The sequence below is a fragment of the Marmota marmota genome, unplaced genomic scaffold (assembly GCF_001458135.2).
Source record: "Marmota marmota marmota unplaced genomic scaffold, marMar, whole genome shotgun sequence".
NCBI lineage: Eukaryota > Metazoa > Chordata > Mammalia > Rodentia > Sciuridae > Marmota > Marmota marmota.
In genome coordinates, this window is record NW_026000130.1 from 358,542 (window position 1) to 429,943 (window position 71,402).

Sequence of the window (71,402 nt, forward strand, 5' to 3'; positions counted from 1 at the left end):
CATGTGTTGGCACACACCTATAATCCCAGCATTCTGGAGGCTGAGGCAGTAGGATCACAAGTTCCAGTGGAGCCTGGGCAATTTAGGGAGTAAAAAATAAAAAGGTTTGGGATGTACCTCAATGGTAGAGCACTCCTAGGTTTAATCCCTAGTGGGGCCTAGTGGGAGATCCTTAAGTCACAGGGGATATGCCCTCAAAAGTGATTATGGGACTCCAACACTTTCCTTTTTCCTCTTCTCTGATTCCTGAGGATGAGGTGAGAAATTTTGCTCTGCTATGGTCTGGTCATAACATGCTTGTTCATCAAAGGTCCAAAGTAATGAGGTCAATTGATCATGGACTGAAACCCCCAGACCTATGATCCAAATAAACCTCTTATCTTTATAAGTTAATTGCTGTAGGTGTTTCATTATAGTAATAGAAACCTGAGTAAGACAACATAAATCAATTTTATGTATGTAAACACCCATGTAACCAACACCCATACCAAGTTATAGAATGTTAATATATTATTATTCTCATGCTTGAAATGATCTATCTTTGTTTTTTTAAGTGTGTATTTGAGTTGGTTTGGGTGTTGCTTTTCTTATTTTGTTTTGTAGTGCTGGGAATGGACGCAGGGCCCTGTGCGTGCCAGGCAAGTCCCTGCCACTGTACTATATCCCCAGCCCTATGATTTTTTTTTTTTTTTTTTTTTTTTTTTGCAGTACTGGGGATTGAATCCAGGGCCTCATGCATGCTAGGCAAATGCTCTGTCACTGAGCTTTTTTTAGCACTAGGCATCAAACCTTGATAACATGAGAAGTTATGTGAGATTTTACCACTGGGGCTTCATGTATGCTAGGCATACTATATATTCCTTTTTATACCTGGCTTCTTTCACTTAACATTGTGTTCATGAGACCCATTCATGATTTGACATGTAGTAGAAATTCATTTGTTTTCAGTGTTGTTTTGTATTTTATTAATATTTATCTGTCATACTGGGGAAGAATATAAGGGTTGTACCAATTTTGGGCACTGTAAATAAGGAAGCTGTGAATTCTTATATATATTGCTTATTGGACCTAAATACTCATTTCTGATGAGATCATATGAAGGATAGGAATTGTTGGTCTTTGAAAAAACTCAGCTTTGGGAAAAACTCCCAAAAGGTTTTCCAAAGTGGCTGTATACCACTAGCAGCATGAGAGTGCCATGGGTGTATAAAATTTTATGTCATTAAACTCTAGCAAATGATTGAACGCAAGTTTAACTGTGTTCTATTTGTGTTTCCGAATCTTCATTTAAAAGTGTTTTCCTGTTCAGAATGAAAAGTGGAGGCAGTATCTAATAAATCTCAAAGGCTCTGGAGCATAAAGGTAAGATCACAGGTCAGAAGGTAAGAAACTAGCGTTGTCATTTCATTGGAAGACTTGGTGCCTTGGTTTACTTATCTCTAAAAATAACATAGATGGACAGGACTATTTCTAAAGTTCCTTTTAGCTCCAAAGGTAATTATTCCAACATGAAGTATGTGGATGTTGTAATGTTAAGTGAAAGGGTAGAAAGAGCATGCACTACTAGTTGGGAAAACATTTTCTACAGGCAAGGGCTCAAGGAAAAGGAAAAAAAAAACCAACAATGCTTATATTATTAGAGTGCAGCATATTTCTTTTCTTCCTGTTTTAAATCTGTGCTTATGTGAGTTTTAAGATATTTGTATATGCAAATACAGATTTTTTTTTTTTTTGGTACTGACGGTTGAACCCAGGGGTGCTCAACCACTGAGCCACATTTGCAGGCCTTTTAAAATTTTATTTAGAGACAGGGTCTCACTGAGTTTCTAAATGCCTCGTTAAGTTGCTGAGGCCAGCTTTGAACTCACAATCCTCCTGCCTCAGCCTCCCGAGCCAGTGGTATTACAGGCATGTGCCACTCTGCCCAGCATCAAATAGAGATTTTTTCAATTAAAAGTTTTTTTACAATACTGGAGAGTGAACCCAGAGCCTTATATATGTTAGGCAAGCACTCTACCACTGAGCTAGATTCCCAACCCTGCAAATATATATTTGACATGTTAATATGCCATACCAGCATATAAATTAATTTTCACTTTTATATATCATATAAAACTGGATATTTAATTTCATCCAAATATAATTTCTACTTGAATTCTTAGATACTTTGAAGTCTCCTAATATTTATTCAACAAATATTTACAGAGTACTTTTCCTATGCTAAGCACAAGGCTTGGCCCTGAGGGCCCAATGGGTGAATTAAAAATGGTACTTGAATGTCTAGGAATTTATCACTTGCTACAGGAAACAAATACATAAACAGATGGATACAAGGTAATATGGTAAGGTTTATTTTAGGTAACTTATATACTTACAGGAGGAAACTTACTCAGTTGGGAAAGGTAAGGAAGATTTCCTAGAGGAGGTGGCACTTAGACTTGAAAGTACTATTGTTGTTTTCTGTTAGGGAACTAGAGGATTGCCAAAAGATAAGAAGCAGAGGCTGGGGTTGTGGCTCAAGGTAGAATGCTTGCCTTAATTGTATGAGGCACTGAGTTCGATTCTCAGCACCACATATAAATAAACAAATAAATAAAGGTCCATCAACAATGAAAAAAAAAGAAAAAAAGGCAAGAAGAATTTGGACTTTGGGCCTCTTTGGCCATCAGCAAGGAGCAAGCAAGATTTGAGTTCAGGGGCTGGGGTTGTAGATCAGTGGTAAAGTACTTGCCAGGCACATGTGAGACACTGGGTTTGATCCTCGGCACCACATAAAAATAAACAAATAAAATAAAGGTATTGTGTCTATCTACAACTAAAAAATATTGAAAAAAAAAAGGATTTGAGTTCAGGACAGGTAACCAAGGGCCCTACCAGGAGGAGAGCCCACTAGGTACTGGGCAGGAGCTAAAGAGTTAAGAAAAGGAGGCATTCATGCAAAGAGTACCAGTAATTGTCAGTGGGCATCTGGAGAAGAAATGATGCCCAGGAAAGCAGGAAGCAGAGATGTATGGTAATATGTCTGTAGCCAGTCAGAGAGAGACAAAATCACTAGAGACAGGGTGACAATCCATGATCCAGCCTCCGATCTATGTGAAAGCTGCTTTTTGCCTTATCATTGGAAAGCCACCCTAAGCAAACTTGGTGCTCAAGTAGCATCAGGAACATGTTGGTGTTCAAGAGCTTGGCTGGAGGTGGGGCAGCCTTCCCTTGTTTGGTTGGTAATATCCTGATAAAGTCTTTATGCCTGCAGTCAGTCCCTGACAGCTTCTCTGGGCAGCAGTTCATCTTGGGACACTTCTACTATCAGCCTGCCCACCCCCGGACACAGCAGCTGGCAGGCTGCTGCCTCCTGCCAGGAAAGGCCTAGGCCTCACTAGGATTCCAGAATCTTTTATTTCATCTTCTGACTATAGCATCTTCTGAGTGTAGTCCCTGATCAGAAGGCAAGAGACCAATGTAAAGCCACAAAATTTATTATTATACATATATATACATGTGAGTGTGTATGTATTTCCAGTACTGGGGATTAAACCTAGGACCTTATGCATAATAGGCAAGTGCTCTAACATCAAGTTACACCCACGACACCCTCCCAACACTTACTTTATTTATTTTTCATGTAGCATTTAAAAAATATAAAGACAAATCTAAATCTCAGACTAGCTAAGTCTTTAACTTATTTTAGATTCCCCTAAAAGTAGAGTCTGAGACAAAGCATTCCATGTGAATAGTTTATTTAGAAAGTAACTCCAGGTAGCAGAAGTAAAGGACAGGCAAGGAGCAAGGACCAGGATTAGTTGGTGCTTTGAGTGGCCCTGATATGGGTAACTAGTAGCACAAACCCTGGAAATGGTCTAAGATGACTATGGAAATATATCTTGGAAACATGCACTCTAAGTAATAAAAGATTGCTGGGTACAGTGGAGCACACCAGTAATCCCAGTTACTTGGGAGGCTGAGGCAGGAGGATTATAAGTTTGAGACTAGCCCTTAGCGAGACCCTCAGCAACTTAGTAGACCCTGTCTCAAATAAAAAAACAAAAAGAGGGGACTGTGTTTGTGGCTCATGGGTAGAGCACTTGCATGTGTGAGGCACTGGGTTCAATTCTCAGCACCACATATAGATAGATAGATAGATAGATAGATAGATAGATAGATAGATAAAATAAAGGTCTGTCAACAACTAAAAAAAAAATACTGGGATGTAGCTCAGTGGTAACGCACTCCTGAGTTAAAAATCCTCAGTACCAATAAAAAGAAGGACAAAGCATTTATACATCACCTCCTATCCCCATCAGTCAAGAATTGCCTCATGAGGTATTGATTAAAGTCCCCTACTTCTTAATTGCACGTGGGTCAGTGTTAAACCTGGCAGGTACCTCACACCCCTGTGCCATAATATGAGAGGCAAGTTGCTGTCAAGTTGAACCTGAGAGCACCTTCAGCAGGATAAAGTAAAAGGTGAACCCAAAAGGATCAAAGTAGTGCAGAAAAGGTGTCTGACCTGCTCTATAGATGTACTAACATGCTCCACTATGGCCCTTTCTTGACCCTATGCATTGGACACCTTTTATTCTTGCCTGCCCAGCATCCCCTTCTCTGGTAGCATCATCTGTGTTTGGGGATTAGGAAAACACCCACCCCTACTTTCAGTCCCTGTGGTTGAGTGAGGTTGGCCTCCCCATCTCCCCATGACCTCAACTCTAAGGGTTGATCAAGTTTCAGGTTTAGCCAATCAACACAGTCTGTTCCTCCCCATAAGCTACAATGATTGGTTCAGGAACTATCACTGTATCCTGTCAGTTCTTAGGTCTTCATTTGTTTATCTTACACAATCACATACTTATAATTCCATCCCAAGTTCCAGGACTGAGACCTTATAGGCTTAAACCAACAACATACCCATTCCACAGAGGGTTTTGTTATAATTATCATTGTTTTGTTTTCCTTTTGCAGTAGTGGGGATTAGACCCATAGGCATTCTACCACTAAGCTACATTCTCCAGCCCTTTATTTTATTTTAGTCTAGCTAAATTGAACAGGCTAGCCTCAAACTTGCAATCCTCATGCCTCAGCCTCCAGAGTAGCTAGGATTACAGACATGCTCCACCAATCCCAGCTATTTACTGAATGGAGACACTAATTTTAGAGTTGGCAAGTGACCAAAGTGCCCCAGCCAGTGTGACTCTTGGGACTCTCCCTTAGAATGCTGGAATAGGTCGGGCATGGTGGTACGCCTGTAATCCCAGCTTCTTGGGAGGCTGAGAAAGGAGGATCATGGAGTTCAAAGCAAGCCTCAGCAATGGCAAGGCACTGAGAACTCAGTGAGACCCTGTATCTAAATAAAATACAAAATAGCACTGGGGATGTGGCTCAGTGGTTGAGTGCCCCTGAGTTTAATGCCCAGTACTCCCCCCACCAAAAAAAAGAATGCTGGAACAAATGTGTTCCTTCTCACTGAAGGAAAGGAAGCCCATAGTGCCAACTGCTATTGCAAGGCATACTAGGATCCCAAGGTAAACCAGTTGAATCCCTCATTATCTATGGTACAGAAATATTTGGACCTGGACAACATGGATGAGTCATTGGATCAGCCAAACCTGAAGCTCAACCTACTACTTCTGGACCTCCAGTTACATAAACCAATCATTCCCTTCCACTATTTAAAGCAATTTAAGGTAGACATTCTGTTATCTGTAGCTAAATGCAATCTTAACCAAGGTCTGAACTTAAACATGAGAGAGAAGATTAGTTCATATAATTTTTTTTTTTAAAAAGCCACAGGGTAGATAGAGACACTCTGAATCAGCTAAACTTATCTGTGATCTCACTTGATTGCCATCTCACCCTGGTAACAATTACTCTGATCCCCTCTTAACAGATGAGAAAGAAAAAAAAAAAGACTCAAAGTAAAGGCACCTACCCAAAGGTTCTCTAAGTAGGAGCAGTCTTGCCCAGGGGACTAGAAGACACTTGATAATGTGTAGAGGTATTTTTGATTGTCATAACTGGGACAGAGAGTGGGGGACCTGTAGTGGGTAGAAGCTACTGGTATGTAGAAATGATATTCAGCATTCTACAGTGCACAGAACAGTCACCTACGACAAAGAATGATACACACCAGAATGTGACTAGGGCTGAGGTTGAGACACAGCTTGACTAAGCCAGAGTCACTTGAAGACAAGGCTCATATTTAAATTCAAATGACTCCACTGAATCCTGCTTGAGCCCACTCTGGATGTGCAAAGCAGCCCTGTGCCAGAGCCAGCTACAACTGCCAGAGCCAGACAGGAATTCTACAGCTATGGCTCAGGGAAGTGAGAAGCCTGCAAGCCAGAGGACAATGGAGTCTAGCCACTTCAGGGGCACACTAATCCTGTGCCAACTTCATTCTCAGTCAAGTGCATTCCAGGGTGAGCCCCTGATGGATTCTTGCATAATTTCTTGGCCCTGGTGGCTTGTGCCTCAGGGGACCTGGGGAGGTCTGTGGCTCCATGCCCAGGGTCTCAACTCAATTTCTACCTGTTTGCCTGGCATTTGCTGTATGAAATTGGAAATTAATAATTCATCTCACAGGATGAATAATTCAATAAAGAGGACAAAGGGCCACCAGCAATAGTTGGCATCATAAAACCAGTTCATTTTTTTTTCTTCTAAAGAGGGAAGGAAAAAGAAACTCGACAACTACACTGGTCTCTGGATAAAAATGACTCCAATATCATGTATGTAAAAAATAGATAGATAGATAGATAGATAGATAGATAGATGACTACAACACTGGACAATTCAAACAAGCCCTTTTGGGGGGCATGGGAGTTGATGGAAACATCAGGGTTACTAGAGGGAATTCAGGACCGCACCCGCCACATCAATCAACTTCGATCTTTTACAGTCCAAACTCCAGCTTAATTGACACCTATTCCAGGAAGCTCTCCCTGATATCCCCAAGCAAATGAAGCTGAAAACTCATTTGTCTCTGATCCTATGTGTTACTTTGCCCTCACACTAAGCTATGTTCCTGTCACCAGAGATTCTTAGACTAAAAGGGAAGAACTTCAGCAGAGTGCCAATGTAAAGAGTAATGGCATTTGGGGGATGCTTCTTTGAGGATTGGGTAAAGGCCTTACAGCCTCTCTACTGAAATGTGTTCCCCAATATATCTACTCACAGTTCAGGGAATCTATTCACAATAGATCATGGGATCATCTTCTTGAACCTGAGTTTAGAATTCCTGCCTCATAGGAAATCTCCTGTTAAGGAGGGGGACTATGGGACATGAATAAAGGTTTGTGTCCCCCTCCAAAATTCTGGTGCTGCCAATGTGATAGTATTAAGAGGCGGGGCCTTCAAGATGATTGAGTCATGAGGTTTCTACCTCCATGAATAGGATTAGGTGCCCTTATTAAAGGGCTTGATGGAGCTTAACCATCTTGCCTTCTACCCTCTGCCATGTGAGGAAACAGCATTCAGCCTCTCCAGAAGATGCAGAATCCAGACATCATCTTAGAAGTAGAGAGCATCCTTACCAGATAACCAAACCTGCTGATACCTTGATCTTGAACTTTTGAGAGTCTAGAAGAGTGAGAAATAAATTTCTGTTTTTTATGTATTACCTGGTCTTAGGAATTTTTTTAAAAAAAATTTTAGACATTGATGGACCTTTATTTTATTCATTTATTTATATGTGATGCTGAGGATTGAACCCAGTGCCTCACACATGTAGACAAGCGCTCTACCACTGAGCCACAACCCCAGCCCTCAGGAATTCTTTAACAGCAACAAAAACAGATCAAGACAGCATGGAAAACAGGTCAGTCTCTCAGCTTCACACCTCCTTACACGGTCTCAGGGCCAAGGTATTTTATTTTGTTTTTTTATTCTTGTGTTATTGTTATACATAATAGCGGGGTTATGCATACATGCATAAAATATAAATAGCTCCATTTCAATTCCCTGTATTTCCAAAGCATTTTAAGGAAGTAAATAATGAGGAAGAAACTATTACAAGCCTGCTGTGTGACCCTGGGAAGTCATTGCTCTATAATGTCTTTAATTGGAATTGGAAGAATTGGTCCTGGCCCTTTGATTCAATCATTCACTCATCCAACAAAGATTGATTGATTGTTTGATTTGGGGATGCAAAAACCCCAGGGCCTTGAACATGCTAGGCAAGTGCTCTACCACTGAGCCACATCCATATTAACTGTAAAGTATTGGTGCCAGGTACCAAGCTAATCACTGGGGATAGGGCTGATAAATAAAATAGATGAGGTCCTTCACTTGTCAGAACACAGCCTGATGAGGGAGGCATTCATTAAATAATCATGTAGTCAATGAAAAAAATGATAAGCTGTGACCAGTGCTACACAAGGGGAGTGGAGGGAGCTAGCTAAGACTGTGAATGTCCAAAGAATGATTATGGCCTGGGGAAAGATGAGATAAAGAGGAGGCTTGATCTTGCAAGGAGGGCAGAGGAAGCTGCAGTGACTAGTGCCTTGAAGTGTGAGGAAGGCATTGGACTTAAGGAATTCAAGAGTTGGAGCAGTTGCATACTGAAGTGCTCTGCAGATAGTGTGAGCCCACAGAGTAGGCCACAGGAATAAGAGAAAGTAGGTTTCTCTCTTCACAATGGTCAAGGCATATCTTCCAGTAACATCTTTTCATATTCTCCCAAGGGAATCTTTCTAAAGAGCTGGCAACATTCCACTGGATTTAAATCCCATGGTTTAATGGCAAAAAAAAAAACAAAAAATAAACAAACAAAAAAATCACCAGAATTGCTGGAGGTGTCTTGGAAATCCTTTCTCTCAGACTCCATGTGAAAATCACAAGATATTACCAAATAAAAGGTATTTAATTTTTTTTTTTGTACTGAGACTGAACCCCAGGGTTCTTAAACACCGAGCCACATTTCCAGCCCTTTTAAAAATTTTATCTAGAGCAGGGTCTCGCTGAGTTGCGAAGTGCCTCAGTAAGTTGCTGAGGTTGGCTTTGAACTTACAATCCTGTCTCAGCCTTCTGAGCCGCTGGGATTACAGGAGTGTGCTACCACACCCAGCAAGATCTTTAATCTTTTTTTTTTTCCTTAAGATTTTTTTTAAAGATGAACGCAATATTATTCTTTCTTTCTTTCTTTTTTATGTGAGGCTGAGGATCGAACCCAGTACCCCACAAGTGCAAGGCAAGCGCTCTACCACTGAGCTATAACCCCAGCCCCAAGATCTTCAATCTTTATGTGAAGCAATGATCTCCCTGTCCCAGCCCCCTCTGCTATTTAAACCATGTCCCAACCCTTGAGGAACTGTTCCACCTCTTGGTTCTGTGGCTCTTTTGTCCCACACTAATGATTATGGAGAGACCAGGACACACCAATTGCCACTTTGATGGGTGGTCTGAGTCTCCAGGCTGCATGGGGCAGACAGGACTACCCTCTCATCTCCCTGGGTGTGGCTTAAGGACAGATCCAGCAGAGAGACTTCAGTTTCAGTGCCCATTCTACCCTCCAGCTGCTGGGTGACTCTGGGCAAGTCCTATCTCTGCTCTGGGCTTCATTTCTATCATCCATAAAATAAAGAGTGCATTACATGTTCAATAAGATTCTTCTTCAACTTGGGGATCCTTTGCCTTCTAATTTCTCAAATGTGTTAACTTGGGGACTATTTTTTTTTTCATCTTTCTGTTGTTCACAGACCAGCGACGGGAGGCAAGAAGACAATGACTATTTGAAAATTATAATGAGCTGCCTTCAAATTAAACCTCCCTCCTAAGAAGCAAGGAGGACTGGTTTTAAATTGTTTATCATTATCTTCATTTAACACAGTTTTCTCACTAAAACCCAGAGGGGTGAGGGAGAATGACAAGCAGATTTTTTTTTTTTTATTAGAGGCCCTGGGGGATGATTTGAGACTTTCACTGCAATGATCATTCTCTAGATTCTTCTGGAGTCAGCAGAAGCTTTGATGAATCGACAGAGGGCAGGGGGATTGGGCAGACTCAGAGCAGAGGCCTACTGAAAGAAAGCCTGGCTTAATGGAAAACTGCTGGGGACAGCAGTTGCTGGCTAGGGACAGTGTGGATTATGAAACTAGTATATTTATGTAACACTTTGAAAAGAGATTTCAACTGCCATTATTTCATTTTCTCATGAGGATATTTTTTTGCCTGATCTCCAAACACTCTCACCTCTCGCATGAATCCTCTCATTCAGTAATCTCCCTGGCTTTGGTTGATTGCCTGTAAAAATGACCACCAAAAATCTATAGAGACAGAAAGCCGATTGGTGATTGTACATGAAGGGGGAGGAGGAATAATGCCTCTCCCTATGAATCAGAGCTGGCCTTGGTTACTTGCTTTGACCAACAGAATGTGGAAGAAATGATGTGTGAGTTCCAGAGCCTACGCCTAGAAATCTGGCAGCTTCTAATCTTACCCTCCTGGGGTCCAAGTCACCATGTAAAAACTCAGGCTTGGTTTCTTAATCTCAGCACTATTGAGATTTGGAGCCAGACAATTGTTTATAATGGGAGCTGTCGTCGTATTATAGGATGTTTTACAGCATTCTTGGTGTCTACCAACTAGATGCTCCTGGTTTTTTGTTGTTGTTGTTTTGTTTTGTTTTATTTTTTGTTTTGTGGTGCTAGGGATTGAACCCGGGGCCTTGTACATGCAAGGCAAGCACTCTGCCAGCTGAGCTATATCCCCAGCCCAATGCTCCTGTTTTAGCAACCAAAAAATGTCTTCAGACATTGCCATGTGCTCCTGTAGGAGAAAATCATCTATGCTTGAGATTCACTGCAGTAGTATACTGAATGATGAGGGGCCATTTACTGAGCTTCCCCCTGTTATAGACATCCTGCTGCTAACGGACACAAGCATGAAGCTTAGATGTTCCTTTAAGCCTCCACTGAGCACCCAGTAGAATGTAACTAAGTGATAAGCACAGCTGATACCACCTGAGACAGAACTGCTCAGCTGAGTCCAGTCAATTAAAGAACCGTGAACAATAATAAACCTTTGTAAGCCACTAAGTCTTAGGATACCAATGCAGCAATAGGTAACTGCTATCCAGGCCTAGCTCCATTCTTGTTACCAGCCTTAGCTACTGGTGTTATCTTTCTAAAATATCTTCCTGAAATTTCTTTGCTTTATTCAAAACCTCTGGGGCTTCCCCAATATCAACTCTTTAGCACAGTCCACAAAAACCTGTAATAATCGGGCCTCTCTTTAAGATATCATCATTCCCTGAGATTCAAACCATATTCATTTATGCAATTTCCTGAATGGTCCATTTTTTTTTACACCTCTGGGTCTTCTTCTAGATTCTGTTCCTTGCCTGTTTGGCTCTTCCAACCTGTAGTTCCAAGAGTCACTAAAAACTCAGATTAAACAATATCCCCTCTAGAAAGTCCATATATATATATATCCCTCCACATGAAAGGCTTTTCCCTTTATGACCTTGAAACACAAAAACACATCTGTCACCCTACTTCTCAAACCTGTGTCATGATTCACATTTTATTCACATTTCTGATTAGATCATGAAAACCTTAAGGGCTAGAACTATTTTCTTACTTTTTAGATAATACTTGGCACATAGTAGGTGCTCAGTGAATTTTGGTGGAGTGGATAGATATAAGTTAACAAATAACTACTATTCCTATGATGCAGACAGAAAATTGAAACTCAAGAAAGCAAGCAGCCCAAACTGTAGATAGGGCAGAGGGGTGGGAGGGGAAGGGAGGGGACGGGGGTTAGCAATGATGGTGGAATGTGATGGACATCATTATCCAAAGTACATGTATGAAGACATGAGTTGGTGTGAACATATTTTATATACAAACAGAGATATGAAAAATTGTGCTCTGTATGTGTAATAAGAATTGTAATGTGAGGCTGAGTTGTAGCTCAGCAGTAGAGCACTTGCCTAGAGTAGGCGAGGTCCTGGATTTGATCCTCAGCACCACATTAAAAATAAATAAATAAAGGTATTGTGTCCAACTATAACTAAAACAAAATATTTTAAAAAATTATAAAAGAAAGAATTTTAATGCATTCCACTATCATGTATTTAAAAAACAAAATCAATTAAATATTTAAAAAAAGAAATACCAGTGTCTCTGACACTTCCCATCCCATCATTTCATTCACAGTTAAAAAAGCATCAGCCAAAACAAAATAATAAATAATGCTGTTTAAAGTGAGGTTCTCAAAAAAGTAATAAAAATAAACAATTTTATAAAGTGAAAAAAAAGGCAAGCATCCTATCCAACTTTGCTCAGTGAATAGGATACACATCTGGAATTAACACACAAGACCAGTTGAAGAATACCAATTGGTGGGAACCAATTCACTAATTCCCAAGAAGTTCAATCCACAAACTAACATCTTTCCATTCCTATATAGTGACTTGTGATTCCCACTATTCCTTGTGATCATGGACTTGAACATTATGCAAATTTATCCCTCCTACTCCACTGGGTACCAGTCATAATCTTCAGAAAATGCTGATCAATTAGACACAAGAAGCACTGAGCATCTAAAACTGGTATTGCAAGAGAAGCCCAACTCAAAGTGGCTTATGCAAAATAGAAATGAGAAAAGTCTAGATGGTGTCTGATTTCAGGTGCATCTGGATCCAGGTCTCAAGTATGTCATCTCTCTCTTTCATTCCTCCCTGCCCCGCCCCACAACCCCTTTCCCCACCTGCTTCTTGTTATTTTTCTCAGTTCTGCTACCTTTATGTTGGCTTAATTTTTAGATTCCAGGTAGTGGCCTTTGGTGATTCCAGGTTTAATTTATTCTTAATACTGCATGCATCAGAAATAGAGTTTCAATTTAACTTTGACTCCAAATAAAGATCCCAGAACTGGGTATCAGTGGATAAATTTTGATTATGTATCTATTCTTGAGCCAATCACTGTGACTGAGGACTTGGAATATGCCAATTGGCCAGACAAATGTTAAATCATGGGATAGCCCACTTCTAAGATGGTTCCCATTTTTTGTTGTTGTTGTTGTTTTGTGTTTTGTTTTTGGTACCAGGGATTGAACCCAGAGAATTTAACTGCTGACCTATATCTTCAGGCATTTTCATTTTTTATTTTGAGACAGGGTCTCACTAAGTTGCTGAGGCTGGCTTTGAATTTGCAATCCTCTTGTCTCAACCTTTTGAACCACTGGGATTACAGGTGTGCACCACCACATCCACATCCAATGATCTTGCCTTTTGATATTCATACCTTTGTATAGTCCCCTCCATTACTGAACCAAAGCTGGTCTATGTGACCAATAAAAATATGGCTGAAGTAATTGTGTGTGACTTCCACAGCTAGGTCATAAAGGGATTGCTGCTTTTATTTTGATCTCTTGGCTTGTTCCCTTTGAGGGAAGCCAGGGACATTCAAGTAGCTCCGGGAGAAGAGCTGAAATGAAGCCTCTTGCCAACAGCCAGTACCAACATGTCAGCAACATGATTGATTGATCTACCTTGAAAGACATCCTTCAGCTCTGCTCAAGCCTTCAGATAACTGCAGTCACAGCTGACATCTGATTGCATCTTCCTGAAGGACTCTGAGCCAGAACCACCCAAACAAGCTACCCTGGAATTCCAACCCAAAGACACCATGTAAGATAATAAATTATTAAAACCGTTTTAAGCTACTGCATTTGGGGATGATTTGTTGCATAGTACTAGATATCTAACAAAACTCAAATCCCTAAATTCTGGATGTGTTAGTCATCTCTCTGTTACTAAAACAAATACCCGAGACAATCAACTTATTTTTACAAAGGTCTACTTTGGCTCATGCTTTTGGAGACTTCAGTCCATGAGCAATTAGCCCCATTGCTTTGAACCTGTAGTGGCATATCATGATTAGGAACCAAAAGAAGAAGAGGAAGAGACTAGGGTCCTACAGCCCCCCTGTGAGGGCATGCTCCAATTAACTAAAAACTCTTACTTAAGGTTCCACTACCTCCCACTAGTGCCACCATGGGGGACTAACACTTGGACCTTTAGAGACATTCCAGATCCAAATGATAAGACTAGTTAAGGAGCCAACTTTCTCCATGTGGACTGAAGTGGGAGGGATGGTTCCCTAAGGAGAAATCAAGTACTATTGGTGCGAAAATTGGAGAAATTAACACAATTGGAGAAATTGGCCACACAACGGCCAATCTCAAAAGTGCTCCATAAACACACACTTGCTAAAGGACTGAAAAGCAGAGGAAAGCAACAGTAATCCATCTGAGGTGACTCAGAGTGCCTGGGCCAGGAAGGACTCAGGCCCACATATTCTTATACTGATTTTCTGGTTCCAATTACTGACAGTTCTCTTCCTAGTTACTTTAGATTTGGTTGCCTATAAGCACCATGGATGCTCCCCTCCTTTGCCAACCCTAATATTTGCTTTTAAAGTAAGTTACTTGTTGTTGTTTTTCTTTTCATCTGGAGAAAAATTCAGGCCAAGAGATTCTTCAGCCTGAATAATTTGCATGTAAACTTTATGCATGGTTTGAGCCTTCTCCTATTAAATTGGCTTTTTAATTTAATTTCAGTTGGACACGTTAGCTCAGACAATGATGTCTCCTTTGTAAGCTCACATTCCTTATTAATCTCTTCAGGCAAAAGAGAAAGATAAAAAAAAATGTAAGGGTTGGGCTTGGTGGAAGAGGCTTGCCTAGCTCATGCATGGCCTTGGGTTCAATCCCCAGCAAAAAAAAAAAAAAGAAAAAAGAAAAACTTTTAAAAATGTAAGGAATAAAACTCCAATAGATAAGGAGTTTCCTCTCTCTCTTTTTTTTCTTTCCTCCTTCTCTGGTTCCCTCCCTTTTTTTTTCCAGCCCTTCCTTCTTTCCTATCAAAAATTTTTGAGCCCTACTGTGTGCTTGGCATTGTCTCTGTATTACCTCATTGAAGCCTCTAAAGATGATGAGGTGAGCATTAATGGCCCCTTTTAAAGATGAAGAAACTAAGCTATGTTTGGCGAAGTTACTGTTTTATGGGATATATTTTGTCTTTTTATAGTCATGTTATTTAGCTCCAAAACTTCAGTGACATGAATATCTTTGTACCGATAGGGAAAAATGGAAATATTACATACATGTTTTTCCAGAAGTCCTATCTATTTTAAGTTTTCCCTGTACCAAAGTCTGCTATAAATGATTTCCTCCCAATTGATCACCAAGACAAAGATTGTGTTTTTTGTGTGTTCAATGCATGTGGTGACAGAAAAACAAAGCCAAAGAGTTCCTGGCACTTTTTTCTGTCCCCTCCATGTCAATAGAAGATCAGATTTCCTGAAAAGAAGAGGAGGAGGAGGAGGAGGAAGAAGAAGAAGAAACAAAAGAGGGAAGAATACATTGTCCTAACACACCTTATGGCGCTTGACCTCGGAGTTCTTCCTGGACTCCAGACCCCCAAATTTGCCTCTTGGAGCTTGGAAAGGCTCTTGGAAAAGCTATGAGGAAGGCTTTGGAACCACAGAGATGCTTATATTCCTATTCTGTGCACTTAGTAGCTCTGTGACTCTAATCTAGTCTTTAAAACTCTTTACAGAATGGGGATGATAACTGTTTCTACCTCTTCTAATTCCTATAAAGAGTCAAAGAAATAACATATGTGTAATGCCCAGTCCATTGCCTTGGATGAAGTAAGGGTATGATGGATGTGATCATTACTATCACAGTTGACTTTACCTCCCTGCACCTCTACTTCCTCTGCTGCAGACCTGGGTATGTAATGTCCTGTGTCCTTGAAGCATCGGAAGACTCTAAGATGGCCCTTACTGATCCCCATCTCCTAGTATTTATGCCCTTGTATAATCGCCTGTGGGCAAGGCCTGTGACTTGCTTCTAACTAATACAACATGGCAAAGGTGACACAAATTTCATAATTAGGTAAGCGTGCAACTTCTGTCTTGCTAGCAGATGCTTCCGACTGTTCTCTCAGATTGAGAGCTTTAATAAGCAATTTACTATACTGGAGAAGGCCATGTGATCAGAAACTAAGAATAGTCTTTAACCAAAATCTAAATTGGACTTCAGACCCTCAGTCCAAAAACCCTCAAGGAACTGAATTTGGCCTGTCTTTGTGTATGTATGTGATGCTGGAGATCAAACCTAGGGCCTCACATATGCTAAGCAGGTACTTGGCCACTAGGAACTATATCCCCAACCTGACCATGTTAACTCAAAGGCAGAGTCTGTGTGTGTGTGTGTGTGTGTGTGTGTGTGTGTTACTGGGGATTGAACTTCAGGATGCTTTATTACTAAGCTACACCTTGAACTTTTCTTATTTTGTCACTTCATTGAACTTTTTTTACTTTGACACTGAGTCTCGCTCGTTAAGTTGTCCAGGCTGGCTTTGAACTTGTGATCCTCCGGCCTCCACCTCTGGTGGCACTGGGATTACATGCATGTGTATTCTGCTGATCCTTTTTTATTTTTGGTACTAGGTATTGAACCCAGAGGCACTTAGTCACTGAGTCACATCCTAAGCATTTTTTAATTTTTTCATTTTAAGACAGGGCCTCACTAAGTTGCTGAGGCTGGCCTCAAACTTGCTATCCTCCTGCCTTAGCCTCCTGAGTCACTGGGATTACAGCCATGCACCACCACATCTGGCTCAGATCCATATTTAATTGAGTGTCCAGATAAGATTACAGTTCTGGCTTACACCCTGGTTGCAGCTTTATTGGAGACCTGGATGCAGAGGAACCAGTTAAGCCATATTCAGATTCCTGACCCACAGAAAATGTGAGCTAATAAGTATGTGTTGTTCTAAGCTGCAAAGGTTATGGACTTTATTGTGAAGCAATATATAATTATCAACCCCCCCCCCTTTTTATAGCTCATATCCCCTACTTCCTTAGTGATCTCATTTATCACATTGTCTCAAAGCTATTGGTTTTCTTGCATTGTAAGCTCCTTGAGTACAGGCACTGGACTGAGCATTTCTTGGAGTCCTAGGAGAGACAGTGGGGGCTGGCACTAGGAGAGTATTGGGTAATATTTCACACTCCCTAACACTGGGTTTTGTGCTCCATTAGGGGCTTCCATAACATCCTAATGATAATGGAGATGATTGTTTTTGAACCACTACTGTGTGCAAGGCACTGAAATAAAGCCAGGGATGAGTATTTTTAACTAGCTTTTCTTGATAATTCTGATCAATATCTAGGCTTGGGCACCATTAACCCTACATATACCTCAGATATTCTACGGAAAAATTGCATTTGGCTCTTAAGAGGCGTTTCTGATTTAAAACCAAGCCAAACTATTTTGTATTGCATACATACTGAAAGGTGCACAAATCTTAGTGTACAATTTGATGAATTTTCTAACCCGTCTATGCAACCAACACCAAGATGAAGATAGGGAACATCCCCGCCTTGCTTGTGGGCTGAGTTCACCAGCCTGAGGGGACAACCATAACCCCATCCCCACTCATTAGTTGTACCTGTTCTAGAACTTCCTATAAATAAAAGCGCAGTCTGTACTTAGGACATGCCATTTCTCGCTGAACATCATGTTTATGCTTTTGACTTGTTTTAACTTCTCTTCTGCATTAAGTTTGTAAAACGGTGATGGAGGAGATGGAAAGCCCGGGGTTTTGAGAAGCCGTTAGGGATATCTTACTTGGATTTTCCAAGAGATGAACTCACGTAACCCGGCATCGGCTGACCAGGAGGGGGCAGGGGGCAGGGGGCGTGGCTTCCACTAGGCCCCCCTCCTCGAAGAGGCGGAGTTTCAAGTACGAGGGCGAGGCCCCGGGCTTGGCCTCCCCGCGGCAGTTAGCGCCGGGGGCGGGGCCAGGCCAGGGCTTCCTGTCTGCGCCTGCGGAATAGCCGTTTGACCCCGGAAGTGCGGGAGCTCCGAGAGCTGTCACTGTGATCCGCGGCGGCGGCAGCGGCGGCACAACGCCGGTAGTGGAGCTGGCGAGGTGAGTTCCTGGCTGTGCTGTGCCGGATGCGGGGCCTGGGGCTCGGGAGGAACTGCAGCCGCACTTTGGCGGCTTTGGCATCCCCTGTCTTTGGCCTCCACCGCGGGGCCGAGGCTTCAGCCGCCCCAGGGAACGTGAGCCCCACCTGGGATCGTGAGCCGCCCCCTGAGGCTAGTCAGCTAGAGTCAGGAGCCCCGGGTTTGAGACTTGGCTCCAGAATGACCTTGGAGCCGTAGTTTCCACGTCCCGCGTTCGGGACTTTAGTTTCTTTGGAGTTCATTCATTCATACAGTAAATACTTGTTGAGCGCCTCCTAAGTGCCAGGCAAAGAGTAGGCAAACAGGACTTCTGCCCTCAATGGAGCTTGCAGTCTAGTAAGTAGAGACAGCCAATGACAAGTAAATACACAATATAATCAAAGATATAACAGTAACTGGGAGACTGACTACTTTAGATGAGCGATCTAAGAAGGTTTCTGAGAAGAGTAATGTTAAATTGAGACTAGAAGAGTGATGGCAGTGAGAGAAATTGAGGCAACAATATCCCTGTGTATGCCTGAATTCCATATTGGAATTCCCAGCTCCCTTCCTAAAGAAAGCCCTTTCCTAACTTTTTTGGCTTCCGTTGCCCTGCCTACATAAAGGATACAGTGATGGGCACAGACACAGTCATTATCATTGTCTCTTGTCCTTTGGGAAGTAAGTTTAATCTTTGCTTAGTTAATTTATACCCATACTTTAGATGAAAACTTAAATACTCCTTGACATCCTCCTTCCCTCAAGTCCATTTCTCCATATTAAATGCTTTTTGAGCCTTCTTTATATAGTATGCTATTAGTTTTTATTTGTATGGTTCTTGGATTTGTATCCATCATTCCCATAAAGACTAAAGCTCTCTGAAGGGCAGAATCAGGGCTGTTGTTTGTGAACCTTAGTATTCTCTGGGTATTGGTGCCTACTTTATCGTAGATACTGAAAAGTCTCTGAATGGGTAAGATGAATAATACGTTAGTATTTGTTCTCAGGTAGTTCATAGGTCTTTCCTGCCAGCAGGTTATCATCATCTCTTTTGATTATGTCTCTTCCCTACTTAAGTGACTTCTCACTGCTTCACATAAAAGGCAAATTTTTAGCATGACATTCGAGACTCTTTTTAAACTGACTCTGTATTCCCTATCTGACTGTTCTCTCCTCACTTCTGTCATCTTCTCCTTGACCTTGCATTTTCAGCAACACCAGATGCCTCCCTCTTTCTTCAAAGCCATACTTTTTATGGCTCCGAGTTTTTGTTCATTTTTATTCTCTGTTTGGAATGCCCAACTTTTCTTCCTGACCTTCAACATCCAGGTTATAGATTACCTTCTCTGGGACTTTCTTTTTCTTTTGAGCTCCAGTTTTGGTGATTTCCTGTTATAGCTCCATCATTGAATGATAGTCATTTATAAGCCCAGAATACAGGATGCCTTCAGTCAGTGTTTGCTAAATAAATGAAGAAGCCCAAAGTGCTCTGTCTGTGGTTGGGACTTGAATGATAACAACAACTAAACTTGATGGGGTGCTTATTATGTACCAGGGATTGTATTGAACACTTAGCATTAATCATTTCTCACAGCAACCCTAAAAGATCAGCTCCTGTTACTATTCCAATATTATAGATGAGAAAATCAAGGGTTAGAGAAATTAAAAGAACTGTCTTGAAGTTACAACATATGTGAGAACACATGGAGCCAGGCTTGGACCCAGGTTCTAGGAATATAGAGCTGTTTTCAATTACCACCCCAGCCTTACCCTAAATTGCTCTTGGCAGATACTGGTTTGTAGGAGTGAATTTCTTTTGAAAGCAGGCGCTGTCTCTTCCTGTCTAGGCCTGGACACTGGATCCTAGAATTTAAATGGTGCAGAGCTGCCTCCCGTTATGACTCTTTCCCCACCTTCAGCCTCCACCCCTAACACTCCCACTACCCTCTCTGGTAGGTGAGCCTGGAAATAATTAGACTTGTGAATCATTTAGACTTTTGCACTGGTTTGAAACCATTAGAGTTTCCTCTTTTTTCTTTCTTTTTTTGTTTTTGCAGTATTGAGGATTGAACCCAAAGGCTCACACATGCTAGGCAAGTGTTCTACTATTGAGCTATATCCCCACCCCACCCCCTTTTTTTTTGAAACAGGGTATTGCTGAGTTTCCCAAGCAGGTCTTGAACTTCCTACCCTCCTGCTCAGCCTCCTGAGTGGCGGGGATCATAGGTGCGTACCACTGCATCTGGATCCCACTAGTTTTTCTAACTGCCCTTTCAGCATCACTAGAGGTTAGGAAAAAAGGATATATTTTGGCATGCTGGGTACAAGAACCCTAAATGCCAAGGCAAAAGAACTGGCATCAAATTCAACTTGGCCTCTTATATATTTGCCTTGTGTAAATCAGGATGCTCTTTGGACATCTGAGCATAGTAATTCTTGTGATCCTTATTTGGGTTGTTACGAGAGGCTAGTAAGTTAGTAACTTGATTAGAAGTAACATACATAGCTAGATACAGTGGCATGTCCTGGTAGTCCCAGCTACTCAGTAGGCTAAGGCAGGAAGATCACTGGAGCCTAGGAGTTTGGGGCCAGCCTGGGAAATACAGAAAGACCTTGTCTCTTAAAACAAATAAACAAAAAAACCAGACCAGAACTAAGGTTCCTGTGTACCTACCTGCTTACATCTCCTTCCCTGTTATGCTGTTTTTTCTGCATGCTTCTTCCCTGGCTAGTCTCCGCTACTGACACTACTAAAGTTCTCCTGATTTTTTTTTTTTTTTTTTTTTTTTGCAGTGATGGGGATGGGGGTCAAACCCAGAGCTTTTCTCATGTTAGGCAAGTACTTTACCACTGAGCGCCACCTATATTCCCTCTCCTGATTCTTTAGCCTTTCCTCTGGAAATGCTTTCCTGTCCCCCACCCCATCCCTAAGTTCCACTAGACACTACACAGCATAGTGTATACAGCATAGTATACCAAATGGTTAAGAGCTACCCTGCCTTACCACCTGCTCACTGTGAGACTATGAGTAGGTTTCTTATCTTCTCTGAGCCTCTATTTCTTCACTGATAAAAGGAGGATAATAATAGAGGCCATACAGTTCATAAAGTCTTTGAAGGTCAGAGTGGCTACCAGGCATGGTGGCACTTGCCTATAATCCTAGCAATCCCAGTGACTTGGAAGGCTGAGGAGGAGGATCACAAGCCAGCCTCAGCAACTTAGTGAGACCTGTTTCAAAATTAAAAATAAAAAGGACGGGGGATGTATCTCAGTTGTAAAATATACCCGGGTTCAATCCCTAGTACCAAACCAAAGTTTATACACACACACACACACACCCCACACACAATATATATATATATATATATATATATACACACACACACACATACACACACGTTTATATGTATAAAGATACATACGTGTTTATATTCATACACATAAAATAGAATTATCCTTGGAGTAGCAAACATTAATATATGTAAAGCACGGTAACATAAGTAAAGAAAAGCCCTTAGAAGAGCACTCATTATCTAAAAAACATATTGTTTGGGCTAAGGATGTGGCTCAAGCGGTAGCACGCTCACCTGGCATGCATGCAGCCCGGGTTCGATCCTCAGCACCACATACAAACAAAGATGTTGTGTCCACCGAAAACTAAAAAAATAAATAAATAAAATATCTCTCTCTTTAAAAACAAACAAACAAACAAACAAAAAACATTGCTATTCTTTTTTTAAAAAATGTTTATTTTTTAGTTGTAGTTGGACACAATACCTTTATTTTTTACTCTTTTATATGTGGTGCTAAGAATTGAACCCGGGCCTCGCATGTGTGAGGCAAGCGCTCTACCTCTGAGCCACAACCCCAGCCCCCATATTGCTATTCTTATTAGTCTGTCTTTGTTATTACCAGCGCACGGCCTAACATCTGAGATATAGGACATCTGGTAAAATATGGCAGATCACACCCCTCAGTTTGTCTGAGGGCTCAAGCAGTGATGATTTCCTCCTCTCAACCTTGACTGATCTTTGTGTCTTTTTTTTTTTTTTTTTTGATACTGGGGATTCAGCTACATCCCCAACCTTTTTAATTTTGTGACAGGGTCTCACTTAATTACTTACAGTCTCGCTAAATTGCTGAGGCTGGCCTTAAACTGGTGAGCCTTCTGACTCAGCGTTCTGAGCTGCTGGGATTATAGGTGTGCACCACCATGCCAGGCTCTTTGTGTCACTTGAAGCCCCAGGCTGGCCTTTTAATGCACATGTCTTTTGAGGGACCTTAGTCACTGCTATTCCATGATTTAGCCAACAAGTATGTCCCTCTTATGGGTCAGGCTAAGCTTATAGTAAAAAGAACATTGGATGGGAAGACAAGAGTCCTGGGATCTGACACTCCATGGATTCTTGTTTTGTTTTGTGCTGAGCATTGCACCCAGGACCTTATATATGCTAAGCACATGTCCTACCACTGAGCTACACTCTCAGCTCCAGGTCCCTGGCTTTGAGGCCCCTTTAGGCCTCTGTGAAGAGAAACTTGTGATGACAGGTTTCTCTGAATTTTTTCTCCCTCCTTTATCCTTCTGTTCATCGTGACTTTCCCTGAAGCCTAGAGAGGTAAAATCTTAACACCCTGTACAAGCAAGAAAAGGCTCATGGTTCTTAAAAGAACTAAGATCTTAACTCTTAAAAGACTTATGATCCAGTGAGAGTTATACGAAGAGTGTCCTCATAGTTAATCATTCATCAAACATTTGATGAGGTTACATCTGTTCCAGGCCTGTTCTGGCCACAGGAAAGGTATCATGAGAAGAGCTCCAGGCAGTGTCTTCACAGAGGTCATAGGCTACTGAGCAGAGCTGGAGCTATTAATACAGATAATCTAGGGGACTGGTGGTAGGTGGGTGGTAGTAGTGCTTGCCTAACATGCACAAGGTCCTGAGTTCAGTCCCCAGAAAGAAGGAAGGATGGTAATCTAGGTATTTTTAGCCAGTACTTCTCAAAGGGGGCAGGAGTCACCTGGGAAGTATTTGCCTTCACAGTTGGGAACTACTGCTTTAGACAGGGAAAAGGTCACTTTGTCTGGATCAGGAGGCCCTCATAGGAGCAACATAGAAGGCCAGGGGTGGATGCTTTTTGACTGGCTGTGGGATCAGCCCTGGAACAGGCCTTGTTCCCAGGAGTTTGTGTGTCTGCTCTCTTCTTCCCATCCATATTCCTTTCAGGAGGGTCACGCAGCACAATGCCAGCTTTGCCCCTGGACCAACTCCAGATCACTCACAAGGACCCGAAGACAGGAAAACCAAGGACTTCACCAGCGCTGGTGAGCCGGTGCCCGAGGCCATTCAGCCTGATACTATCAATCTTGCAATTTCAGAAGCAAAAAGTAAATTCCTTTCTTATCTGTTGCAAGAATGACCCGAGGGCCATGGTCAGTAATTCAGTAGTTAAGAAACTACTAGGCCCTTTCAGGCCCAGTGTAGAAGTTTCCTTCCGAGCAGCAGCCTGAATTTGAGTAGTAGTTTCCATGTCATCACCCCAATTCCTCCCTCCCACCCAAAGCATTTAATTTCCAATCAGTCCAATGGCAATTCTGACTCAGCCCAAGCTAGGCTAGAAATGGATCTGGCTCCAAGCCAGGTTTGGGGATTTGATCCTGTGGGAGTGGTTGGGTGTCAGGCTGGCCACATTTTGGTGGGAATGCTGATTTCAGTGGTTGGGCCGTCTTTTATCTTACCTGGGATAAGAAGCACCAGGTACAGAGACTCCAGAAGGGCTTGTGAGACTGAAAACTAAGGAGGCTGTGAACCTGTTGATTCCCAGCTGCAGAGAGAAATTAAAACTGCAAAGAGATGCCAGGCTACTGAAGAAGGAGATAGTCACAGGGACTGGAGTTCCTGTACTCACTTGTTGATTTCCCAAGCATATGAGCTTACTTAAATAAGGTGGGAGGAAGTATTTTCCAGGGACTTGCGTAAAGTTGTGGGAAACACAACTTAAGTGTTTTATTTCCTGCTGTCTGGATAGCTTCTTATTACTTCCTAAACAGTCTCTGATAGTAGTAGTTAACATTCATTGCATACTGCTCTGGGCCAAACCAATCCAAACACTTCACCTGGATTATCTCATTTAAGCCACATCACAGCCCTGTGAGTGGATATTTTGATAGTCCCCATTTTACAGATGAGGAAATTGAGAGTTCAGGATCACAAAACTAGAAAATTAGAAGAACCAGGATGGGAACCCAGCTTGGCTGGTCCCAGAACCCCATGTCCTTAATCTCTCTGTTATATGGTCTCTTGTTTCTTTTCCATGACCTTGTTATATAGGGAGTATATTTATCAGAAAAATCTAGAACTGTGCTGTTCAGAATGGTAGCCACTCAAGAGGAAGTTATCACCACCTGTAGTTATTGAACACTTGTAATGTTGCTATTGTTACAAATGTGGACTGAAGAACTGGAATTTTGGGGTGTGTGTGGGGGTGGGTACCAGGGATTAAACTCAGGAGCACTCAACCACTGAGCCACATCCCCAGCCCTGTTTGTATTTTATTTAGAGACAGTGTCACTGAGTTGCTTAGCTCTTCATTTTTTGCTTTGAATTGGCTTTGAACTCGAGATCCTCCTGTCTCAGCCTCCGAGCTGCTGAGATTACAGGAGTGCACCATTGCACCCGGCAAGAACTGGATTTTTAATTAATAAGTTTAAATGGATATTTATTAAATTAAATTAATTTATTAATTTAATAAATTTAAGTGGCCTACTGCATAGGCCAGCCAGATATGAAGATTATGCAGTTCCAATGTCACAGAAAGTTCTGTTGGACTGTGTTGGTGGAGACTGGCTCCTTGGGTGGTTGGGTCTGATTTACTACCTCCATTCTTCCTATGTACTTAATGAATACTTAGGCTGTTAGCTGAGGGATCCAGAGAGCAGGGGCCTGTTCCCTTTGCTCTACTCTTGGCTTCTCAGTGCTAGGTGCATATTAGGCTCTCAGAAAACAGTCAGTAAATGAAAGCCAGACCTAATGCCAGGTGCTGGAGCTACAAAGAGAAAGGATATAGTCCCTGCCCTTGTGGGGTGTATGGCCTAGGAGAGAAACAGACCAGTAGCTTTTTGACAGGGTGATCAGAGTTGTGATAGAAGGAAGGCCAGGCTGTGACGTGAGTCAAAACCTACGGCTGTTTCTCTAGATCAGTGGGGTGGTGGTGGTGACAGAAGGTCTTAGGGTAACAGGAGGGCACATGCAGCCAGAGAAGACTTCCTGGAGGAAGGAATTTAGCACTGGTCATTGAAGGACAAATAAGCACTAGCTGGGCAGAGCAGTGGCAGAAGGGAGGACCTGGCTGGAGGACTCAAGTCTGCAATGCCAGAGTGTTGAGAGACCCTGACTCTTACACCAACCACTAGTCACTGTAAGTGGCAGCAGTACAGCAGAGCGAATGAGCACAGGCTTTGCATTAATCTCACACATATTTGGTATATTACTTAACCTCTCTAAGCCAGGATCCAAAAAGAGTAATAATAGGCCAAACTTTGTGGGGTGGCTACGAGGACTAATTGAAACATCTGTGAATTAGCACTGTACATGGAACCTGGCACACACAATAAATTGCAGTTATGGTGGTGATGACAATAGCAACATTGAATGGGGAGAAGAGGGATGAATAGAGAAGGACAGCTGCCTGGTTGAGGAAGGATCTCTTTGGTCATACTGAAGAATGTTATTCTACAGGCACAGGAAGCTACTAAAGAATTGTCTTGAGATATGTTCCTGCCCTAGTTTGTCTCTTAAGTCTCAAGTTGGGAACAGAAGACCCCAAGCAGGATGGTAGGTAGAACTAGCATTTATTGAGTAGCTACCATTCGAATAGCAAATACTTGAAGACCCACAAGACATAGTCTGGGGCCAGAATGGGTGACTGGGCTCCTGAAGACAAGTCTCATACAATAAGAACATTTGGAAAACAGTGCAAAAGAGTTCCTTACAAGATACATGAAAGTCTGATGGGCAGCAGATTTTCTTATAGCTTCACAGAGCAGATAGGACCTAAGCCAGGCTCATTGAAAGGTGGGATGGACTTGGGTAGGAGAGGGCGCAACTGCTGCTCCCCTCTCTGAAATCTTCCTTCGTTACCTACAAGGAAAAAAAAGAAGTCCCTGCTCTTGAGCTTGGTATTCAAGGACCTTCAAAGACTTTGGCAAGATCTGGTCATTTGTAACCTCCATTTATTCCTTTGCCCAACAAGAAAATGTATATAGAAAGTCCACTCATTAGCAGACACTGTTCTAGGAACTGGGGATGCTAAGGTGGGAAAAGCTCTTGACTGCCCCCAAGACCTATAGCTAGTGGGGGTCACAGTTGAGAAGTTAGGCACTCCTTTTTATGTAATTTTATTGACGTATCATTGAAGGACAGTAAACTTTACATATTTAAATTATACAACTTGATTGAATTTGACATGGTATATACCCACAAAACCATCACCACAATCAAGGCAATGAACATTTCTGCCTTCCCCAAAAGTCTCCTTTTGGGCTGGGGTTATGGCTCAGTGGTAGAGTGCTTGCCTCACACGGATGAAGCACTGGGTTCAATCCTCAGCACCGCATATAAATACATAAATAAAATAAAGGTCCTGGGGCTGGGGTTGTGGCTCAGCGGTAGAGCACTCACTTCACACGTGTGGGTCCCTGGGTTCCATCCTCAGCACCACATAAAAGTAAATAAAGTTATTGTGTCCAACTACAATTAAAATATTTGAAAAATAAAATAAAGGTTCACTAACAACTAAAAACAAAAGTCTCCTTGTGCCCTTCTCTAGTCTGTGTCTTCTTCTCTCCCTGTCCCCAACAAATGCTATTCTGAAAGCACTCGTGATGCTGTTCAACAAGTGTCACAGGTAAGCACAGAGTGCAGGTGTGGGGAATTGTAGGGAGCTCAGGTGAACTGTTCCAACCAGGGTGTGTGTCAGAGAGGCTTCCTGGAGAAGGTGAACTGGGGTCAGAAGGACAAGCAGTTAAACTTGGGTAGCACATGGGTTCCATAGATTGTTTAGTACATCTACAGCATAAGCTTTGTTTCAAATTCTGCCTCAATTGCCTCCTTAATCCAATGACCTTGGGAAAGTTCCTGAACCTTACTGGGTCTTTGTTTCCTCCTCTGTAAAATGGGGTGAATACCATCTCCCTTTTGACTGGTTGTAGATTAAAAAAAAAGAAGAATAAGAAGTGGGCTATGGGACATGCCTACTCAGCAACCAGCACAGGATAGGTCCTCAGTATGGTGGCTTTCATTATTATGGTTCCAGCATTCTCCAAATTCATATCCCAACACCCAGTGCAATCTCTGCACTTTAAAAAAAAATTTTATTTATTTTTATGTGGTGCTGAGGATTGAACCCACAGCCTCGCATGTGCCAGGCAAGCACTCTCCCACTGAACCACAACCCCAGCCCAATCTCTGCACTTTTTTTTTAGGAGAGAATTTCTTAATATTTATTTTTTTAGTTTTCGGTGGACACAACATCTTTATTTTATTTTTATGTGGTACTGAGGATCGAACCCAGCGACCCGTGCTTGCCAGGTGAGTGCGCTACTGCTTGAGCCACATCCCCAGCCCCCCAATCTCTGCACTTTTTATGGCCCATTTTTCCAAATTTTTTTTTAGTTGTAGTTGGACATCATACCTTTTTTTTTAGAATTTTTTTTAGTTGTTGATAGACCTTTATTTTATTTGTTTATATACTGTGCTGGGAATCGAACCCAGTGCCTCACATATGCAAGGCAAGTGTGCTACTGCCAAGCCACAGCTCCAGCCTGACACAGTACCTTTTTATTTTTTTTAAATTTGTTTTTATGTTGTGCTGAGGATTGAACCCAGCACCTCACGCATGCAAGATAAGCGCTCTACCACTGAGCTACAACCCCAGCCCTTATGACCCATTTTTATGCCTCCATAAAAAAATGTAATTTCTTCCACCTAAAAGTCCTTTACCTCCTCTCATCTAAGGCTCAGCTCATATGTTACCTGCCTAGGAAGCCATCCCTTGTCCTCTAGGCACCATTAATTCCCTTCTGTGTTCCCTGTGTTCTCTGTCAGGTTTGAGCGGTCGCTTCCTCTGTTCAGTGCTCCCTTGGTAGCTTAGATATGCTTCTTTCCCAGTGTGGGCCCTATGAGCACCTGGATTCTTTTATTCACATGTGCCCTCACCTGGTCCAGTGGGAGCCCAGTAAATGTTAGTAGGGTTGCAGGGAAGGTAGAATCGCAAGGGTGTGTGTGTGTGTGTGTGTTGGGGAAATGAGTAGCCTGGCCTGAGAGGTAAAGTGTCAATGAATATTAGTCTCAATTGTTCCATACCCTCTGGACCAATAGCCACAGAGTGGGGGGGCTGTTATTGATAACAGCTGAGGTGTTGCCTGGCCTGCCTTCTATTACCATTTCCCCTGGAGAAAGTCACCCTTATGTAGATGGGGTGAAAACTGAGCCTATCTTCTTTTCTTTATGATGAACAAAGTGAGGTTTGTTCATGGCATGGTAAGGCCTGAAGGAGAGAACTTGTGACTCTAAGCTGAGACCTGCAGCTACTTGATTAGAATCTTTGCTTCAAAAAAAAAAAAAAATAGTGAGATTTGTTTTTTCTGGTTATTAAAAAAAAAAAGTGCTATGTACAGTATGATGTTATTTGTTTTAGAAAGAAGAAACAGACCCAAACAGCATATGGCTGTATTTAAAAAATATATATTTATTTTTTAGTTGTAGTTGGATACAGTACCTTTATTTATCTATTTTTATGTGGTGCTGAGGATCCATGTGCTAGGAGAGCACTCTACCTCTGAGCCACAACCCCAGTCCTCATATGACTATATTTTAATGTAAACACCTAGAAAAGATCTGCCAAGACACCCAGTGAATGGTGTGACTCACCTTCTCTATAGCATTGTTTTGCTCCTTTTTTTTTTTTCTTTTTCAGTGCTGGGTTCATGCACACACTTTACCGCTGAGTTATACCCCAGGGCATGTTGTAATTTTTTGAAAGAAAAGACACTCTTGTTTCACTTGTATAATTAAAAATTAAATTATAAAATAATACAAGTTCATTGTTTAAAAATTGGAAAATATATTCAAGTCACAATCCCCTCTTTTCCAGCAAAGTGTCAATGTGGGTTACCGTATTAGCTTTGGGATTTCATTGCCCTAACTTTGTTTTTTAAACTCTGTACCAGTGTACAAACATGTGTACTTAAAATAACCCCCAAACTGATTATATTGAAGAGTTTTGTGTCCTGCTTTCTTTTCCCCTAACCTTTCCCCAGGCCCCATGGCATTAAATACTCTCCCAAAACATGGTTTTTAACAACCGTCTCGTGTTCCCTGGATACAACCATGCCCCCTTTGTTAGATACACTTGGTTCTTTATGCTTAAAAGCTCCTTGGAGGGTCACTGGTTGGAACAGCCAAGTGTTGTCATTGCTGTGGGTTGGCAAATGGGCCCTCGCTGACTAACCTCTGCCACGTTAACACGTGGTTTTTGGATCCGTAGCACCCCGAGCAGAAGGCAGACCGGTATTTTGTGTTATACAAACCGCCCCCTAAAGACAACATTCCTGCCCTAGTGGAGGAGTACCTGGAACGCGCCACCTTCGTAGCCAATGACCTCGACTGGCTCCTGGCCTTGCCTCACGATAAATTCTGGTGCCAGGTAACATTCTATCAAAATTAATGCTAAGACAAAGCCCATGACATGTCGTTGGTTGGTTGCTGTGGTTTTTCTTCCCCCAGGAGGTGCTTTTTTGTCTACTTCTTACACTGGATTCTTAACAGCAAATTGTGGTTTGGAGTGCTCGTCTCATATCACAATCTTAGTGATGTTTACACACCTTCCAGAGTGTCATTTTTAGAAACTTGTGTTTATCCCTCAGCTCATTCGTACCTCTTTGGTCCCCTGGGGTTGGAGTGTTTGCAGTAGGCAAGAGCTGATGGGCCATGAGCCCCAGCTCAGTCCACCTGTGAGCCCTTCAGCCTCAGGGATAAATCCTTTCTCTCCCCTGTCCCCTGATTTAGGTTATCTTTGATGAGACCCTGCAAAAGTGCCTGGACTCCTACCTGCGTTATGTCCCCAGAAAGTTTGATGAGTGGGTGGCCCCCACCCCTGAGGTTGCTGATATGCAGAAGCACCTACATCGAAGCGTTTTCCTCACCTTCCTTCGCATGTCCACTCACAAGGAATCCAAAGTAAGCCTCTGATCCCATGACAGGTCACTGTCCAACACCCGACACCTCTGTGTGGACTCTCTGCCCCTGAGAAGCAAGGCTCTTAGAAGCATCAAGTTTCCTCTTTGTCTTCCCTCTGCCTTTATTCTATGCCACCTCTATTATCCTCTTAATTCACCAGGCCATCTGCATTACACCAAGTGTTTTCATCAGTAGGACCCGAGGGCCCTTAGCCAGGTGACGTGTGCCTGCCTTTACTTGTGCGTCAGAGGGTAAAGTCATTAATTCTGACTTTTTAAAGGAACTTGTATGCCCTTTCAAAAGATCATTGCTGAAAAAAAAAAAAGTCATTACTGGGTTGGGAACATGGTTCAATAGGAGAGCACTTGTCCAGCATGCACAAGGACCTGGGTTCCATCCTCAGCACTATGAAAAAAAAAAAAAAGATCTTTCTTTGTTTTAAGAACTTTGTAGTATGGAAATTTTCAAATATATACATATATTTATATAAAATTTTCACATACAATGAATTCCATGTACTCCTCTCCTAGCTTTAACAATTTCTAACATTTTGTCCATCTTGTATTTTTTTTTAACACCTTTATTTCACTTGTTTATTTTTGTATGTGATGCTGAGGATCGAACCCAGGGTCTCGCATGTGCAAGGCGAGCGCTCTACCGCTGAGCCACAACCCCAGCCCCCATCTTGTATTTTTTAAAATATTTATTTTTTAGTTGTAGGTGGACACACAATATCTTTATTTCATTTTTACGTGGTGCCGAGGATCAAACCCAGTACCTCACTTGTGCTAGGCGAGTGCTCTACCACTGAGCCACAACCTCCCCCCCTCCATCTTGTATTTTATCTCTCCAGAGTTTTCTTTTTTTTTTCCCCCTGGAATATTTTTATGAAATCTAAGATATCATGCTGGTTTACTAGTAAGTGTTCAGAACAAATCCTCCACGTCTGTTTCAGAGTATGTTGTGACTTCTTTCCCCTGACTTAGGTTATCCCCCAAACTGGGGATTGAACCCAGGGCTTCTCTACCACTGAGCTATATTCCCAGCCCTTTTTGCTTTTATTTTGAAGCAGGGTTTCACTAATTTGCTGAGGCTAGCCTTGAACTTATGATCTTCCTGTCTTAGCCTCCCCATTTACTGGGATTACAGGTGTGCTCTACCACGTGCAGCTGTGTTTGCTTCTTTTTATGTTAAAATGGAGGATGACTTGTGCTGGGTCTGCTCAGACATGGATGTCCATCCACCATGTGGGCAGATCATCATTGATTGGCCAGTCCCCAGCTGAAGGGCCTGAGGTTTTTTCTCATGAGTTTGCTGTAACTGTACAATGTGTTAACATACAGTCTCCATTCTTTCTCTCTTTTATCCTTTCCCTTAGGATCACTTCTTTTCCCCCTCTGTGTTTGGAGAAATCCTCTATAACAACTTCCTCTTTGATATCCCAAAGATCCTGGACCTCTGTGTGCTCTTTGGAAAAGGCAACTCACTGTTGCTCCAGAAGATGATAGGTGAGTAGGATGCAAGGCCTGGGGGGATGCCCAGAGAAGGCCCCATGAGTCAAATCAGAGGTCACAAAGGTTGGTGCTTAGGTAGGACAAGGGATTTGAGACAGTAGGAATAGGTAGTACTGGAAAATACTTGACAGATATATTTGAGTGATAACTCTGAAAGAAGTGGCTAAGTGGTAGTGGTTAGATAGTAGAGACCAAAAAAAAAGTGTGTGCCAGACAGTTCCTCAGGGATCTGGGAGTCTTAGAGAAAGGCCAGGTGTCAAACAGTCACAGGAATGGGGAAGTTTACTTTGGCAGTGAGAGTCAGAATAGCAGTGATAGCTAACCTTCATTTGCACATGGCCAGGCCGCTTGCATGCTGAGCACACCAGCAGCCTTCAGACCAGCGCTGTCATCTTCCCTGCTTACAGAAGAAACTGAAGTTAGACTGTAAGGAATTGCCTGAGAGCACAGAACTAATTAGTAGCCATGCTGGGACATGTGGCCATGGAGACCTGCCCCTCAAGTTCTTGTTCTTTCTGTTGCTTGCTTCAGGGATGATGGATGGGGCTACCTCAAAAATGGCACAATTTGCAATATTGCTGAGAGAAGATGGGGACAGAGTTCCCATCTTTTGGTTTGAAAAAGGAACAAATGTTAGCAGTTGGATTCTGTCAGGTGGCAGTGGGCTGAAGGTTCAATCAGAAATGGAAGCGTTGGTGGGATGACAGAGGGAGTGTCCCAGTGGATTCCTCTTTGATTGCAGCCTACGTACAGTGTTGGGCTTGGCACAGAGAAGTGTGCATCTGGACATCCCTGTCAGCCCTCCTCACCCTGAGATTGTAGGACACAGAACAATTTTCTAAATATCTTTTTACAAAATTGAGTTATCCCTTGTGATGGTCTCCCTCATTTCATTTTCCCACCCTCCCTCCTTTTCTCCTACTTCCTCCTTTCCTTTTTTTCTTTTCCTTCTAATAATTAAGGTATGTTAGTGTAGAAAATTTTGGAAGGAGATAAAGCATAAAAAAAAAAACAGGGAAACAGTTACCAAATTACTGCAAGACAACTATTTTTTTTCCTTCCAGTCTTTTTTTTTTTTTTTGTAATACTGGGGATTGAACCCAGGGCCTTGTACACGCAAAGCAAGCACTCTCCCAACTGAGCTATATCCCCAGTTCTGACTCTCTATTTTTTCAGAAGACATATTATATCATTACATACATGACATTTGTATCCAGCCATTTCATTGGAATACCTTTGGTTTCTTAACTGATCATTAGTTAGTCCCCCCCCCCCCCGAAAGACCTGTAATAATTTTACTGTAGACTGAGAGGATGGGTGAGTGAACAACAGTAGGTGTGACTAGTTAGGAAAACAATTACTAGTTTGGTTAGAGTTAAGCGTTCCAGGAGAGTAATAGCAGGAGATAGGAGGGAGAAGCCAGCACCATTTGGCAGGGCTCCATGCCAAGCTTCAGCAATGGAAGAGCAGTATTGCTAAGTGACTAAGATGGCCAGCCCCAGAGTTGAACTGTTCAGTTCTCATCCCAGCTGTAGTCTTGGTTCGGTCCACTTAACCAAGTCAATGAGCCACTGGAAGCCTCAGTTTTCTCATCTGGAGAAAGGGAAAACTGATACCTTCCTCATAAAGTGGTCATGGAAATTAAATAGAAGGGTAAGTATGAGTCACATGTGTAGCACAGTGACTGGCAAGAACTTGGTGAGTGAGTTCTTATTGTGATGAGACCATGAAGCCTCCAGGAGCTTGGAGCAAGGCAAGGAGCCATCTGGTGACAAGATTAATCTGGGAGAATACAAGTGGGATGGGTGGAGACCGGGGGCCTCATAGGAGGCAGGTGCATCAGCTGATTGGCTACTGGAGCAGGAAAGCACCTCCGGGAGGCAGATTAAAGTAGGGCTCAGTGAGGTCACTGGAAAGAAAAGTCTTAACAGTTCTAGAGAAAAATATGTTGATTGCAGAAGAAGGACTTTTAAGAGGTGGTGGTGGGGGGCCTGGGTTATAAGTAGAAGCAAAGTCATCGTAGGGGTAAGATGGCTGTGAATCTAGGGGGAGATGTCATGGTGGGGGTGAATCAAGAAAGTTCTGCCTGCTGCTGGGATCACCAGTCTTTCAATTGTTTTTGTTTGTTTGTTTGTTTTTGATACTGGGGATTGCACTCAGGGGCACTCAACCAGTGAGCCACATCTCTAGCCCTATTTTTGTATTTTATTTAGAAACAGGGTTTCACTGAGTTGCTTAGCAACTCACTTTTGCTGAGGCTGGCTTTGAACTTGTGATTTGGCTGGCTTTGAACTCGTGATTCTCCTGCCTCAGCCTCCTGAGCTGCTGGAATTACAGGCGTGTGCCACTGTACCTGGCCAGTCTTTCAGATTTTGTAGAATTTTTTTGGTACTGGGGGATTGATCCCAGGGTCCCTCTACCATTGATCTGTATCCCCAACCCTATTTTGTATTTTATGTATAGACAGAGTCTCACTGAGTTGCTTAGCACTTCTCTGTTGCTGAGGCGGGCTTTGAACCCACAATCCTCCTCTTTCAGCCTCCCGAGCTGCTGGGAATACAGGCGTGAACCACCACATCTGGTTCTCACACTCTTTCTTGCACACGTATGCACACACGTGGCAGCTGTCTTTTCAACCTTTGAACAGAAGGCACAAGAAGCAGCCTCCAGTTTTAGTACCACAGAAATTCTTGAGCAAAGCAATTACTCCTAAGAGGATTGATAAGGGAGAGAAGGCAAGAGAATGGGAACTTGATGATTATCATAAGGGCACAAACCCAGTCCTTACCCTGCCCCCCCCCCTTTTTTTTAACTTTGAGGCTGGCATTGTGAAACAGCAAGTGTAATTTTGAACACAGGGCCTTTCAGTTAGTCTCTTGAGGCTGCTTTGTACACCAGGAGTTAACTGGGTCTTGGCCCTTTCATGGACTGCACTGATCTGCTTGGCAGAATCTCTCATTCCCCCTGGGTTTCTGAACTGCTTTCACCTGAGAAGAGGCAGTTCAAAGCCTGTCATTGCAGACCCCTACCTTTTTATTATTTCTTTAAGAGATCAAAAATGAGAGAGATTTTCACTGTCATCGGAATCAGATAAAGGAGTGGAAAGGGACTCAGATGCTGCAAGAAAATTTGAGTGAATTTTGTTTTTTTGGTGTTGGAGATTTAACACAGAGGCACTTTACCACTAAGCTACATCTCTCGTCCTTCTTAAAAATTTTTAAAAATTTGAGACACAATCTCACTGATTTGCTGAGGCTAACCTTGAACTTGTGATCCTCCCATCTTAGCCTCCTGAGTTGCTGGGATTACAAGTGTGTGCCACCACTTTAGGTAATTTGAGTGATCTTAATGCTTGAAAAACATCACTGTTTCTCAGGCTTTAGCACTGGCAGGCTTATGAGAGAGTGTCTTCCCCGCGCCAGGTGGTCAGAATGCCATGGAGAACACTGTGTGGCCCTAGGGGTTGTGGGAGGAGACTTTTCCTGTTGCCTGTCTCTTGTTGTGTCAGGAGGCAATGCCTGGAGGTGAGGACACCTGCTTTATAGTAGAATTAGTTCTGAAGGGCATTCCAGGGAAAGGGAGGGGACAGAGCTTGTTGTCTGAGTGGGGATGGAGTGTGGGAAGACTGCAATGCAGGGCATGGAGAGAGGATGGCCCAGGATGCCAGCAGGGTGCCAGAGCTCACAGGGTCTTTTATGCCATGGTCAGGAGTTCAAACTTGACCTTGACCATCAGAACAGGAGCATTTTCAAGGAAGATCAGAGGTTGTTGGGTGTTAGCTCAGGTATTTCTTACCTGTCTGGAGGAGGAGGGCAGGTATAGATGGTCTAGGGGCACCTTCAGAGGTTGAGGGATCGGCGCCCATCTGAAGGTGGGAGGCTCTGAGCAAGCCCAGGCTGGTAAAACTCAACATTTTGGAATCAAAGAACAATGTAGCATCCAGGAAAGTGTTGTCAGAAAGTCCAGCTACCTAGTGACTTCCTTAATCATCCAGCCCCATCTGGCCTTTGATCTTTTTCATTTTTGGATACTCTGAGATCAAGGTTATCAATAAGGAAACCATGGACAGACCTGCCCAGAAACAGAACATCTGACCACAGCCTTAAATGTGAGGCTTACAGTGAGATGAAGAACCCTGGCCTCTTAAGGGCATTGGCATTTCTTATCATCTTGTCCTCATCTATCTGTCTTCTCCTCCCTTTCTCCCTCCTTCACCATTTGGGCAGTGGAACACTCGGTTTCTGTTCCAGTGGCCATATGCTCTAACCTACGCATGCACAGCAGCAGCAGTTGGAGAATAGTAAACACTTGGAGATGAGCTCCATCTTACAGGAACAACCACAAATGTGCACTAAGTCCACCTCCAGGTCCTTCCCAGGCCTCTTGCTTTGGAGTAGGATGGATTGGGATGGTAGCATATTCAAAAGCAAAAGGTAAGAGAATTTCCAGAGAAATTTCTCCCTGCAGTCTGCTCACATTTTGCAGGTGTGGCCTGGCAAGAACTGGATTGTTGCATTCAGGTTTTTTGAGCAAGGAGATCATATTTCCTAATTTTCCTGGATGACTGCCCACTTCCAAAGCCCATGCTGTCATATGCAGCATGGTGCCTAAGTATGATCACTCCCTGGGGATAGCAGGGTGAGCTGGTTTGATCAGAGCAGCTCTTTTAAAAACATAATTCGCTAGACAGTGGTACTTAAAGGGTTAAATTATACTGATCAACGTCTCTCTCCAAACTTGGGGAAGTCACTAGTCTGAGCCAAACCTCAGTGTAGCAGGGCTTGAGGCCAGGACTCATCTTAGGTCATAGCCACAGAGAGGCTTAGGAAAAGGGAGAAAGGTCACAGAACATGCTTGCAACGTAGCCTCTCCATTCCTTCCTACCTTTCCTCACTCCTTACCTTTCTCTTTTCTTTCCAGGAAACATCTTTACTCAGCAGCCAAGTTATTATAATGACCTGGATGAAACCATGCCCACTATCCTTCAGGTACCAGCTCTCAGTCCTAGCTAGGGGAAGTGAATTGAGGAGACAGACCCCCTCCCTACTCGATGGTGTTCTTTGGCTTTTTTGGAAGAGCCAGGGAAAAATGTTTATTCCCAGCATCCCTCTCTAGACCCATCTCCCCAGATGGTCTCTTTGTCTTACCCCTGACCACACCCCTTCAAATTCTCCCTTTCCCTTTCTTTTTTTTTTTATATTTATTTTTTAGTTGTAGTTGGACACAATACCTTTATTTTATTTGTTTATATATGGTACTGAGGATCGAACCCAGGGCCTCGCATGTGCTAGGCTAGTGCTCTACCACTGAGCCACAACCCCAGCCCCCTTTCCTCTTCTTAACAGGACTGATATCTAAGAGCTGTCTGATCCTCATATAAAACGAGCTTGGTTTGCATTCTGTGTTGTTTGCCAACAGCCATATGACTCTAAGGATATCCCTCTAAGCGACCTATACTTCTCAAACAAGAGCTTTAAAGTTACAAAATCATTTCATGAAAAAATAGTGCTCTTTATAGAAAATGTGGGATATGTTAAAAATCAGAAATAAGAATATTACTATTCCCCATAATTCCACAACCAAGAAATGCCTGCCATTCTCAATAACCCTGAGAATAGTCACATGCTAACCTGTTAAAGCCAGCATTGTCACTTCAATATTTGCCTGATTTTACAGTGGTCTCTGTTTTCCCCCTCACTATTGATTTGTATTTTATTTCAAAATGGCTCTCATAAATATCCATCTTCAAGGGATCCAAAAATCCATTATTTATTGCTGATGGTATATCAAAAATTCCTTATCATATACTTGCCCAGCCTATCCAGTCACATCATATCTGCAGAATTGTCAGGGCTTCACATACATGTTGGTTGGTTGTTTGTTTTGTGTGCTGGGGGTCAAACCCAGGGCCTCACTCATGCTAGGCAAGCACTCTACCACTGAGCCACATCCCAGCCCCACATGTAATAGTTTTAATCCTCTCCAGTCCTGTAAGAATGATGGTTTCATCGTTCCCTTCTTAGTTTACTCTAACCCATTCTCTGAGAAAGTCATGCCTCAGTTGGTATCCTGGGAACATGATATATTTCCTAGATTCAAGGCAGTTTTCAGATCACTTGTCCCTGGCTGTGAGTATGGGGTGGGGGTGGGGGATCTCAGATGATGGTTCAACACGATGTGAGAGTCCCTTCTTGCCTTTCACAGGTCTTCAGCAATATCCTCCAGCACTGTGGTTTGCAAGGGGAAGGGGCCAGCACCACACCACAGAAACTTGAGGAGAAGAGCCGGTTGACCCCCAGTGACATGCCACTCCTGGTAAGATTGTCTTCCAGCCCATCCTCTTTCAGTTGAGTCCCTCTTGCCACAGCCTAACTGCTCCAAGATAAGGAAGATTGCCATGATAGAGGTCCCAGTGGCTTTTTCCCTTGCTCACAACTTCTATAACCCAGCAAACAGCTGGTTCTTCCCCTCACACAGGTGAAGAATGTTTTCAGCAGGCTTGCATTTTTCTGGAAGCTTTATTTATAGGGTACTGGCAAGAACAGGAAACTAGAATTCAAAGGAGAGGGAGTAGTCCTCACTTAGTTCAACTCAGTAGGCTCATTCATGCTTTATTCCTTGAGCCAGTCATTTATTCAGTGAGTTTATTTTGAGGAGCACTCAGCATGGGCCAGGCCCTGGAGGTAAAGCAGTAAGCAAAAGCAGACACAGCACCTGCTATGGCAGAACTAAGGAGTCTAATGAGGATGACAGACAGAAGGCAGACATTTAAGGAACCTGGGACATGTTTCAGGCATTGTGCTAAGCACTGGAGACAGAGCAGCAAGGCAGCCATAGACAGCACTCCTGGAGCTTGCAATCTGGTGGGGAAAGAGCCATTAAGCAAGTGTTTCAGAAGGGCACGTGCCAGGTGCTATGGGAACAAATCATTTTACCTTTTTCTGAGGCTCAGTTTCCTTAGCTCTAAAGTGGAGATCCTAACAGCTGCTCAGCCTACTTCTTAGAGTAATTGTAAGAATCAGTGAATGAGCAAGCATCCCGTGTCCTGTATACCCTCTTCAAATGTGAGGAAAGCTGGTCTTGATATTCTTGTCCTCATTAGGATATGCCTTCTCTTTGTGGGACCAGAGGTGTCGTGAGGAGATTAGAAGAGAGACTCTTATCTTAAAATAGAAGTAACCCTAGCCATCACCAGGTGGAGACCTACTGTGACTGTAGTAGCAAGACCCCTGAATTGGGAGACTAGCTGGCTCTCCCACATTGGCACTCTTAAGAGATGAATTAGCCAGGCTGTGCTTGGGGCCTCTACTGTTCTCTTTCCCTTCCCCCTTAGCAATTTTCTGCCTGCTGGGAATCCTGACTTTGTCAGCTGTGCCTTGTGTCCTCTGCAGAGCTGTCTATGAGGTGGAGAAGAATAATGCAGTGTTTTCTTTTGGCAACAGGAATTAAAGGACATTGTTCTCTACCTTTGTGATACCTGCACTACACTCTGGGCCTTTCTGGATATCTTCCCTTTGGCTTGCCAGACCTTCCAGAAACACGACTTCTGTTACAGGTACAGCAGGAATTTTGGCTGTTGAAATAGAGTCTCTGGTCCCAGGTACTCATACAACACATGTACTAGTTTCTTAGAATGTGCCAGTCCTGCTTCCAGCTTGGGGATGCCACAGTGAGGAAGACAGATGCAGCTTTTTGTTCATGTGGAGTCTATATTTTAGAAGCACTGCCAATTTTATCTAAGAACAGTATAAGGAAGGAGGAAAACATAATCAAGAAGAGGGCAGTTTCAATTCTGCTTTGTTTCAAAGCCCCTCTGATGGGCAAACTCAGGGAGTGACAGTCAAGACAAAGTGGTCTAGCTCAGGGGAGAACACACAAGAAGACAACAGAGGTGCTCCTGACTGGAATCCCAAAATGACCCTTAAAAGAGATCTTAAAGAATGAATAGGGAGCCGTTCACTGTGGCGCATGCCTATAATCCCAGTGTCTCAGAGGCTAAGGAAACGGAGCCTCAGAAAGGTAAAATTATTTGCTCCTACAGCACCTGGTATGTGCCCTTCTGAAATACTTGCTTAATGGCTCTTTTCCCATAAGGAGGATCTTGAATTCAAAGCCAGCCTCACAAAAGTGAGGCACTCAGCAACCCAGTGAGACCTGTCCCTAAATAAAATACAAAATAGGGATGGGAATGTGGTTCAGTTATTGAGTGCTCCTGAATTCAATCCCTGGTACCCAGAAAAAAAGAATGAACAGGGAACCAGATGCGTACCTGTAATACCTGCTACTCAGTAGGCTGATGTAGGAGGATTGCTGGAGCCCAGGAGTTTGAGGCCAGCCTAGGCAACATAGCAAGATCTTTTTTTTTGTTTGTTTTTTAAAAAAAGTAAAAAAAAAAAAATATATNATATATATATATATATATATATATATATATATATATATACACACACATACATACATATGTTTGTATGTAAAATATATAAAAATTTATATGCACACGAAGTCATTTTCAAATAAATATAATTATACTAATAATAAAAATGAACAACTATTAGCAGCTCTTTGGGGTACATCTATACCTGGCTTCTCACCTTGGCCACCTCACATCCACCCCTTCCCAACTCAAATTCAAACTCCCCATTCCAGCTACACAGTCCCTCACCATCCTCCTAAAGATCAGCACTCCCAAAGCCCTCTCTTTCTTTCTCTCAGGCTAACCCTAGTCATGGCTCTCCTTTTCCTCTGTTTCTCTACCTATCTTTCTTTCTCTCTCTCCTTCCACTCCTCCTTGCCATGTAGTATTCCAGGTCCACCTCCTCCCTGTGTGCCTCCTGGTCATGCTCACACATGGGATTCCTTCTTCCTAGAACCAGATGTGCTACACATAGAATACGCTGCTCTGGTAATTGAAAATGCAATTGCCTCTTTTTTATATATATATTTCTTTTTAGTTGTAGATGGACATGATACCTTTATTTTACTTGTTTATTTATATGTGATTCCGGGGATCGAACCCAATGCCTCATGCATGCTAGGCAAGCACTCTACCACTGAGCCACAACCCCAGCCCAACAACTGCCTCTTTTCTATGATGTAATTCTTCCACCAAATGTCTTAAGCTTCCCAAAGCCTGAACTGAAGCTTAAGTGCCTCAGTCAGTGCTGAATTTTTAGCAGGTATTCTGCAACCACTTGTCTATCCTTTGACTGCTTTCTGGTAATCTATCTTATTTCAGTACCATACGTACCATAAGATAACTAAGCCAAAAGAGGCAGGCCCTACTAAGCCTGGCACCAGAAGAGGACAAAGAGGGCAGTTTGGCCCCGGCAGGTTGAGTTGTTGCCAGGATACGTTGCTGGTGGGAGGGTAAATTGGAACATCCCCTATGTAGGGTGATTTGGCATGATCTCTGAGTGTTAAAAGATTCACATACCATCTGCCCCTACTTCTAGAAATTATTACTCAGATATATCTGCAAAGGTGCAAAGTTATTCTGGGCAGCATTCTTGTAATAGCAAACAATTGAAAAAACCTAAAGATCCATCTGTGGGGTCTGGTATCCAAATGTGTACAGTGAAATTCTACCCATCCATATTGAGGGTGTTTTACGCACTGCCACAGCCCTGCCATTAAATAAAACAGTAAAAGGCAAATAGCATGTATAGTACTCATAATATGCCAGTATTCAATTTTTTAAAAGCTGGGAGAGGGTTGGGGGTGTAACTCAGTGGTAGAACACTTGTTAGCATGCTCAGACCCTGGGTTCGATCCCCAGCAGTTAAAAAGGCGGTGATATATAATGTGAGTATTTGTTTATATATGCATGTATAAATGCATCTTTAGAAAATTCCACAAAAGGACTAGTGGCAGTAGCTGTGTATAGGGAACAGAATTGGGAAAGGGAGACTTTTCATAGTATATATTATACTTTTTGAGTTTTGAACCATGTGAATATATTATTTATTCACAAAGTTAAAAGGCAGAAAGATATATAACAGGGATACATTGGGTAGATGTGAGAAGGAAGAGGAGGAAGGTGAAAGAGGGAGGAGCGATAGAGCTGCATGGGTGACTCCAGTCCTTTCCAGAAAGCAGTCAGAGGTCACTGCATTTGCCAGCAGCCATTCTTGGCCTTTAGCACAGCTGGAACAGGCTGAGCCAGCCACAGGCTATTTGTGGGTCAAAGGCAGAGTTACTTTCGGTCAAAGTGTTTCTTTTTCTTTCCCCTCACCAAGATGGGTGGTGGCTCTTCCCTACCTCCACAGCTCCTCACCAAAAAAAAAAAAATCTACCCTTCTAAAACTTACCTCCGTCTCCAAAGACCCTCAAAAGACATCTGTACCCCATTTGAGGAGATGTTTTAACAAAATGGGAAAATCTTCTGATAAGTGAAAACACACAGGGCACAAAATTCCAAGAATAGTAAAATCCTCTTGGTGATTTTAATTTTCTACTTTGTGTATTTTCCAAATTTCCTATCAGCATGTGTTGCTTTTATCATGAGGAAAAAATACCTTTTTTTTTTTTTTCCCAAGTGGACAGCTACAGACCTACCCCCTTTTTGAGGGGGAAATGCTGATCAGCACTTTATTCTATCTGGGAGGCTGATCAATCCTAGTGTCTCATTTTTCACAAACAGAGGAGACCAAGGAGGGCAGAACACCAGCTGCCATCTCTGGCACGTGTCAGCACTAGATAAATGTTTTGTTGAATGGGTAAGTAAATGACATAATAGATGAATATATGGATGGGTAGGTGGAGTTGAGCAGATCCCAGAAGCTGCTGAGAATAGTAGAAAGAGACGCCCAGCAAGAGTGACAACCAGAGGCTACTGAGAATAGGCCAGTGTCTGGCAACATGCAGGTTGCCAGCCCCTTCACACTATCCTGGGAATGCCCGTGCCTGTGCCCCCTTTCTTACTTCACAAGGAAGATACTCATGGTGCCAAGTGGGCAAAGTGGTCTCCTTCCCTGCCCTATATTCTCCTCCATGTTTTTCTTCACCCCAGCAGGATCCTTTGGATAAAGCCTCCCATGGCTTCGACTGTCCCACCCCTGCCAGCACTTCACAGCTCCTCGCAATCTTCCTTCTACTGACTGGAATCATCTCTCATGGTTACCAGCTCCTCTTCCTGCTGTCCTGCTTCATTCCCCGACACTCCCCAGGCTCCAGGCCTCTACATGCTTCACTTTGCCTATCTAAAACATCCTTCCTGCCACTGCAACCTTTTTCTCTGTCTGAAAGATTCCTGTTTATTTCCCCTTTCCCTCAAGATAGGGTCTCGCCTGTTACCCAGGCTGGTCTTGAACTCCTGGGCTCAAGTGATCCTTCCTCTTTCTCCTTAATTGCTGGGACTACAGGCGTACACCAACTGAGTTTACATATATAATTTTTATTTTATTTTATAAGAATTACAGAAATCATTCTAACTGAATTAACTTATAAACCAGTGGAGACATTTAAATCATGAGCACATTTAGTCTGTTTTGAACAAATACAAATATCGGGTTGACATTTTCATATTAAAACAGTTTTTAAAGATTGCAAATCATGGGGCTGGGGTTGTGGCTCAGCGGTAGAGAGCTTGCCTTGCAAGTATGAGGCACTGGGTTCCATCCTCAGCACCACATAAATAAATAAAATAAAGGCTGTGTTATGTACAACTAAAAAAAAATTTAAAAAAAAAAGATTGCAAACCATGGGCTGGGGATATAGCTCAGTTAGTAGATTGCTTGCTTCTCACATGCACAAGGCCCTGGGTTCAATCCCCAGCACCACAAAAAAGATAAAAAGTAAAAATAAAGATTGCAAATCATGCACAAACTAAAGCTTTTTCTTTATATCCCATAGCATGATAAGAAAGGTTTATAGAGAGCAAGAAAAAAGGATAATCATGTATGTTTCTCAAACCTTAGAGAGTCCTGGACGTCCCTCTGGGTGCTCTGATAGAATGGACAGCTATAGGCCAATTCCCATGAGGTTGTTGGTGGGATCAGCATCGTGAGTCAGTCTGGGTTGGACTCGGGGAAGCACCAGCATGGTCCCAAGAGAAACTGGTTGTGGGAGCAACAAAAGGGCCTCTCCCCTCCCTTGAATTGGCTTTGGTTTTTTAACAAAGTGTGGTATTTATGAACTAATCCGGTGTTTTGCCCATATGTGCTTCCACAGACTAGCTTCCTTTTATGAAGTGGCAATTCCTGAAACGGAGTCTGCAATTAAGAAGAGGAGGCTTGAAGATTGCAAGTGAGCGGGGATAAAACTAAGAACATTGTGTGGGAAAGGGAGGCCTGAGCACAGGGCCTGCCTTCCCCAGCTGCATCATGCCCTCCACTAATGCAAGGGGGCAGGATCAAGAGCTGTGTAGCTTCAAGCTCATGCATCCCTACCTAGCAGCTTCTTGGCCCCTACATTTTTTGTTTTCCATTTCTTAATCTACCACTGAGCTACTTCTTTATTTTTTTTATTATATATGGCAGCAGAATGCATTGCAATTCTTATTACACATATAGAGCACAATTTTTCATATCTCTGGTTGTATACAAAGTATCTTCACACCAATTCCTATTTTCATATATGTACTTTGGATAATAATGATCATCACATTTCACCATCAGTTATAACCCCATGCCCCCTCCCTTCCCCTCCAACCCCTCTGCCCTATCAAGAGTTCGTCTATTCCTCCCATGCTCCCTCTCCCTACCCCACTATGAATCAGCCTCCTTATATCAAAGAAAACATTCGGCATTTGGTTTTTGGGGGGTTGGCTAACTTCACTTAGCATTATCTTCTCTAACTCCTATTTTGAAGTAAATGCTGTAAGGAATTGAGTGAGGACCTGAGAAGAAAGATTTCAACAAGTAGAAAGTTAAGTGCACAAAGGTTCTAAAGTTCTGCTTGGCCACTAAGTCCATTAACCCAATGTCCCCAAATACTGGCAGTCAATAGGATGGGTTGCCCCTGTGATTAAGTCCCTGTTCCTGAGAAACAGCCTTGGAGCTAGCTCCCTAGGAAGGACCCAAAACTGCTGGGAAGGGGCTCCTTTAGTGCCTTTTTCTTTCCTAATCTATTTCTGTTTTTCTCTTTGCTGTCAAAGGCTTCTAAGTGACCTGTGGCAGAGGCTCTCCCATTCCAAGAAGAAGCTAATGGAAGTTTTTCACATCATCCTGAACCAGATCTGCCTCCTTCCCATTCTAGAAAGCAGGTAACCCCTGGACTAAGACCCCCTCCCCAAACATAGCAGGAGCATTCCCATTATTCTATCTTGGCTTCTTTCCCTGCTCTGGGGTTCACTGAGCAGATAGAAAACCCAGAAAAATTTCTCTTTCCTCCAATTGGCCAGAGCCTTGCAGAGGACCAGGGTGGGTATGGAAGGGACCTGTAGATCATCTTGCACTGCATGGGCTCTTTTCCCTGGTGTCTCATTTCAGCTGTGACAATGTTCAGGGCTTCATTGAAGAGTTCCTTCAGATCTTCAGCTCCTTACTGCAGGAGAAAAGGTAAGTGTGGCTAAGCTTGGACCAGTAGTGGCCTGGTTCTCCCACCAATCCCCACAAGGCCTTACAGAGGGGAGCCTTTGCCATATGCTCACCATAGCGCTAAGTTTCTGACACTTGTTGGTTGGGTAATATACATAAATGGGGAGTAGCCCTGCAGTAGAACAATGTCCCTGTGGTCCCATCCCTGTCCCTACTATCTGCTCTCTGCCCCTCAGGTTCCTCCGGGACTATGACGCACTCTTCCCTGTGGCTGAAGATATCAGCTTGCTGCAGCAGGCCTCATCAGTCTTGTATCCTTCTTCCACAGCCCTCTGGGATGGGGTCTGGCCTGATCAGGTCAGACACAACCTCCTGGGAGCCAGAGAGGCAGAGAGAGGGTTAGTCCCAGAACTCATGGATCAGCCAGCTAACTTTAAAGGCCTACCAAGGACTCAGCCCTGCTTTTTCTAGAAGAGATGACTGCTCTAATGCTTGATGCAGGGAAGGTACAGCCCTGCTTTTTCTAGGTGTCTCTTGAGTATCTGGGCCTGTGTGACCAAGTTGAACTTGTGCTTATCCTCATTGTCCTTATTGTAGGAGGGACAGACTAGTAAACAGGCAGTTAGAGAATATCATGTAAAAGAAATTCATCCAGACATGGTGGCACATGCCTGATATTCCAGCAACTTGGGAGGCTGAGACAAGAAGATGGAAAGTTTGAGACCAGCTTCAGCAACTTGGTGAGGTCTTAGGCAACTTAGCAAGACCCTGTCTCAAAATAAGAAATAAAAAGGGCTGGGGATGTGGCTTAGTGATAAAGTGCCTCCAGTACAAAAAAAAAGAAAAAAAGAAAAGAATTCAGATGGCATCTCACCTAGCAGAGGTCAGGGTGAGGGTGTCTGATGGAAGTGATGCCCAAGCTGAGAACAGAAGGAATAAGAGATGATCAAATCAATAGCTATGGCAAGAGCAGGTATTCCCAAGGGTTAAAGGGCAAAGAGAACTGGCTTCTTTGAGGAACCCACTGATGTCATGTGTGGATTACATGGTGCAGCTGTGTGTTAAAGGGTCTTTACAGGAGGGTATTGGAAATGTGGCACATGATCTAGGGGCCAGCTGAACTGCACAGCCGTGGGATGACCTTTGTTGAGAAGTTTGGTTTCTATTCTACAATACTGGGGAGCATGGAAGGCTGTAGCTGTAAAGCAGGTAACATGGTCAGGTATACACTTTAGAAAAGCTCCATCCAGCATAGGAAGAACATACTACACTGGTCTGGGACCACAGGAAGTCCAGGGGCCAGCGAGGAGGCTGCTGCAGCATCCAGGGATGGATGATGGAGTTTACACTAAAAGTGGAGTGAGGGTACTGGAGGTGACTCTTGGGTTTCTGGTTTGACAGTACCTTGGGTGGTAGAAAGGGAGAAAGGACAGGAAGCCTGTTGGCCATTTGGGTATCTGGAATAGGTTGTTCATTTTTGCTTCAGGGACCTCTCTGGGTTCCCAGCCTTTGCAGAATGCCCTGCAAAGTTGAACAGGAGGCCCAATGGCAGTGGCTCCATTGGCTGTCCTCCTGGAGGTCAGTGCAGAAGAATTGCTGTTGGTTCATCCAAACACCTGACACTGATGGTGGCCCCTGATCGTCTGCCCAGAGCTGCTTTCTTTTGAGTGGCAGGTACTGGGCTGTAAGGCCAGCATGACTGTGGTCTGTCTGACCCACTGCCGACACAGCCCAGGTACCAGTGACATCCACTGGCTCAGCCCCAAAAGCCCCTGGCAAGAGCTACATGGTTGAATCCTGGGGAGAGACTGAGAAATCTGCCTGCCTCAGATTTGGGAAAGCTGAGAAGGACATGGGACCCAAGAAAGAGAGCCCTTAACACAGCCTTACAGGGATGAGACACGGACTGCCTACATCCTCCAGGCAGTGGAGAGCGCTTGGGAAGGGGTGGACAGAAGGAAAGCAATGAACACTAAAGACCCATCAGTGGCCGAAGATCCTAACGGGGATTCTAATGGGGTCACGGTAACAGCAGAAGCAATCAGTCAAACACCATCACATCCAGAGAACTCAGAGGAAGCGGAGGTATATGTCTTGGGGAGGTGCTATACACTGCTTCCTGGCCCCCTTTGTCTTTCTGAGGGTAGGGCATGGGCCAACCTCCTTCTTTATTCCTGCACTCAGGGAAAAGGTTTCTTTTGGGATTGATAGCCTCTAGTTTGCTGTCAGTTCTGTTCTGCCTTTAGGGAGTCCAAAGCTGAGACTAGGCTAGAGTGAGTATGAAGAGACAGCAAGTCACTTAAGCCAGTGAAGTCTCGATTTCCCCTCTATAAAATGAAGAGATGAAGCTTTATCCATGTGAAATGTTTTCCCAAGCTCTCCCTCATACAGGTAAAAGTAGAGCTCCTTTGCTGCCTGGTCCCACCCATGGTATCCTTGAAAGCTCCTCCATGGGACCACAGGGCTCTACTGAACAAGTTTGGAGGCTTTAGATCTAGTGTTTCCTCTCCAGGCTTTTCCAAAACTCTCCCCCCTACGTTGTCTGCAACATAGCATGATGTAGGGATGGAGACCATATAAACTCAGGTCAGGTTGCTCAGATTGTAACCTATTCTGCCACTCACCAGATGAGTAGCTTTGGGCCTGTCACTCCTGTTGAGCCTCAGTTCCTCATCTGTAAGGTGGGGATAGATGCAGTGCCCACATCTGGGCCCAATTGGACATTGGTGCCCATTAATAACTAAGGCTCTTCTTCCTGTGAGGCCCCACGCTCCATGATTCTCCCAGAGCCTTGGAGAATCGCAGCCCCCTCTACCTTTTCCCATCCTTTTCCCCATTTGTCTTTTTATCTGAGTCATGGAGGATCTATATTATTATTTATTTATTTTGTGGTGCTGGAGATTAGACTCAGGGCCTTACACATGCTAGCCAAGTGCTAACTACTGAGCCACACTATAAAAAGACTTTTTTCCACATTGAATAGTATATAAAATGAATCCCCCGTATTGTAAAGAACATAATTAAAAAGGAAAACTCCACAAACCTTGCCTGGTGGTTGCTATTTCCTTGCAACATCATCCATCTTGTTAAGAATTGGTAAAGAACCAGGCACAGTGGCACATGCCTATAATCGCAGTGGCTCAGGAGGCACAAGGTACTAAGCAACTTAGTGAGACCCTGTCTCTAAATAAGATAAAAGACAGGGCTGGGGGTGTGGCTCAGTGGTCGAGTGCCCCTGAGTTCAATCCCCAGTACCCCGCCACCAAAAAAAAAGAATTGGTAAAAGACCTTTAGTAGAACACATTTATGGAATCCCTTGTCTACACCAGGTTTATGAGCATTATCTCTTTGAACCATTTGAAACAACCCCATGAGGTGAGTCGTAGTATGTTGCTTTATAAAGAGGAAACAGGTTCAAAGAAGGAAGTACCTACCCAAATCCACACAGCTAGAAATAGCTCAGCCAGTAAATCTTAAGAGTCCCACTTTCATCGAGGAGGAAATGGAAGCTCAGAGACTTGAGTCACTCAGTTAAGATCAAGATCCCACAGTGCTGTTTGGGGTCTGTCGCGCTGTCACCCTTGGGCTTCACCTTCCCCTCCCTCACTCTGGCTCTTACTACAGTGCATGGGTGCAGCCGCTGCCCCGGGCCCTGCCGTGTGTGGCGTGGAGCTGGACTCACTCATCTCTCAAGTGAAGGACCTGCTGCCAGACCTTGGGGAAGGCTTCATCCTGGCCTGCCTAGAACATTACTCCTATGACCCAGAGCAGGTGATCAACAACATCCTGGAGGAGCGGCTGGCCCCTGCCCTCAGCCAACTGGACCGTAGCCTAGACAGGTAGGAGAGACAGGTGGGAGGAGGCCCCAGGGCCTACCTGCCTCAGGGCTGGGGCCTTTTTCTCTGCCTCCTACTCTTTCTTCCCTGGTGCCCCAGGACTCATCTTGTTCTCTCTTCCCCACAGCAGAGTTTCCCAACAATTTAATTAATGTTAAATTATCCTCTTTGGGGAAACATAAAACCCAAGGCCCCCAGAAAGTTCTCAGTGCACACTTGGATGTCCCTGCTGTGTGTTGTGGGAAGACAGATTACAGACACGAGATGTAACAGAAGGGTGGCCAAGCCCTTTAGAGTTCCTAAGTTCCTAACCTATCCTGTCCTTACCACCTTCCCGGTAGATTTCCAAAAGAAGATGGCCAAAGCTCTTCTCATATCCATCACCCCTACCCTTTCGGACTTTCGCCCACTGTTAAGAGCATCACTGAGTGGTTCTTCCATGAACAAATAATGTTTACTGAATGAAAGAGTGAAGTTAGCTCTGTGCCTTTAGTCAAGTTTCTCAGATTCCTTGGCCCCCATTTTACAGATGAGGGTGCTGAGGCACAAAGAGCTAGGGTATAACTCGGTGGCAGAGCATGTGCTTAGCATGCATAGAACCCTGGGTTCAATCTCTAGTACCAAAAAAGAAAAAAAAAAGAGGTTGACCAATCTATGACTCCCTATCTCATAGGGCCATTGTGAGCATTCAGTGAGGGTGGAGCTTTTTTAAGAGATAAAATGAAAATCATTGTGGGTGGTCCCTTAGGACTGAGGGGGAGCTTCATTTGCAGGGTGGCTGTGTTCTCAGGCAGGCCCAGATGGGGCAGGGCCTTGACTCCCCGATAAAGGTTTTCAGCTTGTTTCCTAGGTGTGGCTATTGAAGGGAGTGAAAAATCTGATGGATAGAATGGCAATGGGGAATAGGACACAGGTACACAGGATCCCCTAAATGGGTTTCTGTCCTATACCCCCAGACAGGTGAATCCAGACCCCACTCCCCTGCTGACATCTCGTCACAACATCTTCCAGAACGATGAGTTTGATGTGTTCAGCAGAGACTCAGTGGACCTGAGCCGAGTGCACAAGGGCAGGAGGTGAGTGCCTTGGGTCCTAGGGAAGCTGGAGAAACAAAAGAGCCCATCTTTACAGAACTGGCCTCTGGGGTGTGAGCTCAGGGGTCCCTTTAAAGCCTGGCCCTGGGCACTCCCAGCAGGCAGGAACGGGTTCTCTAATGACTGTGCTTCAGGTTCTGGCTGTGCAGAAAGATTGTTGGTGAATCCTTGTTAATAGCAAAAGGACAGATGGGCCAAATCTGTCACTCTCTTCCCTTCTTATTGTATCTTTTGATGTATTGACCATTGACATTCTGGGTGGTAGAATTGGACAGTGCTTCCCAGAAGCTACTCTTTGACCTGATATTCCCCAGGCTGTGACAAAATGAGAAAATCAAGGATTTGCACTGAATGAGCTTATCCGAGGTGAACATATTCCATTTTAAGACCTTTTCTATTTATTTTTAGTATATGCCCATCCTACTTTTTCAGCACTGAAAAGTCCATTCATGCCTATTGATTCATTTAACAAATATTTGCTGGGTACTTACAGCATTCTAGGCCCTGGATTAATTAGTTTCTGGAACTGTAGTGGGGAGCGAAACAGATATGGCCCATGCCCACATGGAGTTTGCATTAATCAGCTTGTCAAACAAGAAATGTCACATTGCAGATAGAACAAGGGCTATCAGGTAGATGTGCACAAACTTCTGTGCTTTTAGTGGGGGCTTCAACCTGGACAGGAAGAGTTGAGAAAATGACATGGGACAGAAAGCTAAAAAACCTGAGGGTTGAGTTCTGTGAAGGACGGAAGGAGAAGCTCTCCAAGCAGACTGAACAACAGGGACAGTGGCCCCAGGGCTATTGTGAGCATGGTGAGGCTCCCATCCACTGATGTGTTTTATGCTTTGAAAAGATCACCTGTCTTTGGAATGGTGACCCACTGGAGGAAACCGGAATCAGTGGTGATGGTGGGGAGTACACAGCCAAGTTGAGAATGGCAAAGTGAGACATTGCAACACTATGCTATTCCCTGAGAGTTCTGAAGTGGTGTTGTTGGTCCATGGAACTCAGAAATCTGGAAACCTCTGGACAAATGCTGCCTGCCTTTTCCCCTGTCATAATAATGGGATGGAGATGGTTCAGAAAGGAAGGAGATTGGCTGTGTTCTTGAGGCTGTTGATTTGGTTAGAATCCTGTGCTGTGCCCCCTTCCTTGGGCTGTCCAATGCTGGAAGCTTGGCTGGCCAAAGGTTTAGGGAGCAGGCTCAGGGCATCTTTAAGCCATCTGGCTGGCTGGACAGGAAGCACTTGCAAACTGCTTAGTCACACACGTTGCAACATCCCCAGATCCCCACCAGAGATGTCTCACTGGCCACTGTGCCAAGCCAGCATGACCCTCAGCAGCTCCTGCTATGGGAGAGTAGCAGACAGGTGTCCCCCAAACTGATGGAAGGCTAGCCCCTAGTCCAACCCAGGGAACCTGATTGGTAGGACCCCCACAGAACTTAGGCATCTCTGGACCTGGCCTTTTCCCTTGTATTTGATCTGTGGGTTTTCCCAGAATCAACCTACCTCACCACACCTAGGTTGTAGATCACCCACAAGCATTTGCCAAGGGGTTGGTTCCAGCTGTCAGGGTTACCAGAAGGGCTGGTGCTGAGGCAGTCAGGTGTCTGGAGGTCTCTGCCTCTGATCCTGAGGCACTCAAGGCTGTCAGGCAGAGACTGGGTGGCCTGTGTTCACTGAACCCACTGTGCTAGGTAATCCAGGGGCTGTGGATTGCAAAGAGGCAAAGCCTCCATTCATGTAGTCATTATTTATTTATTCATTCAGCAAATATTTATTAAGCGATTTACTAGCACCAGATTCTGTGCTAAACACAAGAGAAACAAGGTGAGCCAGCCTCCTGGGCCTTGCTCTTAAAGGGCAGAAACCGTGGGAAAAACAGACCATTAAACAAGCAGGTGCGAGTGGGAAGGGCCTGGGATGGGGTACACTGGAAGTTCAGCAGGGACACCTGTGTTAATCAGGGCAGGGCAGCTGGCTCATGGCCCCACCCTCCAGAGCCCTTGAAAAATTAAGTAGCACAAGGCAGATCACACTCAGGTGTGTTGTTGGATCCCATAGGGTGCACTCAAAGGCTTAGGTAGTAAGGAGACCCATTCCCTTGCATGACAAGGAGCTGCAAAACAGGACCATGTGGGCGTGGTTCACCTGTGCTGTGGGAGCATGGTCCAGGACACATCAGTTCTGTGTTTTGAGGCTTCCTTTTGGTGGTTACATCGGTCTCTTGAGGCTGCAGTGGGGCTGCAGCTATTTCACTGAGGCTTCCTGAAATGTTAATGCTAAGAGGAACTCCAGACCAGTGTGTTTCTATCTCTCTTAGAAAATAGAAAACCTTGGGGCTCGGGATGTGGCTCAAGTGGTAGCGCGCTAGCCTGGCATGAGTGAGGCACTGGGTTCGATCCTCAGCACCACATTAAAAAATAAATAAAATACAGATATTGTGTCCACCTAGAACTAAAAAATAAATATTTAAAAAAAAAGAAAATAGAAAACCTTGCCTAGAAATTTCTCTCTCATCAGGAGAACTGAATCATAGGGCTCTAACATGGTATGCCATGGTGGAAAGGCCTAAACAAAATGAGGGTCTATGGGGGTGTGACTAAGGTGGAGGGTGGCTGCTGGGTAGACACAAAGCAACTGTGTTGCAGGTGTATCAAAGCCAATGAAGGAAGGAAGCCAACTAACTAATTCCCTTGGAGTGTTCCATGGTGCCCTAGAAGATAACAAGTCTTTTCCCTCATTTTTGGTTCTGTGGTCAAAAATGTATGTTCTCTCTACCTCTGGGAGAATCATAGAGCAGGTTAACATTTAAAGGCCCTGATATACCCTGTAGTAAAGAAGCAGGGTTCACCTTGTTCACTTCTGTACGTCATCTTATTTCAACTCTGGGAAGTGGGTGCTGGAGACAGAACTGAGGTTTAGTGAGGTAGGAGACTTGAGCTTGGTCATGCAGCTCAGGAAGTAGCAGAGCAGACCTTAGTCAGGAGACCTGTGTCAGCCCTGTGCTATTAGAATTTGGGGGGTGGGTACCAGGGATTGAACTCAGGGGCACTCAACCACTGAGCCCCGTCCCCAGCCCTATTTTGTATTTTGTACAGAGACAGAGTCTCACTGAATTGCTTAGTGCCTTGCTTTTGCTAAAGCTGGCTTTCAAAATCCTCCTGCCTCAGCCTCCTGAGCCGCTGGGGTTATAAGTGTGCCCTAAGCCCTGTGCTGTTAGAAGCTGTGTGACCTTGGAAAGGTTGTTCTGCCTCTCTGGATCCCCTAACACCTCAACTGAAAAATGAGGGATTTTTTGTCTCTGTAGGTCCCTAAGGAACAATTTGAGATGGGCCTTGAAGAACAAGGGTGAGGAGATGAGGGACAAGGTCTTAACTGGGTTTCAGGGGAGCCAGGGTTCCTGCACTCACTGTGATCTTGCAGCAGGCCAACTGGGTAACTTGCTCCAGAGCCACTGCTGCCTGTATTTCTAGACTAATCTTTTCTCAGATTTTTATTTTTCTTTATTTTATTTTTCTTTTCCTTCCTAGCTCCAAATGAGTTCATGGGGCCAAAGCCCCACTTCCTCAGACAGGCTACTCAGGTACCACTGCCCTTACCTGTGTTCTTTTCCAGGGCCCAGCAGGTTGTCAGGCTTCTTTCTGGTCCTGTCAGGCAGCCATGTCACCAGAGGCCACCCAGTGCAAAAGAATGGCCCCACTGCCCAGAACCAGGGGTGGATGGACCAACCAGAGTGTGGCAGAAATGACAGTGACCTTTGCCTTCATTTTGGTCCCTGGCCCAGCAGAAATCCTGGCAGCTTGGCAGTCCCTGAGGAAGCATGTGCTGAATTCATGGATGTGTTCTCTTTTTTTTAGAGAATTTTTTTAATATTTATTTTTTAGTTTTTGGTGGACAGAACATCTTTATTTTATTTTTATGTGGTGCTGAGGATCGAACCAAGCACCCCGCGCATGCCAGGCGAGCACGCTATCGCTTGAGCCACATCCCCAGCCCCATGGATATGTTCTTGCCAGTGGCACTAGCCGCCTGGACAAGCTGGGTCCCCTTTCACTTCCTCTCTGTTTTCCAGCTTGGTGAAGAGAGCCAGATAGAAGGCTAGAGCCACGGACACAGACCCTGTTCCTTGGTGACTGTGAAAGATTTCTATGAACCAAGATCTCTCCCTGATCCAAATCAAATGCACTGTTTTTTCCACCATACCCTGGGGCTCCTGGTCCAATCTACCTTTCCTACCACAGAGCCTCATTACCTCTTCCCCCAGACCCATTAAGCCTCCAAGCTAGAGTTCATTTCTCCTGTTTCCATTCCATTCTGTGTCATTCAGCACATATTGTGTTGGTTGTTCTTTGCCCGTCACCCCCACTGTAGTGTGAGGGCAGCAGCTCCATCTTACACATTTCTGAATCTCTTCCCCATTCAGCCTCAGTACCTTGCCTGACATGTAGTAAGGCCTTAGTAAAGACTTGCAGAGAAGCAAAGCTTAGCCTGCCACACTGGGACCACAATACTGACCTGCCCCAGGCCCTTGTCCTAGGCAGATAGCCCCACAGACTCAGGTGCCAGCTCCTCCCGGCCCCAAAAGCCAGTTAAGATTTTTGTGGAAGCAGCATATAACTTTGTGTCTCTTCCCTTTTTTCTCGCATTACCCTTGATACATTCCAGAGTCCCGATTTCATAGCTAAGCTGGATTTTCTTGCCTGACATCTCGTATTGATTTTCCCCTGCAGGGCTAGAAACTACATTCCACAGGCCTGGATATGTGTCTGACAAGCCAAGTTTTTCTACAGGTTTGCAAAACTGTGGTCAAGAGACTTGAGTCCCCTCTAAAGGCTGCACTACAGCTCACTGTGACCCCAAGAACACCCCTTCTTCCTCCACTTCACCCAAGTTTCCTTGCCTGTGATATGATGGAATTTGGACTTCCAGAATTTTTTTTCCAGTGAATTCTTTTTTTTTTTTTTTTCTTTTGTGATAGTGGGGATTGACTGCAGGGACATTCTACTAATAAGCTGCACCCCAGGCCTTTTTATGTTTTGTTTTGAGGGTCTCCCTAAGTTGCCAAAGCTGACTTGAACTTGCGATCCTCCTGTCTTAGCCTTCTGAGTAGCTGGAATTACAGGTGTATGCCACCAGGCCTGGCTTCTAGTGAATTCTCCTATAGAAGCTGGACCTGTGGAACAGGAACATAGAAGACTTGCTCTAGTGAAGCAGGGGTGAGAGGAGGAGACCAGGATGCCTCTTCTCTCCACACCCCAAACGTTCCTAGGGCTCCTGTACGTTCACCAAGAAAGCCCTATGTAGCCTTAATTCTTTCTTGCTTATTTTAAAAGTTCAAAGACTCCAAGCCATCCTAGGGTCACCATTTGCTACCGTGACTCCTGGCCCTCTGCATTCACATACATCAACATATACCCACAGAAACGAAATGGGGTACCTTTGCTTTTGGGATCATTCTGGGTGTGTTTTTCTATAATTTGCTTTTTTCCTTGGCAATAAATCTTTCCCCATCACGACAAGTAAATCCACGTCATTCTTGAGAAGTACACGTGGCCAATCTATAAACAGATGAGACAGTTCATTTGGTCGTTTCATTCATGATAGATATTAGTCTCTTTCCGTTTCTTAGTGTTACCAGCCAATGCTATAAAGAAAACTCCTGACATGCAGCCAGTGTTACTCTAGGGTAGACAGCTTGAAAGGGAATTTCCTGGTTGAACTGTGTACATGTATTAAATTTAATAGTTCGTGAGATGTCCTGCAGAGGGGCTGGGCCCCTTCATGCAGGTATCTGCAGGTACCAGCACCTCCTGGTACAGGACAGTACAAGCCTCATTGTGGGCCAATCTGATGGGTGGAGAAGTGATCCCCAGTCTCTCTGGACCCATTGAACCCAAAGCTTAGAAGCCTGATGTTTTTAATCCTTTCTCCCTGCCATTTCCTTGGCCCAGGAAGGAGGGGAACACACGGAGCCTGCTGAACGACAAGCGGGAGGTGGTGGCCCAACGGCAGCGCTACGAGCAATACAGTGTGGTGGTGGAAGAGGTGGGTGCCTGAGCCAGGCCTCTACTGGGCACGGGAGGTCCAGCCAGCCCCTGAGCTGTATCTGCCATTGCAGGTGCCACTACAGCCAGGTGACTACCATGGTGATGACTATGAGGACGAGTACGATGACACCTATGATGGCAACCAGGTGGGCGCCAATGACGTAGACTCAGATGATGAGCTCATCAGCCGCAGGTGAGGCCACAAGGTGGTGGCATTCCAGGGGAAGAAAGGCTTTCTGGCCTTGGGGGGTAACGGGGGCTCTGAGCCTTCTGTTTATACAGATAAGGACAACAAGGCCTGGGCATGTGAGCGAGTCAGGGCAGAGCCAGGCCCACACCCAGGCTTCCGGACTCCTAGTCCAGCACTTCTTCACCCCAGTGGGGCAGCGTTTATTTGGGCTCAGGAAGTAGTTTTGCATTTTTCTTTTTAAAGAACAGAAAACATTTCCCAGTGGAATCTTGCAGACTTTCCTCAATACAGATCAAAGCAGAGCTTCCCTGCACAGCCCCAGGCCCCAGCTCAGTCTCCCCCTAATCCCTGGTGTCAAACCTGGTACCTCAAAGAATTTGGGACTGGTGCAAAAGCTAACTCGAAAAGCCCTCTGGGATTTCCCAGCCTCCTGAGCTGATCCTCTCCCAGTGGCTCCTTCGCCCCAGCCAGATCCCCTCTCGCGGAGCCCTCCCTCCAGGTTAATCTAGTCTTTGATCTTGCTTTCTCTCCACACCCTCAGGCCCTTCACCATCCCTCAGGTACTGAGGACTAAAGTGTCTGGAGAAGGGCAGGAGGAAGAGGAGGATGAAGAGGAGGAGGAAGCTGAAGAAGAGGCTCCCAAGGTACCTCCTTGGCAGGTGGCAGGGGTGGGTGGTGGATGAAGAGGAGGGTGCAGTTCTGAAGAATGAATCAGGAGCTCTGTGTCCCTCCCGGCTCCCTGCATCTGGCCCTGAGGCAGCCACAGCATCATAGGGAGGGGGGTCCTTTGAGCCCAGGCTGTCTGCTTAGAGAGCTGCTGGCTTAGAGCTTGCCTCTTAGAATTTGCCAGTTAGGGCCCAGGGGACAGATTAGAGGCTGGGCCTTTGAGCTGCCGGGGGTCATTAGGCCCACAAGCCTGGGGGCTAGGAGAAGAGATGCTGTCAGCCACTGTGCCTGGGGTGGCAATTCTTAAGATGTGAGAAGCGTTAGAGCCCAGGGACCCTTGGAGATCATCTGGACCAGTGGGTTTCAAAGCCCTGTTTTCTAGCAGCTAAACTTTTCTTCAATCTAATCTTAGCTAGAACTTCAGCATATAAAACAGATAAAAGTAGCTCTGCTCAGGTTGAATGGGGCATCAGCCAGGGACCTTGGAGCCCTTATTACCCTCCCAGCAAGATGACAAATTCAGATGCTTCTGTGGCCAGGTTACCAGTGTCATTGAGTAGGGGGGCCTGGCAAGAATAGCACTGAGTGGTGAAAAGTACATGCTCCACCCAGGGGGGTTCCTTCATGGCCTGGAGTTTCCCCACATTTCCCTTCTTCCCAGCCCAGGGGTCAGCCCAGATTTTTACAAAAAATCTCCCAGTTTTTATACTACTAATTCTACTTGTTTGGGTTTGGATTTAAAAAAGAAAACAAAACTCTGGCCACCAAAGTCTGCCTGTGGTCCTATGGTCCTTAGGTCACATTTTCCCCTGCACTGGTCCCAGGCTTCTTGTTCTCCTAGAAGTTCTAGAGAATGCAGGAGTGTGTGGCACACCCCTGTAATCCCGGCAACTTGGAAGGCTGAGGTAGGAGGATTGCAAGTTCAAGGCCAGCCTCAGCAACTTAGTGAGACTCTGTCTCAAACTAAAAAATTAAAGGGGCTGGGGATGTGAGTCAATGGTAAAGCACCCCTGTGTCAAATCCCCAGTACCAAAACCAAAAGAAGTCCTGGGGAGCAGGCTCTTGCACAGCACCCTGCTGCTGGCACTCAAGTGAGGCCAGACCTCCAGCTCCCAGGACAAGCTGGTCACCCACCAGAAGTCTTGGCTTCCATGCCCCTGCATGGCCTTGCCTCCTTGCTCCCATTTGTCACTGTCATTCTCTTAGCTATGGTTAGTCCACCCCACCAGCCTGTCCAGAGAGCTTCAGTTCCTTCAGCTGTCCCCTCCCTGGGGAGGAAGGAGGACAGTGGGGTCCCAGTGAGGCGCTAGACAGCAGCAAGTCCAGCTCCATTCCAGGGCATCCCCGTGCCTGGCACACACTCATCAACAAGATTTATTCAAGCACCTCCCAGCACAGTTTAGGGAAATGGGACAGTTCATGATTCCAGATTTTGTTTCTTCTCCCTTCCGCAGCCTGACCATTTTGTGCAGGACCCTGCAGTGCTGAGGGAGAAGGCAGAAGCCAGGCGCATGGCCTTCCTTGCCAGGAAAGGGTAAGCATTCAAGAACCTAATTCTGATGAGAGGGAACCCATCTGAGGAAGGCCCAGCTGACCACCCAGGAAACCCACATATCAACCCAAAGTACTGCTTGTGTATTAATTTAATTCTCATAAGAACCCTAGGAAGTAGCTACTGTTATCAAGGCCAGAGATGTTAAATAACCTGCCAAAGATCACACAGCTAGTAGGAGTCAGATCAAAGATCAAAGATCAATATGGATGGGGCTGGGGTTGTGGCTTAGTGGTAGAGTGTGTGCCTTCCATATGTGAGGCACTGGGTTTGATCTTCAGCACCATATAAAAATAATAGAGGCATGTGTCCATCTACAACTAAAAAAATATTTTAAAAAAAGATCAATATTGAAGCAATGGTGTACATCTATAGTCCCACCTACTTGGGAGGAGGCTGAAGCAGGAGGATCATTTGAATCCAGGAGTCAGGGTTGGCAACCTTGTCAACAGTGAGACCCTGTCTCTTAAAAAAGAAAGAAAAAGGAAAAAAAAAAAAAAAAAGAGCTCAAATGGCTCACTTTGGGGTTCAAACTCATGACCATTACTTGACAGATATTGCAAGGTGTATCACCAGCATGGGAACCCAGTGTGTCCAGGGCTAGCTAGTGCTGGGCAGAGTATAAAGTGCAAGAATGCCTAGACAGACAGACACACATTCTTTATGGCTGAGACACATGACAGGGACATAGGAGCACTTGAACTGGACCCTTAAGAGTGGAAAGGGTACAGAGAAGTTTGTCGTGAAGGTAAAAGCGCAAGGCACAGGTATGGTCAGGACGAGGGTGTTCAGCAGGCAGCCCAAGTTCCTCTGTCTAGCCCCCTCTTTTTCTCAGTAAGGAAACTATCCGGAAGGGACAAGCATCTGCCTCCAAAGCAGGGATAGAGTCCCAGTCCCCTCATCCTGGAGCTCATACAGCACTGCCCTCTGGATACAGGAGGCCTCACAGGAGGGAAGACTTTGATCTTGTTCTGAAGGCAGTGGGAGCCACAGAAGGTTCTTGAGTAGGAAACAAAGCCACTCTGATTTCACACCCATCCCAACCCCCAGGCATGAAGCTCTGGGCAAATCCCAGCAGTTGAGACAGGCCACAAAGATCCCAGGTCATGTCTGTGAGCACATTTGGTTTTTGGATGCCACCAAGCAAGTCCCTGGGGTGTAGAACAGGAGGATTGTCTCATTTGCAGCAGGTGGCCCTAGATGCAAAAGGGAGGGGACACACTCCAAGCCCTCCTCCTCTCCTGCGGGCTTCAGTCAGTCTACTGGCTGTTCCTTCCCCCAGCTTAGCTGTATGGGCCCATCTGGAAACAAGGCTTGGAGAAGAGGAAATCCCAGATGTGGTGCTGGCCACAGGCCCCAGAGCCTTGCCTCTTGGGGCTCCATTTTCCCTCCCATCCAAAGTTGGGACCATGGGTGGCCTGGCCTAGAGGTGTGTCCTTTCCTGGTGACTTCTGAGGTAGGCTGTGGGTTCTTCCAGCAGACTTCTGACTGATGGGTTCTCCTGGGATGGGTTGTGCCCCCTCAGGTATCGGCATGACAGCTCCACAGTAGTGGCTGGCGGCCCCCGGGGTCACGGGCAGAGCCGCGAGACAACCCAGGAGCGTAGGAAGAAGGAAGCCAACAAGGCGACGAGAGCCAACCACAACCGGAGGACCATGGCCGACCGCAAGAGAAGCAAGGGCATGATCCCATCCTGAGGCCACCACGCCAGAGCCAGCAGGGCTTCCTCACCCAGTTGTCTCCTTGCCGGGTTACCAAGTTCAACTCCACCCCTCAACAGCCTCAGCTTTGCAGCCCCTGAGAAGGCCACCTCGTTGTCATCTACCAGCCAGCCGTGAGCGCCTTCCTAAGGAACACACAGTGCCTTACCCCTCAGTGGAGGAACCTGTGGGGCCAGCGAGCAGTCTCCTTCCCCAGCTGCACTGGTGGGAAAGGGATAGGGACAGAGCCCCAGGCAAGCTCCCCAGACCTTGTGTGGCAAGTTTCCACTTCCCTGAAGTCTGTATCTTCAGAAACAACAAAAGGCCTGCCAATAAAGTTTCTGACCCTTCCAAGCAGTGATCCATGACGTGCCTATGAGCAACTCCCCGTGTCTCATTCTTCAGTGACAGCCGCCAACTGAAGGGCAAGAGGGCAGATGCCCCATGCTCCCTCCGTAGACCTTTTGTGCTTGCTCTCAGTTTAACTCCTCCCAGTGTTGCTTGTCTTGCTGTGTGACCCTTCCGAGCCCCCAGTCCCTGCCTGTTTGAAGAAAAAGCTGGAGCGCATGGAGTTCTGGGGTCCTTTCTGCTATCTCATTCAGTCCAGTGACCTCTGCCCTAGGAGGTGGGTACAGATGAGGAAAGTGAGAAATGGTAGGACACAGATGTCCAGTCTGATCCCTGGCCTTTATGCATCCTAGACCCCTATAGATGATGTCATATCCATCTCACAGCTGGTCCAAAGACACTTGGACCAGAACTCAGTGCCTCATGTTTGACCCCTAAAACTGAGAGGTTGGAATCAATTGAGGATGTCATTGCTAGGCCGAGTAGATCTTGGGCCTGGTTCCTTAAAGCCCCCTCTCAGGTATGACCAGCCAGTTCCTAGTGTGGCAATAGCTGCCAGGCCTCCGAGAATGTCACTGATGAATGGCAAATCAACAGGGGCTGTTTGCTAGTGAGGTGTTTGATCCTAGCCCAGTCTGGCCTGGAGCCCATCGGCTGAACCCAAGGCCCAGCCGGACCTTGATGAATCACCCTGGATGCTAGTACAATTTATTTGCACGTGGTTAGGACGAGTGTGTGAGGCAGAGGCAGACAGGCCCTTGATGGATTGGTTTTGTTAGGTCAGCCCGCACAAGTGAAAATCAATAGCAATTCCTCCACGTCTCGCAATTCTCTTGGCGTGTTTGAGATGCAGGGCAGATGTGGGGGTGGTGTCCTCCCTGCGAGCTACTGAATTAACTGAGATCAGGCTCAGAGTTAGCCATCCTGACAGGCTACGGGAAGGCTGTTTCCTCCTGGAGGCATTTGCCTGTGACCTGCCTAATGACAGAGCCATTTTTCTTCCCCACTGAGCTCAGGAGACCCAACTTGCATCCCTGGAGGGAGGGGAGATGGGCTGGGGAGCTGCTGGCTTTACCTGCCTTACCTGTTGCTGTTCGTATAGCCCCTCACACCTTCAGTTGGTCATGTGTGCCGCCCAGCCACCTGTTAGTGTTCAGGTTTCCCATGAGCCTCCTGACTTAAAGAATTTGAGCAAGCCACTTCTCATGTTTTTCAGAATGATTTAGAGTCAGGTCTCCTAAGAGGAACTGTTGCTTTCCCCTTTCAGATCTTGAGGGGACCCACTCAAGGAAAACAGCTCAGGAGACATCCAGAATGGTGCTTGCATGCCGCCCCGCTTAGGGACTCAGTTTAACCATTAGACCAGATGAATGGTTTCCACATTGGTGCCAATAAAATCCTTGGCACAGTGGCGAACGCCTGTCATCCCAGCAACTCCAGAGGCTGAGACAAGAGGATTGCAAGTTCAAAGCCAGCCTCAGCAACTTAGTGATGCTCTAAGCAACTTAGTGAGAACCTGTCTCAAAATAAAAAGGGCCAGGGATGTGGCTCAGTGGCTAAGCATCTGAGTTCGATCCCTGGTACCAAAGAAAGAAAAAAGCAAGCAAAAGAAAAAAAAGAGATCCTCAGAGGAGATCCCCAGGTTTAAGATTGGCAACTACAAAAAGTGTTATGAGTGGGGTGAGAGCCCCGCCACTCCCTGCTCAGTCACTGGACCCCCACCATCGCCACTACTTGCTTCTGTGTAGGTATTTGCTAAGTGACTTTTCTGTGTGCTGGCTCCTGAGTCCCTTTTTATAAACTAAGATTGGTTCTGGCCCCCCACTTCACAGGAGATCAGAAACTGTTTCAACGCTCATGGCTAGAAATTGACACTGGGGTCCCAAGTCCTCTTGGAGGTACAAAGCTTCCCAGAAAACATCTATGATAACCTTATTCTGTCAGGGCACAGAGAAGACAGGGCAGCAAAGCCCACAGTAAGTTAGCAGCAGAGCCTGGATACACGTCCTTTCTGAATTGTCCTCTGAAAGAGCAGATGCAACCTGGGGGAGGAAATGGTGGGCCAAAACCTGCATGTCACTGCCACTCCAGGAGCTTGGCTTTAATAGTATAAGAAGGGAAAGGAAAAACAAAGGCCAATCCGCAGAAAATGAGCTGGGGATCTAACTCAGTTGGTAGAGTGCTTGCCTCGCATGTACCAGGCCCTGGGTTCAATCCCCAGCACCACACACACACAAAAAAAAAAAGAAAGAAAGAAAGAAAATGCAGAGGGTATTAAAATGACATCAACAGAAACTTGAAAGCAACCTGGGAAAGAATTCAAAAATTTTTTAAAAATTAAAAGTAGAGTACACGGCCAGTAGCAGTGGTACATACCTGTAATTCCAGTGACACCAGAGGCTGAAGCAGGAGGATCCCAAGTTTGAGGGAAGCCTTGACAAATTAATGAGACCCTATCCCTAAATGAAAAATAGAAAGGGCTGAGGATGCAGCTCGGAGGTAGAGTCCCCCTGGGTTCAATCCCAGCACATACACACAAAAAAGTAGAATACCTGACAATGTGATACACCATGATTTTAATTTTTTTTTTTTTTTTTTTTTTTTTTTTTTTTGCATACAGACCAAGAAAGGGAAATACAAGTGACTATATTCAGTGCACATTGGTGAGACCTGCTAGGTGGCAGGAGTGTGCACAGAGGAAATAGTGTGGATGACTGTGGTGCTGAGATTATGATATTTGTAATAAGAATAGAAGTACTTATTGAGCAGCTGCCATGGCCAGAGTTTCTGCTGGGTTCTTTCCTTGCATTCTGTTGTCCAATCCCACAAGGTAGGTTCAAATGAGGAAATCAAGGTACAGAAAGGTTAGATGACCTGCTCAAGGCCACTCAGCAAGTTACCCCAGTCCCACGGTTGTCTCCTAAAATCCCACTCTTAACCCCTACGCTCTCGACCTCCGTTCCACTCTCCCCGACTACACATCCTTATTACTGGACCCTTCCTTCTAGTGAAAGAATAAAACCCAGTGAAATGGGTGCAGAACAAGAGGGTGAAGTCCCCTCTCATTAGGCCACATCAGACTCTATGACAGTGCCCCACAGAGCTAGGCTACTCCAATTTGTTCACTTTGTTCTGTTTTCATATTCATTTCTGCTTTCTTCTGTTTGTCTAGTCTGCTATTAAACCCATTGAATAATTCATTTTTTTAACCTAATCCCTCTCCAGGGAGAAGGTTTGGGCATCCTCAGCTGAGATGATAATAGCAGAGCCTAAAGACCCCGAGACCTAGAAGGGGGCCTCAGAGTTAAAGCCACAGGGCAAACCAGGCCAGACGCCAGCATTGGCCCAGAGCAGCTGCTGTCCATGCCTACTGCCTGCTGTCAGGGATCGGGGCCTGGGCAGCCGGCCCCCTGGAGGGCCAGGAAAGAGGAGGAGAGTGACTATATTCAGGGCACATTGGTGAGACCTGCTAGGTGGCAGGCATGTGTGGAAAAGACCTGACCTCTGTCCCTTCTTGGAGTTCATAGTACAAGGGCTCATAGACATGAAAATAAAACATAATTTTGGAAAAACAATTTGTTATAACTTGCTTATTCCAATGAATGAATGAAGAAATGAGTAGTAGGGAAAACACAAGGTCAACACAAAGAGGCCAAGATGAAAGAGACATTTCCAGAAGCAGGGGGAGGCTGCAGCATCAGGCAGAAGGGAAGAGGTCACCCAGGCAAAGGCAATGGGCCTCACTGGGCTCTGTCCCCGGCTTTGTCAGAGAGGCTCAGGGGGAGTGTTGGTACCCACAGCCTGTTTGTGGGATGCCTAGAAGGAGCTGGAGCTCAGGCACACCCAGTAAGTGGGAAAGGTGGGCAGGTCCCTTTCAGAAGCTGCCCCAGCCAGCTCTGATCTTTTCTAGAGCCCTGCGTCCTTGGGAAGCAAGGGAGAAGCCTTGACTATGGCCAGAGGTTATTGTTGAAATCCTGCATCTTGAATCAAGGTTTAAAAAAAAAAAAATCATCCTGAACTGAGCATAGGGACCATGTCTTCCATTCCAGCTGCTGGGGAGGCTGAGGCAGGAGGATCGCAAGTTGTAGGCCAACCTGTACAACTTGGTGAGTTTCAAAAAATTAAAAGGGCTGGGGATGTAGCTCATTGGTAGAGTGCTTGCCTGGCATGTAAGGTCCTGGGTTCAATCCTCAGCACTGAAAAAAATAATAATTTTTTCATCCTGTCTGAAGTTTGCCATCTGCACCCCTAAGTGTATATGGGGTACAGGCATCTGGGGAGGGTGGGGCAGGGAGGGCGGTCTGGGTCTGGGGGCAGCGAGAGATGGTCCTTAAAATGGCATGAAATTCTCACTTCACATCATACAGAAAATAGTCTTCCAACAATCAATAATCATTCAGAGAATTTGACACAGACTGACAGGCCTCAGAGAACCTGAAAGGGCAGTTAGTGCGGGTTTTCTAAGCCTATTTAAACCCTCCACAGTCCCCATCTCAGGCCCTGGCATTTCAGATATTCTGTCCTCCCCTGGGGACAGGGAGCTTTGCCCTGCTTTAGAATTCATTGGGCTTCTGTGTCTCTCTCCCAGCCACAGAGACTTGGTCCAGCTATTCCAGCTATATTTGCTGTGGTCTGAATGACAAAAAAAAAAAAAAACTATAGGTACAAAATTCTAGTTTTCCAAATAAGAAATTCTGATACCCAGTCTGCTTTTTCTAGCTGCAGGAGTCCGCCCTGCACACTGTGACATGTCCCTTAAGTGTTCTGCTGTCCCAAGGAGGTAATTATGGTTTTCTCCTCCGGAAAGTGGTTTTCACAGAGGAGCCAGGCAGAGAAGGAGCCCCCAGTGGGTTAAGCACCAATTATTCCTGTAAATTTAGGAATGTTCTCTGCAATGTTTCCGCAGAGGCTCCCACACTATCTCCCATCTCACACCCTGATCTACTTACTCAGCATTCTTTCACACAGATTCCCAGGCCTCATCATATTCATTTTTTTATTGCTAATTTGCTCATAAAAGTGGCTGGGCCCTAGTGAAAAGAACACCAGATTGAAAGTCAAGAGGCTAGAGACCATGCCCTAGATTTCAACAAGTTGTGTGACCTTGGATCTATCACTGGGCCTCTCTGGGTCTCCATTTCTTATGAGAAATAAGAATGAGCCAGGGATGGTGGTGCACACCTGTAATTCTAATGAGTCAGGAGGCTGAGACAGGAGGATCACAAGTTGGAGACCAGCCTCAGCAACTTAGTGAGGCCCTCTCTCGAAATAAAAAATAAATAAATAAAAAGGTCTGAGGATGTAGCTCAGTGGTAAAGCACCCCTGGGTTCAATCCCTGGTAGGAGAGAGAAAGAGAAGAGAAGAGAAGGGCATTCTCCCCTGCCCTGTTGCCTCATGAGCATAGGCAATTGTGAAGGTCAGATGACATTATTATGAAGGTCAAAGAAGACTCTGAAAGTAGTGAATCCTGTTCAAATAGAAGACATGAAAACTATAATGGGCAGCCTATCTACCCTGCACTTGTGAGAGTTCCCACCTCTCCCCTCTTTTATATTATTATTTTTATTTTTATTTATTTATTTTTTAGTTGTAGTTGGACACATTACCCTTATTTTACTTATTTGTTTTTATGTAGTGCTGAGGATCGAACCCAGGGCCTCGCACGTGTTAGGCGAGTGCTCTACTGCTGAGCCACAACCCCAGTCCTGTTATTGTTGTTGTTATTATTATTATTATTATTATTATTATTACTACTACTACTACTACTACTACTACTACTACTACTACTATTACTATTTGTAGTACTGGGGGTTGAGCCTGAGGCCTTGTGCATGCTATGCAAAACACTCTCAATCCCCAGCCTTTATTATTATTATTATTATTTTGAGGCTGGGTCTCACTGGTTGCCCAGGCTGACTCAAACTTGTGATCCTCCCACCTCAGTCTCCCAAGTAGCTGGGATTGCAGGCTGCCCCTCCGTGCCCAGCTATCCTCTCTTTTAACCACCCTGCCAGAAATCTCTTTGCAAAACCACCTGCTGTTCCTGGGAGCACATTCTCAAACAGAATCCTGGAGTCCCAGGGCTACAAATGGGCAGTTTTAGAGCAGCCTCTATCTGGTTTTGGCCAGGGATTCTTCATCTGCGGATGGCCGAACCTCCAAGGCCTTTGGCTCCCTGGACAAACTGTGTCATGAAACAGCCTTTCCCAGGCTCCCCCGTGGGGAAGCTGAGGACTCTCTCACTGAGATGCTCTTGGATGGGAGTTTGTTTAGAAGTAGGTGAAACTTCTGCCCTTTAATGGACTCCCCAGGTGCCACATGACACATCCAGTGGGCACAGCATGGCCTCCAGAGCCAGATGGCCTCTATCACAGGACAGCAGCAATAGATGAGAGCCAACTGTATGGGCTGTCACACCTGGAAAGCCACATGCCCCCTCACAGGGGGAGTCTGTGCAGAAAGGCAGCCCTATCTCCTCCATAGACACTGAGAGAGAGATGCAAAGACCCTGCTCAGTCTATTGGGCTTTGCAATGGCTGGGGCTGGGGTCAGAATGGAGTTGGGCTCAGCCGCTCCCTGGCTATGGGAGATTGAGCAAGGTGGTCTCACCTTGCTAAGCCACAATGTCTTACCTGTACGTGGAGATGCAGTCAGGTTGGCTGGGATATGTAGGCTTGGTATTTAGCCGGCCGTGACGCAAGTTAGTGAACGCTCAGGGTTTACCCTTGGGGATCCGGGAGGGGGTATTAGGTACCTCCTGCCAACCCTCCGGTTGGCTTTCTGTGCACGCTCTTGGCATGACTTCCCTGACTCCTTCAGGGTTATCCTCCCAGAAGCCTCCAGGCTCCGGATGGACCGGACACATAGGGTTAGGACAAGAAGATACAGGGCCCATCTGGTCAATGTGTGATGGGTACCCCAGGAACCTAGAAAGATGCCCCATGTAGCCTTGTAGGACTGGAAATTACTTCACTGAATCCTCAGAACAAGGCCTGGTGACAAATGGGACAATAGCCTTGTTTAAAAGTTCAATTGCTTGCTGTGGCTGCAAAGTGTTCAAGGCAGAATCAAACCCAGGTTTTCTAATCAGCCTCCAAAGTACTTGCTCTCAAGTCCCTCAGGTTTCCTGCTTCTCTGTAGCTTGGCACTTGAACTAGAAGACACAATACTCCACATGTGGTTGGCTTAGACCAGAAAAGAGGGCTTATCACCTCCTTCATTCTAAACACCATATCTCTGCAGATACGACCTATAATTCAAGTCACTCCATGGACAAGGAGCAGAGAAAAGTAAGAAGCTTTTATATATAATAAGCATAATATATTTCCCTAATTTCCACTTTGCCATAGCCTCTCTTATCAGTGGGGGGGAAGGAATGCCCCTCAGAGGGCTCAGTTTGAAGGTGTTCATTAGGAAAGCTTAATGAGATAAGGACGTTAAGCATCATGTGCAATTGCAGTCTAAGGGCAGGAGGTGGCCCTCACTGTTGGAGGCCTGTACAAGAGGGAGTCAGAAATCTGCTCAGACATCGGGGACGGAGGGAAGCAAAGAGGACTCAGTTACACAGCGAAAGGTGTGGGGAAAAGATAAGGGTCGCCTGAGGGGGACACGAAGCTGCTGGAGTTTAAAACAGTGTTAGAGACGCTGAACATGACACTGCCAAGGGACACAAAGGAGAACACGGGAATGGGATCAGGCCTCGGAGGGCTGGAAAGGATGCCAGGGACACGGTTTTAAAGCAGCTGGGACAATGAGGGGGAGGCACTTGGATGATTCAGCTGCACAGTCATCCCCAAAGTGCTCTGCCTGCATTCTGTGGATCAAGTATGCTAATTAGGCACTGGTCCCTGAAGACTGTGCAGGGGGCCCCGGTTAATTCCTTCACTGAACTAACATAATAAAACCGCCCCAATAGACTTGCTCTAAGATATTGCAAGCCCTATTATGTACCTTCCCGGCCACCCAGAGAAGCGTTGTTATTGTTATGGTTCATTTTCCAGACAAGGAAACCGAGGCTTCAAGAGGGGGAAGCAACCTGCCCAAGATCCCCCAACTGGAGACTAGCAGGACCAGGATTCTAACTCAGGCATTCACTGCCTCGGTCCAAAAGGACAGAGCCCAGGGAGGCACAGCAAGGACCCTATTTGGCAGGTTTGAAAAGTGAGTTTTGAAGAAGCCTCTGCCTGTCCAGACTAAGGAATTTGAACTTGATCTTATAAGTAGTGGGGAGCCACAGAAGGTATGTGAGCAGGGTCGTTGGCCTGGCAGCCTTACAGAGGTGCCATGGAAAGGAAGGGTCCAGAGCATCAGAGATGATTCTGTGCAGGAATTTGGAAAGGAGGATGGGACAGGGAGCAGCAGGAAGGCGGTCAGCATGGACTGTCCACTGATGGCTTCCAGCCAACATTTCCCCTACATTCCATCATTGCCTTGTCCTTGGTGCTGGCTGGAGTCTGCCCTTGGCAGTTCAGTCTGTATCTAAATTCAAGCCTCTCAGGCCAAGGCCCCACTGAAAAGAGAAATATGATTTTTACCTGGTATGGAACAGTAGTAGCCTATCAACCAACTGTCCTGCATTTGGCTCTCCGCTAGCTGTGTTACTGTGGGCAAGACACTTAACCTCTCTGAGCCTCATTTTCCACCTATAAAATAAAAGGAAGAGCAGCGCCCACCAGAAATGCAGATCCAGAGACACAGAGTACATTTACAGCACCTGGCTCAGGCCTGGGCCTGGGTGAGTGCCCAGAGAAGGCAGCTATTTTTGTGTGTGTGATCTTCAGTGTGTGCTGGTTGCTTGCCCTGGTACAGAGTGTTCGTCCTTCTCTATCCCTCAAGCAGCTTCCGTCACCTCCATCTTGCCCAAGGAATTTGTATTCCTTCCAGCTACGCGCATCTCTCAGACATTTAAAATTCATTGATTTCTGTCCCTTCCTCGGGAAGACTTCAAACTCATTTGTAGGACAGTCCTTGCCCCTTGTTTTTGGAAGGGCTGACTGAGTAATGGGATGGAATCTATTTCTCTTTAATAACTTACATTGCTTTTGCCTCTTATTACAAAAGCAGTAACATGCTGGGTATGGTTCCTACAAATAAGCAAAGAAAAAAAAAAACACTGATAATCCCACCATATAGAAATAGTCACTGTTAGGATTAGAGTGCTTATCTTTCCAGCACTGTTTGGAAAAAAAAAAAAAAAGGAATATACACATTGGTGTTCTGCAAAAATGGGATCACACTACACATGCAATTATCATCATTTATTCAGTTAATCAGACTGGGGACATTTTTCCCAGTTCTCCTCTACATCTTGTTAATGACTTGCCCGCTTTCTATTGTACCATGCTGTAAGTGTTGTACATTTAGGTTGTTTCTAATTATTTGCTATAAGACAACAATGAAGAGCCTCCCGGCTACGTATTTGGCCACATCCATGATTATATTTTCTCAGGATAAATTTAAATTCTTAGAAATAGAATTGTGGGGTCAATTTTTTTTTCCTGTGGCGGTGCTGCGGATGGAAGCCAGGGCCTCACACATGCCAGACAAAGGCTCTACCATTGAGTTCCATCCCGGCCCTTATTTATTTAGAGACTGGATCTCACTAAGTTGCTCCAGATGCCCTTGAACTTGTGATCCTCCTGCTTCAGCCTTCCTAGAAACTGGAATTACAGGCCTGTACCACTAAAAAATTACAGGGCTAAATTTTTTTTTCCCCCAGAGGCATAGACAGGTTTATTCAGGAAGGTAGATACATATTCAAGGGAGAATGTGGGCCACCTCCAGAGGGAGAGATTGCCAATGTTGAATGGGTTTTCCAGTGCCAGAGATTTGAGACAGTCTCCCATATCTTTGCTCACATGGGCATTATACTCATTAAAAAAACAAAATAAGTCAGCAGTGGTGGTGCACGTCTGTCATCCCAGCAGCTCGGGAGGCTGAGGCTGAGTTTAAAACCAGCCTCAGCAAAAGTGAGGCCCTAAGCAACTCAGTGAGACCCTGTACCCTGTCTCTAAATAAAACACAAAATAGGACCAGGGATGGGGCTCAGTGGTCGAGTTCAAACCCTGGTACCCCAACAAACAAACAAACAAAAACATTGGGGAATTTAATAAGTCAAAATATATCTTGTTGCCTTTATTTCCCACATTTTGTGTAACCGGAGTTTAAATTGAATCTAGATTCTTCTCTTCTGCTGGCGGGTGGGATCTGCATAAGCTTCAGGACTCTGCAGCAGAGAAAGCCTGTTGTAGTTTAGTTGCTCAACAAGGCAGGGAATGCCTGCCATTGTCGGCTCCAAGAGTTGCAGCCAGATTCTTCTCCACTACTATAGAGGCACATGTCACAACTCTGAATGGCAGGGGTGCAGCAGACCCCAGAAGCTCACACCATCTTCCTTCCAGCTTCTTGTCTTGCAAAAAAAAAAAAAAAAAAAATCATGGACCTGAAAGACTGAGTACAAAAGAGTGGGATTTATTCATGTGGGAAGAAAGGAGACAGAACTCTCGAAAGGTCAGGGGGCACCTGATGGGGTTGCTGCTAGAATGGGCTAGTCTACGGGTTTATATAGCAACTGGGTCAACGCTATTGGTCCAAATTTATGCTAAATAGGGCTTGGAAAAGAACTGATGCTATTGGTTAACTGTTGAGTCTGAACTTCCATTCAGGTCTGTCTCACTTCAGTTTTCTTTTTCTTTCTTTTTTTAAAAATTTTTAATAGTCTTTTTAGTTGTTGATGAAACTTTATTTCATTCATTTATTTCTATGTGGTACTGAGA

General features: G+C 44.9%; 1 protein-coding gene across 6 annotated transcripts; it reads left to right on the forward strand.

The window, feature by feature from the left end:
- Window positions 1–17,824: 17,824 nt before the first annotated feature.
- Window positions 17,825–60,632, forward strand: Ascc2 (activating signal cointegrator 1 complex subunit 2). 6 transcript variants are annotated; one of them, XM_048784908.1, is made up of 21 exons: window positions 17,825–17,944; window positions 23,186–23,283; window positions 26,787–26,864; window positions 29,505–29,663; window positions 30,026–30,196; window positions 31,575–31,704; window positions 36,631–36,698; window positions 37,915–38,025; window positions 39,153–39,265; window positions 43,879–43,953; window positions 44,804–44,911; window positions 45,138–45,206; window positions 45,422–45,496; window positions 47,078–47,270; window positions 48,810–49,024; window positions 49,978–50,097; window positions 56,075–56,168; window positions 56,242–56,363; window positions 56,902–57,004; window positions 58,481–58,560; window positions 60,104–60,632. In XM_048784908.1, exons 2-21 carry the CDS (start codon window positions 23,203–23,205, stop codon window positions 60,273–60,275), a joined length of 2,337 nt encoding a protein of 778 aa, XP_048640865.1. In that variant the 5' UTR covers window positions 17,825–17,944; window positions 23,186–23,202; the 3' UTR covers window positions 60,276–60,632. The 6 variants fall into 6 exon arrangements, with proteins under 6 accessions (XP_048640865.1, XP_048640866.1, XP_015355682.1 ...); XM_048784909.1 differs by lacking the exon at window positions 26,787–26,864 and having other exon boundaries at window positions 23,186–23,346; XM_015500196.2 differs by lacking the exon at window positions 26,787–26,864.
- The last annotated feature ends 10,770 nt before the right edge of the window (window positions 60,633–71,402 follow it).

What these genes read in the sequence shown, in the direction of transcription:
- Ascc2 (XM_048784908.1), top strand. Translation starts at nt 23,203, where the DNA reads ATGCCAGCTTTGCCCCTGGACCAACTCCAGATCACTCACAAGGACCCG. An exon ending in AGAACTCAGAGGAAGCGGAG is followed by an intron (nt 47,271 to 48,809) that starts GTATATGTCTTG and finishes CTCTTACTACAG; the next exon opens with TGCATGGGTGCAGCCGCTGC. An exon ending in CTGAAGAAGAGGCTCCCAAG is followed by an intron (nt 57,005 to 58,480) that starts GTACCTCCTTGG and finishes TCCCTTCCGCAG; the next exon opens with CCTGACCATTTTGTGCAGGA.